Source organism: Cryptomeria japonica, chromosome 7 (genome assembly GCF_030272615.1).
Source record: "Cryptomeria japonica chromosome 7, Sugi_1.0, whole genome shotgun sequence".
NCBI classification, from domain to species: Eukaryota; Viridiplantae; Streptophyta; class Pinopsida; order Cupressales; family Cupressaceae; genus Cryptomeria; species Cryptomeria japonica.
This window is the reverse complement of record NC_081411.1, coordinates 492,924,359-492,996,447: the sequence shown is the minus strand read 5'-3', so window position 1 is coordinate 492,996,447 and position 72,089 is coordinate 492,924,359.

Sequence of the window (72,089 nt, the reverse complement as noted above, 5' to 3'; positions counted from 1 at the left end):
GTTATGACTAGAGGAAGACTGACAAATGAAGAAGTATGTCTAATTTCTCAAATTGAACTAGCAACTATTAATGAGGCATGTGAAGATAAACATTGGATTAAAGCTATGGAAGATGAATTAGAACAAATTGAAAAGAATAACACATGGACATTGGTTCCCCGGCCTAAAAACAAAAATGTAATTGGAACTAAATGGGTATTCAGAAATAAACTTAATGAAGATGGTAAGGTAATTAGAAAAAAAGCAAGATTAGTCTGTAAGGGATATTCACATAAAGAAGGAATTGATTACAATGAAACCTTTGCACTGGTAGCTAGAATTGAGGCAGTCAAATTATTCTTAGCTTTTGCAACACATAAAAACTATAAAGTATATCAAATCGATGTTAAATGTGCATTTCTGAATGGTGATCTTGAAGAGGAAGTTTACATTGAATAACTTGATGGATTTTCTTTGACAGATGACAAAGATATGGTTTACAGGTTAAGGAAAGCTTTATATGGATTAAAACAGGCTCCTAGAGCTTGGTATGCTAGATTGGATAAATATCTTTTGAAGCTTGGTTACACTAAAGGTAATGTTGATAGCAACTTATACTACAAAGTGACTAATGATGACATCTTGGTTATTGAAGTTTTTGTTGATGATATCATTTATGGAGGAGAAGAAGGATTATGTAAAGACTTTTCTAATGAGATGCACGAAGAATTTGAAATGTCTATGATTGGGGAGATAAAATTCTTTTAAGGATTGCAGATTTCATAGACTGATAAAGGTATATTCATAAATCAATCAAAGTACTTGAAGGAATTACTTAAGAAATTTAGCATGGAAAACTCTAAACCGGTAAGTACTCCTATGACTACAACTGATAAACTATCATTGAAGGATGAATCAACACCTGTTAATTCGACAAGATATAAATCTATGATTGGAGGTTTACTGTATTTGACACAAACAAGACCTGATATTATGAATGTAGTATGTATTGTTTCAAGATTTCAGAGTAATCCTAAGGAAAATCATGAATCAGCAGTGAAAAGGATTTTCCAGTATCTACAAGGCACAACAAATCTTGGTTTATGGTATCCTAAAGATGAAAATTTTGATTTATGTGCATACACAGATGCAAATTGGGCAAGAGATGTAGATTACAGAAAAAGCACCACCGGTGGAGCATTTTTTCTTGGTAGCAGACTAATTTCATGGTTGATCAAGAAACAAAGTTGTACATCACTATCAACAGCTGAATCAGAATATGTTGCAGTAGCAACTAATTGTATACATGTATTATGGATTAAGCAAATGTTGAAGGACATAAAAGTAAAATGCAAAGAACCCACAATCATTTACTGTGATAATATGGCAGCAATTGATATATCAAAGAATCCGGTATTTCACTCTAAAACTAAACATGTTTCTATCAAATTTAATTTTTTGAAAGAGAATGTTGAAGCAAAAGAAGTGAAATTGGTTTATGTGAATACTAAAGAGCAGATTGTAGATATCTTTATGAAGCCTTTGCCTAAGGAAACCTTTGAATATATGAGAGAGCAGCTTGGAGTTATACCCTCACCGGTAGAAACTTAGACAGTTGGAGCATGGCATCAGATGAGCATAAATAATAGAGAAATATTTTTTTGGCTTTGATGAAGGAGAGCTACTTCTCAGGGGGAGTAGATTTGGTTATAAAAATTGGTATTTGTAATAAGTTCTATGAACTGATTGTATTTGGTTTTGTATTGCTTTGGCATTTGATGTCAAAGGGGGAGAGATATCTATGGAAAAACACATTATCTTTTGGGGGAGATTATTCATTGGGGGAGAGATTGTTACTCTTTGTATCTATATTTTGATTTCTGGTTAATGTTCTCTTTGGGAGATTGTTGGTTCTTGGTTTTTGGCATTTTTGCTTTGGCAGTTAGATGGTTTTTCCATCTTTTGTTTCCATCAATGCCAAAGGGGGAGATTGTTGGTATTATGGATGTGTTGCATTGGTTTTTTCATTGATGTCAACACTTGTCAACACTTATCAGTACTGAAGATATTTGGTTATGTTCACTGGCATGTTCAATGACTTTTGCACAATCAGTGGTATCTGGTTCACCGGTAGGTTATATTGTTCACCAGCATTGAGGATGATCTGTTATCATCTAGAGATTACTTGGTTATGTCGAAGACATTGTTTGGACACTTGGTTTTGGTGATTTGGTTATTGGTCTAATTGAGTTTGCATATTTGTTGTTACCGGCAAATAGGTCTAGGTTATGGACCGACAAGCGTTATCTATTTCAGATCAGCACGACACATTATGGAGATATTTTATTGATTGGTTATTATTGTAAACGCATTGAGCCGACATGATACATCACATATTGATTCATTTGTAATTGATTTAATTGTAATATTCTTAGTGAGCCGACCTACACATTTGGTCTTAGGTTTTGGTATATATGTAAGATCTCATTTGTGAGATTATGTAAGAAGGTGTGTAATAATGTATATGTGAATATAAGTAGAGTTATACATGAAAACATCATTTGAAGATTCAAGGAAGGGATGAAGAAGACAATCAGAGCTTAATCAGTACTGAATCTAGCATATGAAGATGCTATTTTGAGCAGTACATTATCATTGGATTTAACCATCCAATTGTAGTCAGTGTGACTCCCATTTTGTGACCGAGTAGTGAGCTCTAGGCAGTTGGCCTTTCTGCATGTGCACACCCCATTTGTACACACATAATATCTACAGTAGTATCATCTGATTATGGGTAAGGTTTCCCACCGTGGTTTTTCCCCTTACAGGGTTTCCACATACAAATATCTGTGTTATGTGTTGTGGATGTTATTTGTCTTTCTATTTCATGCATTAAACTTTACCGGTACTGTTATTAACTATTAAACTATCTACCGGCATTAAGTTTGGTTTACTAGTATTATGCACTAAGTTTGGTTAAGTTATATTTGGGTTGAAATTAATAGACAAATGATTCATCCCCCCTTCTTAGTTGCCTCTAGGTCCTAACACTATAATTGTTAGAAAATAACAAGAGTTTGTTGATCTATTTGAATAGCACTACACTTTCTTGATCAAATCCTTTTCATGCTCCTATCTACCTTTACTCAAACTGCAGATATATCATTTGGTTCGGCAACTACACACTCAATTGATCTTTGCCAACTCTGAAACTAAACAACTTCTTTGACCTTATAACCAAATCAATTAGGTTGGTAACACAACAAAAACCTAATTCTCATAGAGATTACAAACAAGTCAGTTCAAGTATGATCATTGGATTACATAGCAATCTCTGCACATCAATCAAGAAAACCTTGATCACTCCTGGATCACTGCTTCATTCAACTTATTAACTCATCACGTGCTTTGCATTATATACAATATACTTGCTCATTCCCTAGACAAAAACTGTTACATCAACATGCCAAAATCACTTAAAATTGTCTTCATACAATAATCATACGTGTCATAATCATTACTCATGAATAATAAGAGGGGGGTGAATTAGTATACCAAAAAATACTATAAATAAACTTCTAAACAATTTAGCAGATAACTGGTATAGCAGGTTCACTAATAAACTGGTTAAGATAAATGCAAACCAAATAGCAAACAAAAAATTCACCCACAAGAGCACAATCACCATAACACAAGATATTTGATGTGGAAACCCAAATGGAAAAAATCAAGGTGAGCAAAAACTCACAAGTAACTATTTGCATAATAGAAACCAGACCGGTTAAGGTCATACAATGTTCTTCACCAGAATAGATCCTGTTAGGAATCTAGATCTTTGTTAGGAGATAAGTCTTGTTAAAGACTACCTTGTTAGAGGATTTCAGATCCATAGTTGTGAACCACCTTGTTAGAGGATTTACAAAGGCTTTGCTGGGCCTACGCGGTTAAGGGTTTTAGACTTGTCAAAGATGTGAGTAATCAACAAGTGAGTGATCTAGCTAATAGCACAGACTGCTTAATTAGATCCTTGATAGCTCATTGTTAATGCATTTAAGCATTACTTCAGTCTTCAATATCTCCACACTCTATCTCTTCATACAGACTTAATCTTTTCTGCAAATATCACACATAACCTTTTCTATTCTATCTCTCATACATCATTCATGCAAACCCTAGACATGATGTCCTTATAAAGGAATCTGATTTCATGTCGGTCCAATAGGATTAGACTACAAGTTCCTAGGTTCAGTGCATCTAGACACATTTGGTAACACAGCACAAAATCACCGCCAAAGTGTCAGTGGATGATAACTCATCACACATTATAGAAATACCGGTTGGTAACTCATCACAAAGTAATACCGCTTAACACAATATACCGATTATCGGTTTGTCAAAAATGAAGACTGGTAGATCATAGTGTTCCAATCAAAAGTTAACTACCACTTGGGTCCTTCGTATCGCTTGTCATCCTCAAACCGCTTGAGGTCTCCATACCGCTTGAGCTCTTTGAACCACTTGGGGTCTCCATACCGCTTGAGCTCTTTAGTCAATCTGTGACCGGTAAACATCTTCTACAAAATACCGATAGTCTAAAGACTATACATTAGACAATAAACAATACCGGTTGGAACAATTACCGGTTGAGTCATAACTCTTACATCAAGAAAGTGTGTGTTCATCATAAAGAAAGTGTGTGTCCATCAATGATGATCAAAGCATCATCAAAATGCCAACAATTACCGCTCATCATCAGACTGTAAATCAATATAACCAATTCACCAAAATTAATAGGTTAGGGTTTATCAAAAACAATAGGTAGGGTTTGCCGATTACCGGTTCAACTCTCCAAAATATAGAAATACCGGTTCACTCCACAAATTCTTCCTACTGGTTACTAAACATCCTTTCAACAATATCAACAATATCATTACCGGTTAATTGACATCAATGACAACATAACATATCATTAATGCAATCTTCATGCAAATGCCAACATTAATAAACTAAGATGCTCATTTAAATAAGTATTGTTGTCATAAAGAAAACATATTATTCCTAGGTTTACAACTATTGGAGTAGCAATGTATATGTATTCGAGTCTTACATATTAATAATTTGTTATATCACAATATAAAAGACGAGCACAATAAATACCTTATATTTTTTCATGAAATATGAAAGATTGTCAAATAGTTTTAATGTTCAACTATTGGTCCATTTGTGTTGGATATTGTTGGGAAAATGGTGTCTCAACCTTACATTTACATAAGGTTACTACTTATAGTAAGCTTCTTTTTAGCATAAATTGGTTTTAAAATTTTCCCAAAGCTTCAGATTAGCTAGAGAAGCATGCCAATAAATTTTTGTTACAAAATCATAACTAGATTTGAAGATATTAAAGATTTTATTTTCGGAAGTTGTAATAAATATTTCAAATTCAATTTTGAGGACTTTAGAGGCTTTGAAATGACATAAAACGTGGGTGTAACCAATGTAGCAGTTATGAGGTGACAGAGAACATCATGAGCTTTCTGGTACTTCAAATGGTTCGTCAATTAACACTGGTTCACAAGTTATGGTCTCTAGAAGTTTGGTCTCCTAAAATAGGAAATATAAAAAATGCATCGAACACATAAATGAGTTGTAAAAGGGAGGTACACATGTTGATGTGTGTTTTGACACATCATAGGGCATATAGATTGGAGATAAGATCAGTTCCACTTTATTGGGTGGTTTTAGCCCATGGTTTTGTAATATTGTTTGACGGTTTCATGTATTGTATCTCTTATATATGAGGTGCGTGAGATGGAGGTTGTGTGTAAGAGTTTTAAATAGCTATTGGGTTATCTTTGAATCTCTAGTTGGTGATACTCATGTGATAAGATTTCTCTACAAATATATTGTAATATGTTATTGAATCCTAAATAATATATTGGGTGACTTTTGGAGTGTGGGGTTTTTTTCCTGAAAGGGTTTCCCCATGTAAATCATTGTGGTGTGGTATGCATGCTATTTATGTTTATTTATTTAAAGTTTTTGTAATTGCTATAACAATCTATAAAAAAAATTGTATTACCCTCCTCTCAAGGTTAGTGTACGAAGTTTTTCAACTACTTAGCTTACAAGTTCTATCAAAACTTGATCACCTTTGGTTTCAATTGTGGGTTGTTGGGTTGTTTGAACTAATCTAGATTTGAGTGGGAGCTTCTGTATAATATACTATTGATCTTGTTGCAAGAATTATCAAATTGCAAGTTCATCGGGGAGAAAAGAGGTGGAGAAATTTTTTGGAAGTAATTTTAAGATGTGGAAGCAGAAGATGGAGGATTTTCTAATAGATCGAGATCTATGGGATGTTGTTGATGTTAATGTCTTAAGACCTTCAGATCCTATTGCGGTTGCTCAGTATGATGGTATGGACTATAAAGCCAAGGGTCTAATTATATTATGCTTGGTAGAATCTATTCTAATAAATGTTGACAAAGAGACCTTTGTAAAGAAGCTATGGACTAAGCTTGGTGAATTGTATCAAGCTAGATCCTTATTGAATCAAATTTTTTTGAGGAAGAAATTATATTCCTTGAGCATCAAAGAAGGTGTACAGATTACAGATGACCTGGAAGCATTTAATATGTTGGTGTCTCAATTGGTATTTGTTGGTGTTAAGATGGATGAGGAGGAGAAATGTCAGATCTTGCTTTGATCTTTACCTGATTCATGGGATTCTCTTTTTTATGGCTATTGGTAGTAATTATGTTGTTTAGAAGTCTGAAGATGTGGTGGGTATCTTTCTTAGTGAAAAGATGCAAAGGAAGGTATCCATGAGTTTGAAAGAAGCCCTAATTGTTCGTGGAATACTTAAGGAAAAAGGCAAGAAGAATGAGAATCATAACAAATCCAAGTCCAGAGGGAGATCAAAATCTTCTAGAAAGTCCAAAGTTATTTGTTGGAATTGTGGAAAATTAGGACACATTCGTAAGTACTGCAAACAAGAAAAGAAGAAGAAAAAGATGTTCAATTCTAATTCTCAGTTTGATAAGGAAGCTGGTGATGCATTCATTGCATCTTTGGCTACTCATGCAGGTAATGATGCATGGTTAATTAACTTAGGTGCATATTTTCATATGACTTCCAATAGAGATTGGTTTTCTGAATATGAATGATTGAATGGAGGTAAGGTGCACTTGAGTGATGATTCACATTTAGATATTGTTGGTCATAGTAAAGTTAGAACCAAGTTTCCTAATGGTAGAAAAAAAGGATTCGCAATGTGCTACATATCCCTCGACTAAAACTAAATTTATTATTTGTAAACAAACTGATAGATGCGGGTATGCAAGTAGTCCTTTTTGATGTAGGATGTAAAATGGTTAAGGGTGCTATGGTGATTACTAGATTCGACATATTTGGCACTTTGATTAAGCTAAAAGCATACACTATTAAATGTAATAGCACTTCTATAAAAAGTAAATTTGTGGATACTTCGTTGGAATATTTGAGGGTTTCACCTTCAACATATGAACATCAATTTTGGGTACCTAAGGGTGCTCTTTATTCTAAAGCAAAGTTACCTACATACAAGACTATGTTATGGCACAATAGGCTTGGCTACATTAGAGAAAAGGGTCTAAGGACCTTGAAAAATAAAAACCTTGTTGAAGGTTTGAATGATTGTAATCTTGACTTTGATTTCTATGAGAATTGCATTTATGAAAAACAAAACCGCATTCAATTTTACTCGAGTTGTCATAATCTTGTGGTGTTTTGGATCTTACTCATTCTGATGTGTTTGGTCATGTAGATGTTCCTTCCTTTGGAAATCCACATATCATGTTTCATTTATTGATGATTTTAGTAGAAAGACATGGGTATACTTTCTATAGAGTAAATCTAAATTTTTCAATCGATTTGAAGAATTTAAAGCAATGATTGAGTTGCAGATTGGAAAGAAAAATAAATGTTTGAGGATTGATAATGGCTGTGAATTTTGTTGTAATGATTTTGATAGATTTTCTAAAAGTTGTGGCATTAATAGACAAAAGAAAACTCTGTATTCTCCACAATAGAATGGAGTTGTAGAAATAATGAATAGGACACCGATGGAGAAGGTTAGGAGTATATTGAGTGGTATTGTTCTAGAAAAATAGTTTTGGGCTGAAGTTGTTGTCACCGCTTGCTACCTAATTAACAAGTGTCCTACATCAACCCTCATTGATAAAATGCCTATGGAAGCATGGTCGAGTCACAAGCCTTCATTGAGACATCTTAGAGTTTTTTGTTGCTAGGCATATGCAGATGTGCCAAAGGAGAAGCAAACTAAGTTGGAGAACAACGTTGTGAAATGTATCTTCGTTGGATATAGTTATGGTGTGAAAGGATACAAGATTTAGGACCCTGTTGCACAAAAGCTAATATATAGTAGAAGTTCTATTTATAGAGAAATTAAGTCTCCTTTTGTTACATTATAGCTATAATAGACTAAACATGAAGATCTGATTCAATTCCTTTCTAATCCTGAAAGAGTTAAATTGAGACCCCTAGATAGGCAAGAATATGAGGAGAGCTCATCTAGCTCTGAATCTTCAGAAAATGAGGAAGAACCCCCAACTCATCTTGTTCGAAGGTCTAGAAGACATAGACAACCACCTAAAAGCTATTCACCCAATGATTGGAGATGTTTTTTTTTTTTTAATATTAATATGGATGATCCTAGATCTGTAGAAGAGGCATTAGGTATGAATGATGCAAAATATAGGAAGATTTATATGAAAGAAGAAATTACAGCTTTGAAAAAGAATGATACATGGAATCGTGTACCATTACCTGAAGGACCAAAACTTGTTGGTTGTAAATGGGTGTTCAAGAAAAATACTGGTTTAGATAGAGGTATTAAGAAGTATAAAGAAAGGTTGGTTGCAAAAGGCTACTCTCAAGTTAAGGGTATTGATTATGGTGAGATATTTTCACCTGTTGTGAAAATGACATCCATTAGATTTTTTATTTCTATTGTTGTTGCTTATGATTTAGAGGTTGAGAAAATGGATGTGAAAATTGCTTTCCTTCATGGTGATTTAGAGGAGGATATTAATATGACACAACCAGAGAACTATGTGGTGAAAGGTAAAAGTAATTTGGTATTAGTAAATTAAAGAAATCTTTGTATGGCCTCAAACAGAGTCCTAGGATGTGGTACCATAAATTTGATACATATGTGTTGAGTTTGGGATTTAAACAATCTAAATCAGATCACTGTATTTATTATAAATCAAATTGTGATCATTTCCAGTACATTGCATTATATGTTGATGATATGTTATTTATTTGTAAAGGGCAAGGTATGATTTCATAACTAAAGTCTCAACTTGCTACTAAATTTGAAATGAAATATTTTATTGCAATGAAACACATTCTTGTGATAGAAATTAGAAGAGATAGAGTGAACAAAAAGATATGGCTAGGCCAAAGTAACTATGTGAATTTAGTTTTACGTAGGTTCAAAATGCAGGATTGTAGACTATTATGTGTTCATTTTATAGTTGGAACAAAATTATCTATTTCAGATTGTCCTACATCCCCATCAGAGATGGAAGACATGAGCAGAGTGCCTTACTAGAGTGTAGTTAGAAGTTTGATGTATGTTATGGTTTGTACTAGACTAGACATTGCCCAAACAATGGGAGTTATTTCCAGATATGTGTCTAATCCTAGTAGAGTTCATTGGGATGCAATTAAAAGAATCTTCATATATTTGAAGAGTACCTCATAGTATTCTTTGTGTTATCATGGTAATTTGGTAGGAGACATCATTTCCCTTGATATACATGGTTATCTGGATTTAGACCAGGGGTACATGATATTAATAGCAAAAGATCCACCAGTGCTTATATGTTTACTTTATTTGGTGGTGCAATTAGTTGGATGAATAAGCAACAAGTGGTGGTTGCTTTGTCTACTACAGAAGAAAAGTATATGGCAGCTACTCATGCTTGTAAAGAAGCCATTTGGCTTAAAAGACTATGTTTAGATATTGAAATAAAATAAGATACAGTGATAGTTTATTGTTATAGCTAAACTGTGATCTACCTAACTAAGAACCCAACATTTCACACCCGGACCAAACACATTGATATTTACTATCATTTTGTTAGAGATATTGTAACGCCCCACTAGGAAACTCCAAAAGGATTAAACTAAAACACTAGAAAAGTGTGCAAATAATTTATTTTTTTAAAACTTAAATAAGTTTAATGATACAATGAGTTAAAATTACATTAAGATTACACAAGGGAAGAAATAACTTAACACCAAAAGGGTTTCCCAACTTGGTTAACATAGTTTACAACTAACATTGCCTAACATTAATTAATCCAATGGTTAAATCATCCAATAGTAATAAAATATCAATAACATGTTTAAGTTTCATTCAATAGTATTCTATCCATTACATTACATTAAATTTCCAAATAAAACATATGCAATAACATTTAATTTCATTCATACATTGTTTGCATCATAAAATAGAATTACATTACATTTCACTAAATCACTAAGTCTCAAAAATCAGATAATGTTTACATTAAAATTACATCTTGCCATGAAGGCATACATACTAGATAATTACAACTGACCATATAAGGTCCATGATATACAACTAATGATCAAAATAACAAATAGGATCCAACCGAAAGACTAGTTGCTCGAATCCAAGCGCAACTGAAACACCTATGAAGCCAACTCCCGCAAGAAGGAACAAACACACCCAATGGAAAGTGGCACTACCACCCAACCATTTGGCTCAAAAAGAACCACCCCACCATGCTAGGAGATAGAAATAAGAGCCACCTGAAACCTATAAGTTATGCACACACATGGACAAAAACACAACATTGAAAAGACTCACATGAAGTATAAACTCGTAGAACATGACTCCACAACAAAACTTAGGTGAAACCAACAAGGCTACACACTAGTGACCATAAGGGAAGAGTGTCATTACATAGCTTGGTATGGTTACCCTGGCGAGCCTCCATAGGTCCCAGCCCCCATCCTAGGTTAGGTAACCTCTCCTGAACCCCCGGCCCCATCCAAGTCTCATGTGGACCCAAACAATGCTTTCATGAGGACAAGGTTGTTGGTTTTCCATTCTAGGCCTTCTCACTGCATCCTGAGTCTATAATAGCACTCAACCATGAGCGAGGTATAATTTTCTTTCTTAATCTACCAAACCCCCTAATATATTATTAAGTTATCACTTAAAAAAACTTTCAATGGGTTATCCTGCTAACCACTTTGTGTGCGAACCCCACTCGAAAGCCACTCTCCCTTATAACACTAAACCAAAAATGACCAAACGAACTCCCAAAACCAAGTTACCAAACTGAAATAACACACGGAGTTCAAAACAATAGAAAACCACTTGGCCAAACAAGCCCTTGTACAATGCTAACTAACTGACAAATCTCTTACTAGTGACATGAACAGCCACAAAAACAACCACATGAAAACAACTAATATATTTAACCAAGAACTTATGTAATGCCCCATAAGGAACCCTATAGGGAAACAACACATCTAGGCAACTAAAAGGTGAAATAAATAAAAATTTAAAGATTAAGTGCATTCATTATAACATTGCATGTTTAATTACACAAGCAGAAGTCTAACAATGACATCCTAAAGGGTTACCAATGAAGATTACTTTGAAACTAAACAACTACAAAAGGCTAATCCAATTATCCATCTAATTAGGAAATTCGATTGCAATTAATAAAACCATTCTTATAAAACTGAATTCCATATTGAAAGATTTAAAGTGTTACAATATATTTATTTCAATGATTCATTTACACATAAGAAGAAAGATAACTGAAATAACATACATTCCATTGAATTAAGATTACAATATTCAATAATTACATGGCTTCCAATAATACAAATGAATACATAGGTTACAATGCCAAGATTACATTGTTTACTAATACATGACCACATGGTCTCAAATATACAATAATCTCGAACATGAGATGATACAAGAGTCACGAACCAAGAAACGCCAGCGAAGCCGATCCTCGCATGAAGGTATGAACACGGATATCTGATGGGAAGTGGCACTACCACCCGACCATGTGATCCCAAAGTGGAACCACCCCACCATGTTGGGAGATAGCAGAAGACCCTCAAGCAAGCAAAACAGGACAAGTACCATAGTACAACATGACTCCACAAAACCCATGTGACTCAACTAACAAGCACTAGTTATCCTAAGGAGAGAGTGTCATCGCATGGCTTAAGGTGGTTACCCTAGGTAGGTCTCCATAGGTCTCGGCCCCCATCCTGGGTTATCCTGGTAACCCCTCCCGAACCCCCAGCTCCATCTAAGCATCATGCGGACCCTACCAATCCCTTCATGAAGACAAGGTGGTAGGTTTGTCATTCCAGGCCTTCTCACCACATCCTGAGCCTATACAAGCACTCAACCATGTGTGAGGCACATTATCTTAATTAAATATTTCAGCTACCCACCCCCTAATCAATTATTAGGTTATCACTTCTTAACTGACTTTCGAGGGGTTATCTTGCCATCCTCTTTGGGTGCGGCCCCCGCTCGAAAGTCACTCTCTCTCATAGGACACTAACAGGAATGGTCTCTCTACGAGAACTCTATGGTGAAAACTGACAGCCATATCTAATCCTGACAAACTATAGGTGAAGGATACACAAATCATAAACCTATGATTGACCATTTGGAATAAAACACACAATGGCTCACATCAATAGGTCTACACAACAACACCTGACCAAGGGGTATAACCATTATACGACATAATGACAACTCAACCAGAATTGCAAGGAAATTAAGCTTTGACTACAAATACCATTTACACTAAGATCCTAATACAGGCAAACTTTTCTATAAACTATCAAAAGCATAAAATACTTGCAATTAAAGATATTCGAGAGAAAAAGAAAATACAACTATATTAATAAAAGAAATTCAATGTTGTCATTTGTCCAGAAAGGCTATATTAAATAACATTAAAATTAACCCCCTAATCTTATGTTCAAGAATAATTTACAAATACCCCCAATTAAATGATTTTCATAACATAAATTAAATTCCAAATTAAAATTATATATAATAATATAATATAATATAATTACATGAATATATATTCTTCGAATATAAACCATATAATTGTATCACAATTAAAATATATATTATAAAATGAAGATTTAATTTTCCAATAAAATAAATATTAATCATATTAAGCTAAAGAGAAAAACTATATATATATATATATATATATATATATATATATATATATATATATATATATATATATTGTATGTATGTATGTATGTATGTATGTATATTTTTAACATATAAAAAAAATTAAAAACGAAATAAAAATTTGCAAGGAAGGCATTATTTTCTTTAAGTTTACGGTAGCCCCTGGCTAACCGCAAGGTAGTCTGCTACCATACGGTAGTAGGTGCTACCTTGGGGTAGCACTGCTACCTCACGGTAGAGAGTTCTACCTTACGGTAGCACTGCTGTCGTGGGGTAATAGCAGCCTGCTACCGTGGGGTAGTAGGCTGCCGCCTCCCCCATTAAAATTTTTTTTTAAAATTCATTTATATATATATATATATATATATATATATATATATATATATATATATATATATATTTAAATTCAATTTAAATTTTATACAAAAACAGAGATTAATAAAATCTCTCTCTCCACTATGAGAAAACAAAGTCTAATAAAACACAGTAAGAATATGATTTTATATTTTTTTTTCTAAAATTTGCTAAGATTTCTTCCATAACATTTACTGGCAAATAAATCTTGCCAAAAGATTTAAAACTCTAAGATGGAAATGAGATTGATAAAAAACCCAAATTTCTTTAACAGGGAAAAACTTCTTACACAAACCATAAGAAATAAATTTTAACCCAAATTTCTAAATCCCCTATTTTATTTTTCTTTTCACAAACAGGAAGAACACAATCACACACATAGGAAGAATTTATTTGAATCAAAGGAGGGTAAACCTGGCCAAATTTTGCCAGCATAACCCCCTGCAATTTCACAATATCAAGCTAGATAATATAGAAAGGAAATAATAAAACATTTAAACATAAACAAAAACAAGACTCGACCAAAAATATTTTTCTTTTACAATACACACCGGAAACTACAGAGAAAGGAGAAATACTTGAGCTAATATAAAAAAATAAATAACCAAGCAAAAGCTATCCAACCTTGGAAAGCTTTCCTAGAAGATCTTGAGGAAGAGCTCCTGAAATCAGATATCCACGCCAATCCTTTCTTCCAGATCCCTACTTCTCCAACTTGCATCCAAGAAAGTTTTGAAATTTCTTCCTACAAACTGTTGCCTCCTTCCCATGAACCCCCAAAAATAATTTTTTTAAATATATTTAACCTAAACCTTTTTAGGTTGAAATTATTTTCCTCTCCAAAATATAATATTCCATCTTTAAAACTAAAAGGATTTTATTTTATTTTCTAATTCCTACAAAAACAAATGAAAATGCAATTTCCCAAAAATCATTACTTTCCTTCCTTTTTTTTCTTTTCTCATGCCCATTTAGTTAACTTTCTAAAAAAAAAATTTAAGGAGAGTAAATTAACTTGATTTTATTTATTTCTAATTTATTTTTAAAATCTAGAGAACAATAAATGCATTTAATTTTATTTATTTTCCCATTAAATTTTCAATAAAATTATATTTCTAAAATAATGCAATTTGCAAACTAATTAAGGAAAGTAATTTTATTTTTAAAATATAGAGAATAATAAATGCAATTAATTTATTTTCTACTAAATTTAAGTAAAATTATATTTCTAATATAATGCAATTTGCAACTAAATTTAATCACTTCCCTTAATTAATTAAATTCATAATCACTAAAGCATTATAATTCATAAATTAAATATGCTAACTATAAAGTGATGCAATAAACTCACATAATTAATCTAATCTATTAGGGCACACAAATCGAGAAGACCCAAACAAAGACTCTGAAAAAGTCAACCAAACAAAACTCGAAGGCCGAACATACAGAAAAGACGACCAACTGACAACACTTATAACAATGTAACTGGGGTAAATTAGGGTCAACCACTATCTCCTCCACTCCCATCAGACAAATAAGACACGCTCAGACCTGTGAAGCCCGGTGGAGAAGATACCCCATACCTACCCGATACTTGTACCTGTAATGACCTGCATCATCAAATCACACACACACACACACACACACACACACACACACACACACACATATATATATATATATATACAAATATAGAATACATGGCATGCACATCGATGAAGGATAATCATGACGTTCCCTATCTCACCAGAGTGAGTGAAGGAAAATAATCCCCTCACATCCAATACACTCACAGACATGCAACATATAATTACACATTTCATAGATAAAGTAAAGTGTCAGTACATAACAATAATCCATAAAATACCACAATCACAAGTACTGAAATACTATAAATAAATTATGCATCTCATATCCAGATAAAGCATGAAATAGTGTCATATAAGTTTGAATAACACATAATGGTAATGTATCCACTAAAAGTAAACAATAGTAAAATATAAGTCTAATAAGTTCAATCGAGGAGGGGTACTACATTCTCCCCCCCAAAACTAGGCTTACTCCTGGAAGCCTAAAATGCATAAGAATAGAGCTCTCTCATCTTTGCTACATCCTCCCAAGTTGCTAAGGTCTGATCATTTGGGTCCCATAGGACCCTTACCTGGTTGATGGTATGACCCTTGACGGTCAAATCCCGATGCTGAAGAATGTGCACGGGCTCCATGGAAATTTGCCCGTCCTCGACCTGCAAAGAGTTCCAATCAACAACATGTGTCACATCAGGATGATAAGGTCAAAGAACTGAAACATGAAAGACATCGTGGATGCAGGATAGACTCGGTGGCAAGGCAAGACGGTAAGCAATAGGTCCTATCCTCTCAAGGATCTCAAAAGGGCCAACAAAATGAGGTGCCAACTTATAACCCCTTTCATAATGGATCAGACTCTTCTGTGGATGCACTCTCAAGAACACATGGTCACCAACAGAAAACTAACAATCTACCCTATGAGCATCTGCATACTTCTTCTGCCTATCTTGTGCAGCTACCAAATGCTCACGATTCTACTCGACCTGCTGCTTCATCACTTGAAGAATATCCAGTCCTATACACACCCTATCCTCTAGCCGATCCCAACTCAAAGGAGTGTGGCAAGGATGACCATACAATGCCTAAAAGGGGGACATAGCTATGGATCTATGATATCCATTGTTATAAGAAAACTCCACTAGATAAATATAATCCTCCTAGCGCGACTGCTAGTCCATAACATACATGCGAAGCATGTCCTCCAAAACCTGATTCACTCGCTTGGTCTGACCATCTATCTCTGGGTGATATGCTGAACTAAAGTTCAATTGAGTCCCCAAAACATGCTAAAGTGAGGTCCACAATGCTGAGGGAAAGACAGGATCTTTGTCAGAAATGATCCGCCTTGGAATCCCATGCAATCTCACCACATCTTCCAAGAAGACTCGTGCCACCACTACTGCCATATAGGAAGCTCGAATAGGAACAAAGTGAGAAACCTTTGTCAATCCATCAACAATGACCATGATAACATCATGACAATGTGAAGAGACAGGCAACCCAACAATGAAATCCATGGAAATGATATCCCATTTCCAATCCAGTACCAAATTAGGTTGTAAAATCCCTGTCGGGTGCTGATGCTCTGCCTTCACTTGCTGACACTCTAAACACTTCAACACAAAATCAGCAATGTCACATTTCATACCAGCCCAATGATAAATCTATCTAAGATCTGTGTGCATCTTCTTGACACCTGGATGTGCCGAATAAGGTGCATGATGGGCCTCAGTCATGATCAAAACATGAAGACCCTCCAAAGGAGGTACATAGATCCATCCAAGATGACAAAGAAGTCCATCTGCCTCAAGGTTATATCTAGAAAATCTACCCTCTAAAGGCCTTCCAGACTCTATCATGGCTCTAACATCCTGATACCAAGAATCCTAAGGAAGAACTCCAAGAGTTCTCCCTCTCAAGTCTACTCCAAGGGACAATGCTGAAACTTCATGTTTCCTACGACTCAAAGCATTTGCCACCATGTTCTCTTTCCCCTTAATATAATGAACCTCAAAATCATACTCGCAGAGGAATTCCATCCATCTTTGTTGTCGAGCATTCAAGTTCAGTTGCGTGAAGATATACTGCAAACTACGGTGATCACTATGAAGCTTAAACCGATACCCTAACAGAAAATGCCACCATCTAACCAAAGAATGCACTACAGCTGCCAACTCCAAATCATCAATTGGATAGTTCAACTCGTGGTTCTTTAGTTTGTGAGACTCATAGGCAACCACACGTCCATCTTGCATAAGCACTACACCCATACCTTCTAAAGAGGCATCGATGCATACCATAAAATCTCTAGATGGATCAGGAACTGCCAAAATCGGAGCACTGACAAGGATTTCCTTCAAGGTATGAAAAGTTGACTCACACTAGCTCTGACCAAACAAACTTCCTCCCTTTCCTCTAAAGAGAAGTGATCGGGTGCCCTATCTGGGAAAAGCCCTGAACAAAGTGACGGTAATATCCGGCCAAACCCATAAAACTCCAAACTTTTGAAACATTGGTTGGTATTGGCCAATCAATAATAGCTTGGATCTTTGAAGGATCCACGGATACACCTTCTCCTGAAACCACATGACCAAGATAGTTCACCTCTGACTAGAAAAAGTCACACTTTTCCAAATTGGCATAAAAATAATTCTCTCTCAAGCACTATAACACCTATCGTAAGTGACCCTCATGATCTTCCATAGATCTAGAATAAATTAGGATATCATCCAAGAACACAAGGACAAAATGATCAAGGTAGGTGCAAAAAACCCCATTCATGAGACTCATGAAAACTGAAGGCGTGTTCGTCAACCCAAATGGCACCATTATAAACTCATATTGACCATAACGAGTACAAAATGTCATCTTATGAATGTCTACATCCTGAATGTGCAACTGATGATACCCAGATTTCAGATCAATTTTAGAGAACACCTTGGCACCCTTTACCTAATTGAAAAGATCATCTATACGAGGAAATGGATATCAATTCTAGATAGTTACCTTATTTAGCTGTCGGTAATCAATGTATAACCGAAGAGAACCATCCTTCTTCTTAACTAAGATAATAGGCGCACCCCAAGGGGAAACACTAGGACGAATGAACCCCTTGGCCAACAATTCTTCTATCTGCAACTTCAACTCACTCAACTCCTAAGTAGTCATCTAAAATTGATCTCTTGAAATAGGTTCTGCACCAGGAACTAAGTCAATGTGAAAGTCTATGTCTTGCTTTGGAGGCATACCAGGAATATCCAACAGAAGCACATCAGCATACTCTCGAAGAATAGGGTGACCATCAAGAGTGATTTCTCGACTCTCTTTTTCATCCACATCCTCAAGAGTAACTACAAAAAGCTGACACCCTCTACGCATGCACCGCTTAAGTTGCATAGCGGAAATCATACGTAGGGATATCGGTCTCTGAACTCCAACAATCTCCACTTCTTTGCCAAGATCATCTAAACACTCCATTGTCTTCTTGTGGTAGTCTACACGAGCACTGTGAGATGAAAGCCAATCCATCCCCAACACAACTCCATAAGAACCCAAAGGAATGACCCGAAGGTCAACTGAGGTAACTACGGTTCCTAGGTTCAACTCACAACTGGGAATAAAGGCATCTACAGAAACATGCACACCTGTAGCCAACTCTACTTGCCACCTATTTTCCTGCTTAGCAGACGTGAGTCTGCACCGCTCCACAATGGACGAAGAAATGAAAGAATCCAAAGCGCCAGAATCAAAGAGTATAGAGATAGGAATTCCACACAACACACCTGCTGCCTCAATAACTGTACCCTGATGATCATCCTGGCAAACCACTACAAACACTCTATGGGATCTACCTGCATCCCCTACTGTAGGCTCTGATACTGCTAGCCTCTGACTACCTATCTGGTGAGAACACTGAGGGAACTGAGCGGCTATGTGACCAAACTGCCCACAAGAGAAGCAAGCTCCCCTACCTGGTCCTCTACTTCCCATCGGTCCACTGGACTACTGGAAGCTTCCCTTGCTAGGGGCATGAGATGCACCCTATGAGGACTGCTCTGAAGGACCTTGTCTACTCCTCTGCCAGTTCTTGTTCTTCGTATATTGAGAATTGCCACCCTGCTGGCCCTGGAACTATTTCGGTCTCAATGGCTAATGTTGTTGTTGTTGTCCACCCTTAGCAAGTGCCTGAGGACTCCTAAATGGTGCAGCTGGCTGGGACTAGTTCCCACAAACTCTGGGCCCACTGAAAGGTACACTACCAATCTGCACTCTTAACTAACCACCATGTGCATAGCTAAGGTTCTACTCTACCAACCTGGCTTTCACCACAGCTACCTCAATTAAAGTTGGCTCAAACACTCTCACTCCTCCACTAATGCAGTCATTTAGACCCCTCAAGAAGTGTTGAACAAGAATTGCCTCATCATTACCAATCTCAGCATACTGTTTAAGCTCATAGAACTTGTGCTCAAACTGGTCTACTGACATACCATACTGACATAGAGCATAGAACTCATCTGCCTGAATCTGCCTCCACTGGGGTATGAGAAATCATGCCCTGAATCTCTCCAGAAATATCTCCCATGATATGGTGTTAATGCACACACCGATCTTCTCCTCCTCTAATCTCCACCAAATCGAAGCAAAACTATCGAGATGCATGATAGCACATCTCACCTTGGTGTTTCTACTATATGGGAACATAGAAAAACACTGATCCAAACTGATAAGCCAGGTCTCTACCTCGAGACCAATACCTTTACCATCAAAGAAGGGAGGGTTGGACCTCATCAAGTCTTTTATGTGACCCACGGGAGCTGGATCTCGGTTAGCTGGGATCTCCCTCCTCCTAGGTAATCTCTCTCTCTCTCTCCTCTAGAACTTGCTGATGCGACTCCTCAACCTAAGCATGAATAGGATGATCAACCTCAAGCCTGGGGCCTAGCCAGAACCTCCTGAAACATCTGTCTTAGCTCTTCCCTTCCAGGAACCTGCTCTCCTGCATGTTGTGAATCCTGATGAACAGATTGTTCCGGCTTGACACTCACATGCATGGATGGTGGTGAAGGACTATGATGGTTAGAACCTTGGCCACGTCCTCCACCTTTAACTCTATTATGACCACCCGTACGGCCACCTCCCCTGGCTTTCCTAGCCATGACTTAACACTACAAAAGAGAAAACGGTTCAGATCTACGGCAACGATAAAACAAGGGAAACACAAACATTAAGACCTAAGCAAAAAGGTCAAGCTGAATGGGCTCACTACAAACCCAGTGTTGAAACTTGGGATCTAATACCAAATGTAATACCCCACCAAGAACCCTATAGGGAAACAACACATCTAGGCAACTAAAAGGTGAAAAAAAAAAATTTAAAGATAAAGTGCATTAATTATAACATTGCATGTTTAATTACACAAGCGGAAGTCTAACAATGACATCCTAAAGGGTTACCAACGATGATTACTTTGAAAGATTTAAAGTGTTACAATATATTTATTTCAATGATTCATTTACACATAAGAAGAAAGATAACTGAAATAACATATATTCCATTTAATTAAGATTACAATATTCAATAATTACATGGCTTCCAATAATACAAATGAATACATAGGTTACAATGCCAAGGATTACATAGTTTACTGATACAATGACCACATGGTCTCAAATATACAATAATCTTGAACATGAGCTGATACAAGAGTCACGAACTAAGAAACACCAGTGAAGTCGATCCTCGCATGAAGGTATGAACACAGATATCTGATGGGAAGTGACACTACCACCTGACCATGTGATCCCAAAGTGGAACCACCCCACCATGTTGGGAGATAGCGGAAGACCCTCAAGCAAGCAAAACAAGACAAGTACAATAGTACAACATGACTCCACAAAACCCATGTGACTCAACTCACAAGCACTAGTGATCCTAAGGAGAGAGTGTCATCTCATGGCTTAAGGTGGTTACCCTAGGTAGGTCTCCATAGGTCCCGGCCCACATCCTGGGTTATCTTGGTAACCTCTCCTGAACCCCCAGCTCCATCTAAGCATCATGCAGACCCTACCAATCCCTTCATGAAGATAAGGTGGTAGGTTTTCCATTCCAGGCCTTCTCCCCACATCCTGAGCCTATACAAGCAATCAACCATGTGTGAGGCACATTATCTTAATTAAATATTTTAACTACCCACCCCCTAATCAATTATTAGGTTATCACTTCTTAACTAACTTTCGAGGGGTTATCCTGCCATCCTCTTTGGGTGCGGCCCCCGCTCAAAAGCCACTCTCTCTCATAGGACACTAACAGGAATCGTCTCTCTATGAGAACTCTATGGCAAAAACTGACAGCCATATCTAATCCTAAAAAACTACAGGTGAAGGATACACAAATCATAAACTTAGGATTTACCATTTGGAATAAAACACACAATGGCTCACATCAACAGGTCTACACAACAACACCTGACCAAGGGGTATAACCATTATACGACATAACGACAACTCAACCAGAATTGCAATGAAATTAAGATTTGACTACAAATACCATTTACACTAAGATCCTAATACAGGCAATCTTTTCTTTTAACAGTCAAAAGCATAAAATACTTGCAATTAAAGATATTCCAGAGAAAAAGAAAATACAACTATATTAATAAAAGAAATTCAATGTTGTCATTTGTCCAAAAAGGCTATATTAAATCACATTAAAATTAACCCCCTAATCTTATGTTCAAGAATAATTTACAAATACATAAATTAAATTCCAAATTAAAATTATAAATAATAATATAATATAATTACATGAGTATATATTCTTCGAATATAAACCATATAATTATATCATAATTAAAATATATATTATAAAATGAAGATTTAATTTTCCAATAAAATAAATATTAATACTCCAAAATAACATATTAAGCTAAAGAGAAAAACTATATATATATTGTTAACATATAAAAAAAATTAAAAATGAAATAACAATTTGCAAGGAAGGCATTTTTTTCTTTGAGTTTACAGTAGCCCCTGGCTAACCGCAGGGTAGTCTGCTACCATATGGTAGCAGGTGCTACCTTATGGTAGCACTGCTATTGTGGGGTAGCAGCTGCTACCTTACAGTAGCACTGCTACCATGGGGTAGTAGGCTACTGCCTCCCCCATTAAATTTTTTTTTTTAAATTCAATTTTATATATATATATATATATATATCTTTTTTTAAATTCAATTTAAATTTTTATACAAAAACAAAGATCAATAAAATCTCTCTCTCCACTCTGAGACAACATAGTCTAATAAAACACAGCAAGAATATAATTTTATATTTATTTTTTCTAAAATTTGCTAAGATTTCTTCCATAACATTTACTGGCAAATAAATCTTGCCAAAAGATTTAAAACTCTAAGACGGAAATGAGATTGATAAAAAACCCAAATTTCTTTAACAAGGAAAAACTTCTTACACAAACCATAAGAAATAAATTTTAACCTAGATTTCTAAATCCCCTATTTTATTTTCTTTTCACAAATAGGAAGAACACAATCACACACATAGGAAGAATTTATTTGAATCAAAGGAGGGTAAACCTGGCAAAATTTTGCTAGCATAACCCCCTGCAATTTCATAAAATCAAGCTAGGTAATACAGAAAGGAAATAATAAACATTTAAACATAAACAAAAGCAAGACTCGATCAGAAATATTTTTCTTTTACAATACAGACCAGAAACTACAGAGAAAGGAGAAATACTTGAGCTAATATAAAAAATAAATAACCAAGCAGAAGCTATCCAACCTTGGAAAGCTTTCTTGGAAGATCTTGAGGAAGAGCTCCTAAAATCAGATATCCACGCCAATCCTTCCTTCCAAATCCTTACTTCTCCAACATGCATCGAGGAAATTTTTGAAATTTCATCCTACAGACAGCTGCCTCCTTCTCGTGAACCCCCAAAAATATTTTTTTTAAATATATAACCTAAACCATTTTAGGTTGAAATTATTTTCCTCTCTAAAATATAATATTCCATCTTTAAAACTAAAAGGATTTTATTTTATTTTCTAATTCCTACAAAAACAAATGAAAATGCAATTTCCCAAAAATCATTACTTTCCTTCCTTTTTTTTCTTTTCTCATGCCCATTTAGTTAACTTTCTAAAAAAAATATTTAAGGAAAGTAAATTAACTTGATTTTATTTATTTCTAATTTATTTTTAAAATCTAGAGAACAATAAATGCATTTAATTTTATTTATTTTCCCATTAAATTTTAAATAAAATTATATTTCTAAAATAATGCAATTTGCAAACTAATTAAGGAAAGTAATTTTATTTTTAAAATCTAGAGAACAATAAATGCAATTAATTTATTTTCTACTAAATTTAAGTAAAATTATATTTCTAATATAATGCAATTTGCAACTAAATTTAATCACTTCCCTTAATTAATTAAATTCATAATCACTAAAACATTATAATTCATAAATTAAATATGCTAACTATAAAGTCACACAATAAACTCACATAATTAATCTAATCTACTAGGGCACACAAACCAAGAAGACCCAAACAAAGACTCTGAAAAAGTCAACCAAACAAAACTCGAAGGCCGAACATACAGAAAAGACGACCAACTGACAACACTTATAAAAGTGTAACTGGGGTAAAATTAGGGTCAACCACTATCTCCTCCACTCCCATCGGACAAATAAGGCATGCTCAGACCTGTCAAGCCAAGTGGAGACGATACCCCATACCTACCTGGTACTTGTACCTACAATGACCTGCATCATCGAATCACATATACATATATACAAATATAGAATGCATGGCACGCACACCAATGAAAGAGAATCGTGACATTCCTTGTCTCACCGGAGTGAGTGAAGGAAAATCATCCCCTCGCATCCAATACACTCATAGACACGCAACATATAATTACACATTGCATAGATAAAGTAAAGTGTCAGTACATAACAATAATCCATAAAATACCACAATCACAAGTACTAAAATACTGTAAATAAATTATGCATCTCATATCTAGATAAAGCATGAAATAGTGTCATATAAGTTTGAATAACACATAATGGTAATGTATCCACTGAAAGTAAACAATAGTAAAATATGAGTCTAATAAGTTCAATCCAGGAGGGGTACTACAACTTGTAGTTTCAAAATTAAATGCTAATACAATAAATTAAATCAAGCATCTTCGCTAATCTAAAATGACATTATTTTTCCATTTCGTTTAAAACTCAAATTGACCAAGGTTTTCTAATTCTTCTAAGATTCGAAATGGAGCATTTAAAAATCACCATTTCACTATAAATTAAAAACCACACATACATACATACATATATATATATATATATATATATATATATATATATATATATATATATATATATATATATATATATATATATATATATATATATATATATATATATACTAAATTCTAATGTATATTTCCCCAAAATATATTTTTCCACATAAACAAATATATATATATATAAATTAAATATTAAATAAAAAACTATTTTTTTATTTTTTTAAAACAAAACACTTTTTAACCCACAATTATGTGGGTGTTGCAGCCCCACACTGTGGGTTGCAGCCTCCACATGGTGGCTCTGCACCCCCACGTAGTGGGTTGCAGCTCCCACTCAATGGCCCTACAGCTCCACTTTGTGGTGTTGCAGCTCATGGTAGGGAAGGGGGCATCTATGGGGTTGATCCACGGCTCCCCATCCGCTCCCCAATTACGATATTTTTTTTTTTAATATTTTTCCAATCAAATTTTTTTTTAATAACATTTTTCTTAAAAACACAAAAATTCCAGTTCATTCCAGAAACACAGAACTAGAAAAAAATATTTTATTTTTTTTAACAAGTTTAAAATATTCATAAAATTAATTTTTCCAGCCACAAATAAAATCCCTAGCATATTTCTTTTTAACCAGTAATATTAAAATAAACCCTAGCAAATTTCAAATCCTTTTTAAAAAAAAAACAACAGGGGTTTTGGAAACACAAAACAATAGGGTATGAGATGTTGTTTCCAATTTAATTTAACAACCAATAATTTTCCATTTTCCCAATCTTCCCAGGTTTGCCCCAAATTTGAAAATTTTGGTAGCATAACCCCTTAAAATTCAACAATGAAAAGATTTTCAAAATGAACTACAAGGAAATAACCATAAACTAATTTAACTACTTGCTAATTTCATTCAACAAAAAGAAACCACAGAGATTTAACAACCAATTTTCACCAACCTGTTTAGCTATCCAGGGAGACAGGGTTGAAGAAGAGCAAGCCAAAAATCACCAAACAAGTTCTTTCTCCAACAATCTCCAGCTCAAAACACAGAGGTTTTTTCTCTAGAAAATATTTTCCAAAATGCAAAATGAATGTTTTTGGGGAAAATTTTACATTATATAAAAAATTTCCACCCAAAATATCTTTTAGGTCACAAATAAACTTTTAAAATGAAAATTAGAAAATTTTAATTTCTTTTCCAAAATAATACACTTTTCATTAAATTTCTAATTTGAAATCATTTCCCCCTTTTTAAAAAAAAAACATGAAAATCAATTACCCAATAAATATACATAAAGGTAAAATAACTTTATTTCTTTTTAATAATTGAAAACATATGATATAACATTTTACTAATTAACTCAACAATTTGATTTTAACTATTCAAATAAAATAATCAATAAATCTATTAAAACATAAAAAACACACTTAATCATTTATTTCAAGAAAAAAATTTAAAATGAATAACACACAATTAACAAGTCAAAACAGAAACATGACCCGCATACCAACAAAGAGGGACGGTTGACCGATGACTGACACTGCTTAGTGACGAGCAAGGCTAAGGGTAAACTCAAGGCCTTAAGAATATCTCCTTCACTTCCATCAATTTATTTAGGTACACTCAGAACTGTGGGACCAAGTGAAGTTAGTACCTTGTACTTGCAAATCCTGCATCACCAATTCACACATACATATATATGTTCAAACACAGTAGACACATTGGTGAAGGAGAATCATAGTGTTCCCTGTCTCACCAAAGTGAGTGAAGGAAAATCATCTCCTCGTACCCCATACATTTACAAACATGATAACATGTACATAACGCATCTCACGCATAAAATAAATGTGTTGGTCCATGTCAGTAATCCAATAAAATAACATTTAACTATCAATAAGGAAATACTGCATGAACAACATACACTGAAACTCAAATTAAAGTATAACACATCATAGTATAATGTTTGAGTAAAATATCACAATATAAAGTATCCACTAATATCCACTAAAAAAGGCAACTGTAGTCACAACATGTATCTAAAAAGTTTGATCGAGGCAGGGGTACTACATCCTCCCCCCAAAACTAGGCTTACTCCTGGAAGCCTAAAAAAGATAAGAGTATAGCTCTCTCATCTTTGTTGCATCCTCTCATGTAGTCAAGGTCTCATCATTTGGGTCCCATAGGACCCTTACCTAATCGATGGTACAACCCCTGAGGGTCAAACCCCGATGTTGTAGAATGTGCACGGGCTCCATAGAAAGTTGCCCGTCCTCGACCTACAATGTGTTCCAATCAAGAAAAAGGGTCACAACAGGATAATAAGGTCTAAAAACATAAACATGAAAAACATTGTGGATGAGGGATAGACTCGGTAGCAAAGCAAGACGGTAGGCAACAGGTCCTATCCTCTCAAGGATCTCAAAAGGGCCAACAAAATGAGGCACCAACTTAGAACCCTTTCCATAATGGATCGGACTCTTTCGCAGACACACTCTTAAGAATATGCGGTCGCCAACAAAAAATGGATGATCCACTCTGTGAGCATCGACATACTTCTTCTACCTATCCTATGCTGCCACCAAATTCCCATGATTCTACTCAACCTACTACTCCATCTCTTGAAACATATCCAGTACTATATGCACCCTATCCTCTAACCAATAACTCAAAGGAGTACGGAAAGGATGACCATACAATGCCTAGAAGGAAGACATACCTATGGAGCTATAATATCTATTGTTATAATAAAACTCCACAAGATATAGATATTCCTCCCAATGCGACTACTGGTCCATAGCATACATGCGAAGCATGTCCTCCAAAATCTGATTCACACACTCGGTCTGACCATTGGTCTCTAGGTGATAAGTTGAACTAAAGTTCAACTGGATCCCTAAAGCATGCTGAAGTGAGGTCCACAATGATGAAGTAAAGATAGGATCTCTATTTGAAATGATCCACCTAGGAATCCCATGAAACCTCACCACATCTTCCATGAAAACTCATGCCACCACTGTTGTTGTATAGGAAGATCGAATAGGAACAAAATGATCAACTTTCATTAATCAGTCAACAATGACCATGATGACATCATAACAACGTGAAGAAACAAGCAACCCAAATATGAAATCCATGGAAATTATGTCCCATTTCCAATCCGGTACCAAATTAGGCTAAAAAATCCCTGTAGGGTGTTGATGCTCTACCTTTACCCGCTGACATTCTAAACACTTCAACATAAAATAAGCTATGTCACATTTCATTCCAGCCCAATGATATATTTGTGTAACATCTGCATGCATCTTCTTGACACCAGGATGTGCCAAATAAGGTGTTGTTAGGCCCAATATAGAAAGCTAATGTACTGAGAGGGGAGGGGTGAATCAATAATTCAAAACCTTTCCCTAATAATAACCTTACTGTTATTCATAGACTTAATAGTGTAGTAACATAAAATAAAACTAAAATCAACAGATAACAATCATACATGATTCACTCCATAACACATATATTTTGGTCACGCAGAAACTCTTGGTTAGAGAGAAAAACTGTGGTGGGGATGGCACCCACAACTTCACTACTACGATAATAAAGAATGCTCGGTTAGAGCTACATTTAGCTATTTCTGATAGCTTACCCTGTTAGGAGTATCAAGATCAGTTAGATCTACCTTACTAAAGGATTTTTACAACACTATATAAGTGTAGCACCTAGTTAAAGGATTTACAATTTATAGACCTAGTTAGAGTCTTTTACCTTGTTAAAGGTTTTTCTTACAACTTCAAAATATTACAATAAAATCATTACAAATATCTGCAACTTTACATCTAAAATGCTAAAGCAGATTCTATGTGCTCTGAATAAGATTACCTAGCTTGTAGCATACCTCGGTAACCCATAATGAAACTTGGTAAACCCTTTTGTTTACTCTGTTCTTCGACTGTTCACTGATAACCTTCTCGGTGACCTCTCTGTGTCTCTGTAATAGTCTTCCTTCATGCATACACACTATTATCTCACATCTCTTGTTGTATATGTTATGTCTAACCCTAGAATCATGCTATATAAATAAATCTCTTACAGTGGTGATCTAATTCATTGCTTCGATCTTACAAAAAGATTCTTCGAATGAATGACTAAACAAAATATCTCATTGGTTAGATTGACCTTGTAATCATACACAATCTCCTAGTGCAATTCCCAATGCAAAAACGGTTAGATGTGCCTCATCTTGTAACACGTTTTCATGTGCATGTCCAGGTTCAATGTATCTGGTAAAACATTTCACTCGGTGAATATCAACTCGGTGAGTTAACTTTACCACTTGGTAGCCATGAAACTTTACTCGATAATCAGCTCGGTGAATACTGTGTTCTGTGACTGCTTTCTTCTGTAACCGACTAGACTGTTCATACCGACTTCTTTGTGTGTACCGACTGCATGATTCGGTAATACTAACCGACTAGAATATATAGTATGACTTTGAATAAGAAACTAATGGCAATTTGATAAGTAGTAACAATCTCCCCTTTTGACATTAGTTGAGATGTTTGACAAAAACTACTTACAAAGTCATAACTCAAAAACTATATACTTGCAAAATGACTATACTTGACAATATGTACAATAGTCAATAAAATAGTATATGCAGATATACTCCCCTTATCATTATTCTGTACATAACTCTGAATTTTGCATGTTTGGTTCTGTTCTGTAGTTGTGTGTTCTGAGTGCTCTTTATATTCTACTCGGTATACTCTACTCGGTATACTCCCCTTGTATACAATACTCAAAATTGTGTTATCAAAATTGTATTACTCTCCAAGTGTAGAATTACTCCCCCTTTGCTGGGCTTTCCTCTTTGTAGTATCATAATATTACTCCCCCTTTTTAACAAACATTAAAAACTTAATTTCCATCCGGAGGTGGTAACTGATCAAAAATAGTCTTATACTTGGTTCGGGCATCGGTGAGGGTGACTAAGAGTGAGTCCTTGAGACTTTACATTAAGGAGTTTTGTGCTTGAATATCATATAAGAGTGATATCAAGCCATCAAGAGTGCTTCCCTCTTGTGTAGTTGACAAGCTTGTAGCTCGGTTGAGCTATTCCTGTACTGATGAGAGATGAGGAAGGAATAATGTTTGAAGGGTCATTATATCCATCCTAATTTTATGCTCTTCATTCCTCAGTTCTAACTGTTGAGCCATGAGCTGTTGTAGCTTCTTGTAAAAATTCTGAACTAAATTAGGTTCAATGGTCAACTTAGATGAGAGATCGGTGATCTCTTTCTCAATGGCATTAGTTTTATTTTTATATCTTTAATAAATAAAGAGAATGTACACAATTTCTGGAATAAATATAGAATGTGCTTGAGTTGAGGGGACAACTCAGCAATGAATTTGACAAGTTTTACCTTGCCAACTGTAGCGTCGTAAATTGTACGCACTTGCTAGAGTGGTACAATTTCACACCTAGTTTAGCACCCCCCTTGGTGCATTTTGTATTTTGCATTGCATTTCCCCTTTAGCACCTAATTAATTAAAATTAATTAGGTCTAAGGTCCTATTTTATCATCTCCTACATCATAAAGTTGGCCCCTTTCATTAAAGTGTGCCCCTTTCATTTTATTCTTCCAATACATCATTTAATCAAAAACCCTAATTAGGTCCTATTTCGAACTTGGGGGCTTGATTTCGGGGGTCAAAACATCTCGAAATCACCTGTAACTTCGGGATTCTCTCTAAAATCATCATATCCGGCGGCCCTGAAAATTTGGTGAAAAGTTGTCGGGACTATGGCGCTCGGAGTGCAACATGGTCCCGGACATTTTTCCCGAAATTTTAGGAGCGCGATCCAATCATAAAATAAAGCTTAACCCCAAGAAATTGGCGGGATATTCAATCTCTAGGTCGGCTAAAAATCGAAATTACGACCTAGGGTTTCATATATAAGAGCTCTCTTTCTTCATTTGAAAGGATCCAGATTTTGGGCTTTGAAGGAACCTCATATGCAGTGAAAGAGCAGATCTTGAAGACTTCAACAACATTCAACATCCTTCTATCAAGCATTCATCAATTTCATTCATTTAGGGCTTGGAAGACATTGAAGAACAATAGGAGATTACCGACTGAAGATTGGCGTGTACTCCTCCCTTGAGGGTTGGGTATGATTTCATGTTGTTTTCATGTCTTTGCATAAGCTTCAATATATCCTTTATTCATGCTTTAGATCACTTTGCATCTTGATTTAGAGCATTTACATTATCATTTACAAGCAATTAGGGTTTACTTTCTAGGTTGCTCTAGTTTGCTTACTTGCATTTAAGGACCTTGCACACACACTAGGTCTGCACACACAATACATTTTACAATACAACTTGGCTATTCGTGGAGGTGGAAATCACCGAAGCGGGGGTTTGACTAAGGCAAAACCCTATATAGCTGCCCAAACACCTTTTCAGATATAAGTGTAGGTTTCGGGACTCGGACGACGCCGCAGGTTGCAGATCCGGGAGAAGCAGACTGAGACCGACCTTCCCACCAAATTTCAGAGCAAAAGACCAGGACAGGGGTGTGGGGCGCCCTGGTCCCTGGGACAGGGGCGCTGGGCGCCCTGGTCCTCCTGACAGACAGCATTTTCAGCATTTTTTGACAGCTTTTCCAAAGTGCAAAAACAGCAGTTTCAGGTGCAGAATCAGGACAGTGGCGCCTGCATCCCCGTCCCGAACATTTTTAGTCAGATTTTAACTCCGGGTACGCATTTGCATTCTTGTCTTGTCCTTGTGTTTACATCTTTCCATTGTTTAAGTTCAATTCTGCAATCTTGTTATTAGTTCATACTTGCTCTTTGGGGTTAGGGATTGAACTTGCATTATTTTATCTTTCAATTACAACAAAGGAATAGAAATCCTAATAGGTAGCCCGTGGCTCTCTCTTCCACAAAAAGAAGTAGCCAATTGTGTGATACCTCTAGGCTCTTTCGTATTCCACAAATGTGTGATTGAAGGTGAGATTAGGGCATGTTTGCTTAGTGTCACTTTTTCCCCCACACACCAACAGCAATTGATTTTTGAACTTCCTCTATCATTTTTGCTATAAGCTCTTTATCCTTGAGCTTGCTTAAGTACTCAAATGCATCAACTCCAGATGTTTCAATCTGATTTAGGAGTTCATCCAACTGAATATGGATGGCTGCATCAGTTGACATTGTTGCTGATGGTAGCATTTTTGTGAGTAGTGTCCTAACCTTCTGAAGTACTTTATTCTTTTTTTGTATGGCCAGTTGCTTCTCCTATTCAGCCTTTACTTTGCATAGTTCACCAAATTTAGTGAGTGCTTGCCCTTTCAATTTGGAAATGTCTACATGGGGCAACACGATCAGTTTAGATAAGTTAAATTTAAAACCATGCTTTCTCACCTTCTTCTCTTTGCCTTTGGTCTGTGGCACTAAGACAAGTGCTTGTGAGGATTTATGACCCTTGGTAGGTTGCTCAGTAGATGCAACACTTTGGTCTGTTCTTGTAGCAGTTGCAGTGTCTTTGGGTGGCTCGGTTCTAGGGGTCTCAGTTGTAATAGTTGTAGGGCTTGTCTATGCTTGAGACTTCTAATCTTTGGTTGTGTCTATTGTAGCTTCAGATTTATTACTTGTATCTTATGCAGCTTCAGATTTGTTACCTTCGGTAACTTGCTCGGTATCCTTGGGAGCTTCGGTTGAGATTGGTGGCTTCACTGGTGGATAAGGCTGAACTTGTTCTAAGACAGATTCACTAGAGACAAGTTTTGCATAAGTGGTGCCTTCAATCATTTCCGGCTCCAATGTTGCTTCATCCATTACATCTTCAGCAATTTGTATAGTGTCAACAGGGTCTAGACCTTGCTCGGTGACATCTGGATCTTGCTCGGTGACATCAACAATTTCAATTTGAGATTGTTCACCAACATCCTTTTGTTTGAAGATCTCCTGCCACTTGGCTTTAGTCTCATTTTCCACATCAATGTATAGCCCATTCATCAATTTTAAGGCTCTCTATTTCACAAGAAATTTTGAATTGTATGTGGACAAATGCTCCTTGATTTCAGCTATGGACATGTCAAGAAATAGATGGACTAAACTTCTTTCTCTTATTTGTCTCTCTGAATCCACTGCATATTTCCATCTGTTATCAATATGTGAGTAGAGTTCACTCGGAAGTGACTTTGCTAGTTCTAATGGTGCTAACCGAAACTTCAGAAGTGTACATATGACAGCTTCTTCAATCTGTCATTTCTCATCATTATTCCTAGTCTCATACTTAACATATCCAAATCCTGCAAATCCACCATATTCTTTGAGATTGGCACAAAAGTTTTCAACACTGTGAATGTTTACCTTTTTACTTTTCACAATCTGGAATTTGTTTGCATCATCAGACTCTATATCACTCAACTCTTTTGCCAAAATGAATCTCTGAGTTGATTTCTTGTAAGTCTTAGTTACCTTGGGAATGGCAACAGTCTTTTGTTTCTTGCTTGGTGATGCAGTTGATGCTCTAGTGTTGGGTTTCTTTGTTGGTGGAGTCGGTAGGGCCTTTGTGATGTCCTGTTTCTTTCTTTTCAGAACTTTTCCCTTTGGCAACTCTGTGCTCAATGTTATTGCAGCCTCTTGAGCTTTTGTCTCCTCTTCGGTAATGGCAAGATTGCCTTTGATAGGTGTAGAGGAGGATCCTTCTCCGAATTTCTCAGATAAAGCCTTTATCATCTTTGTAGCTTTTCTTGTAGCCTTAGGTACTACAATGATCATTTTTACTTTCTCCTTCACCTCTTCATAGGTTCCATACCTTAGTTCAGTTGCATGCCTTGGCAATGATAGATAGGCATTAATTTGTTGTTGTGTGATATCATAATCAATCTCATAACCCATTGGTTGCAATGATTGAGTCCTTGGTTCAATAGCATTTACCTAGCAATAATCAATGTCGACTTCAAAACATATATTGTCTTTGTATTTTTCGACTAGCTGTGGTGGGATCCTATACCTGTTGTGCATTTTTTCTTGGAATTTGCTGAAGTAATCATCCATGATATCATTAAAGTTATCTCCTAACTTCTTGATGTATTCATTGATCTGATGGGTGATAGGTCGGTGTAGCTCCTATACTACTTTATCGACTGAGGGAAAGAACTTCTCAAAATAGAAAAACATACATACAAGTAATGAACTGAACTTGAGTGTGTTTGCCGAGTTGTTCTTCTTCAACTTCCTTATTGTGTTCAAGTTCTCAAACAAGTTCTTTAGTAGCACTTCACATAAGTCTACTTTCATTCCCTTCTTCACTATTTTGTAGGCCAGGTCCACTGCAACACATGGTACACTATTTTCCCTTGCAGATTGGAAGAAACGGTAACCAATAACTCTGATTGCAAATTTTAGTTCAGCATCAGTGACATTATTCAATTTCAGTCCTCGGTAATCGGATTCTACTCCAGTTAGACTGATTAGCTCCTTTTGTGATATCATTTTCTGTGCACAAGCATGATCGTAGATGGGATATCCAGTGATCAGGTGAATGACTTCCTTCGTGATCTTGAACGGTTGCTCTTGTAGCCACATGAAATCATCATGTACTCTACTCAATACAAACTTAACCCACTGGGGTTTGAATACACGAGGATAGACTAGGGCTTCAGTTAATCCCTTGATTTTGATGTGCTCAAACTTACTATCCAGTTTGCCATTAGTGCACAGTTCATCATATGTGTCACTAATCTCTACATGACCAAGTTCCTCAACATGGCATTTGGTAAAGAATCTAACATCTTCTACTAACAAGACTCGATCTGGGATGAGTGAAAATGCAGTTTTATCATCCAGTTCTGAGGCAACTTTAGGAGTTAGGGAATATTTCAGTGAGGGCTTCTCCACATTTTGGACAACTACAGGGTCTTGGATCTTGGGCGCCATGGTAGATTTCAGGTAAAATTTGACAAGTTATCCTTAGGTTTTACAAGTGACTGACTCTTCACACTCGGTAGACAATAGCAATTTGACCAGATCGAAAACCAGCTAAACAGTGTGCATAGATTGATGTAAATACCTTGAAATTCGCTTTGAATGAAGTTTGATCACTTTGATTCACTCTGTTCTTCTTCTCAAAAACTTGGGTGAATAAAAATGACCACGAAAACACTTTTAAGTACTTAAAAATACCTCATCGGGCTCCGTGCAAGTTAGGTCAAGATATTAAATGCACTCGGTTCACCTTTTACCGATTTACTCCATTTTCTGTTTTCACCAAGTACCCAACTTAGCTTTATTAACCGACTTGACAGGTTTCCTGTATACACCAACTTGACAGATTTCCTGTATAGTATATAAACTGACTAATTGCATCTTAACTATGAAGATTTTGAATTTTGTACATAATAAAATAGGAATTGTTATGATTTAACTTTTAAAGAATGCAGTCCCTTCATACCTTTCATTGACTAATTTGAAATAGGTGCACCCAACTCAGTAGGTAAGGTGTTTTCTTCATCAAACATAAATTCTTTCTTTTTCCAAATCATCTTGAATTTTTCTTTTATCTCATCAGTGTCTTTTCTCGGTTGATCTCTGCAATCTCCAACTAAATGTCCAGCTTTGTGACAATGAAAACATGCCATACAGGGATTTCTCCATGATCTTCGGTTGTTCATTCCAAACCTTATAAAATAATTGGCACTTATATGTCTATATCTTCCACAACATTCGCACCATATCCTTGTATTGTAATCCCATGGTACTACTGCATATTATCGGTAAGGATCTGTGTGAGTTCGGTAACCTCCAATGTTTGCTCGATGTGGATACTTCATGTAGTTCTTTTTCTTAAACCAGCACTTCTTGGTACTATGTCCATATCTATTGCAGTTTTTACAAAACCCTTTGAATTTTTCCTTCTGATAGTTGTTAACAGACTTTGTCCTACATTGATTAGGTGTGTGACCATATTTATTGCAATTGTAACAATATCCATTGGACTTAGAGATATTCGATTGCTTACCTTTTCTGATCTGGCATATGTTGGTAGTATGACCTTGATTTCCACAGTAGTAGCAATTAGGCTTCTTCCTTTTGATGTTATTCCTTTTTCCAGCTTGTTTTGATGATTCTCCTCTCTCAGTAGTATGAATTCCTTTCTCAGTTGATTCTTTTCCTTTGTAACCGAGTCCTCCATCTTTGTAGAGTCTTCTTGTATTCAATTGCTCATCCAACATCTTTGATGCTTCATAACTTTTCTCCAATGATTCTTTGGATTTCTTCTCTGTTTCAAGTTCACCAGTCAACCTTGATACTTCAAGTTTCAATGATTGATTTTCATCATTCTTCATAATTGCTTCATGATGTGCATAACCTAGTTGATCTGTCATATTTTGTTGAATACCAGTTAACCTTATAATTTCATCATCCTTATCAGATACTAGAGCTTCAAGTTGTTGTTTCTCTCTTTGTAGATCTCTTGCTTTATCCTCAGCTATCCTTAATGCATCTAGATTTTCAATCATTTGTGTACTAAAATGTTCATGTTCTCTTTTCATTACTTTTAGTTGATCAGCTAATGCTTTGTTCTTTTCTTTCAACCTTCCAATCATTTCTTCAGTCTCTTCAGATATACTATTCTCAGATGATGTCTCGATTTGTTCCACTAGCTCTTGGGAATCCTGCAAGTCATCAGATAATCTTCTCCTTACTTTCAGAGATTTTTGCATTTGCCTCTACATGTCTGCAATCACTTGATTTGCATTATCCAGCTCTTCTTGAAGATGCACAATCCTCCAAGATTATTTGTAGCCTTCCATTGCTAAGATCTTTCTCTTTAGGTAGTTAAACCCTTTTCCAAGATTGAAGCTCTGATACCAATTTTTAGGCCCAATATAGAAAGCTAATGTACTGAGAGGGGAGGGGTGAATCAGTACTTCAAAACTTTTCCCTGATAATAACCTTACTGTTATGCATAGACTTAATAGTGCAGTAACATAAAATAAAACTAAAATCAACAGATAACAATCATACATGATTCACTCCATAACACATATATTTTGGTCACGCAGAAACTCTTGGTTAGAGAGAAAAAAATACGGTGGGGATGGCACCCACAACTTCACTACTGCAATAATAAAGAATGCTCGGTTAGAGCTACATTTAGCTATTTCTGATAGCTTACCCTGTTAGGAGTATCAAGATCAGTTAGATCTACCTTACTAAAGGATTTTTACAACACTATATAAGTGTAGCACCTGGTTAAAGGATTTACAATTTATAGACTTGGTTAGATTCTTTTACCCTGTTAAAGGTTTTTCTTACAACTTCAAAATATTACAATAAAATCATTACAAATATTTGCAGCTTTACATCTGAAATGCTAAAGCAGATTCTATGTGCTCTAAATAAGATTACCTAGCTTGTAGCATACCTCGATAACCCATAATGAAACTTGGTAAACCCTTTTGTTTACTTTGTTCTTTGACTGTTCACTGATAACCTTCTCGGTGACCTCTCTGTGTCTCTGTAATAGTCTTCCTTCATGCATACATATTGTTATCTCACATCTCTTGTTGCATATGTTATGTCTAACCCTAGAATCATGTTGTATAAATAAATCTCTTACAACGGTGATCTAATTCATTGCTTCAATCTTACAAAAAGATTCTTCGAATGAATGACTAAACAAAATATCTCATTGGTTAGATTGACCTTGTAATCATACACAATCTCCTAGTGCAATTCCTAATGCAAAAATGGTTAGATGTGCCTCAATCTTGTAACACATTTTCATGTGCATGTCCAGGTTCAATGTATCTAGTAAAACATTTCACTCGGTAAATATCAACTCGGTGAGTTAACTTTACCACTCGGTAGCCATGAAACTTTCCTCGGTAATCAGCTCGGTGAATAATGTGTTATGTGACTACTTTCTTCTGTAACCGACTAGACTGTTCATACTGACTTCTCTGTGTGTACCGACTGCATGATTCGGTAATACTAACCGACTAGAATATATAGTATGACTTTGGATAAGAAACTAATGGCAATTTGATAAGTAGTAACAGGTGTATGGTGGGCCTTAGTCATGATCAAAGTACGAAGTCCATCCAATGGAGGTACATAGATCCTCCCAAGATGTCGAAGAAGACATCTGTCTCAAGGTTATATCCAGAATATCTACCCTTTAATGGCCTTCTAGTCTCAATCATGACTCTAACCTCCTAATACCATGTGTCCCGAGGAAGGATCCCAAGGATTATATCTCTCAAATCCACCCCAAGGGACAATGCTACAACCTCATGTCGCCTACAACTCAAAGCATCTACCACTACATTCTATTTCCCCTGAATATAACAAACCTCAAAATCATACTCGCAGACGAATTCCATCCATCTTCGTTGTCGAGCATTCAAGTTTGGCTGCATGAAAATGTACTGCAAACTACAATGATCATTGTGCAACTCAAACTGATACCCTAACAGAAAATGTCACCACCTAACTAAAGCATGATCTACACTTGCCAACTCTGAATCATGAACTGGATAGTTTATCTTGTGTTCCTTGAGTTTGTGATACTCATAGGCTACCACACAACCATCCTGCATAATCACTGCTCATATACCTTCTAAAGAGGCATCTATGCAAACCATAAAATCTCTGGATGGATCAGGAACCGCCAAAATTGGTGCACTAACAAGGAGTTCCTTCAAAGTACAAAAATTTGCCTCACACTATTCTGACCAAACAAACTTCTTCCGTTTCCTCTAAAGAGAAGTGATAAGGTGACCTATTCAGAAAAAACTCTAAACAAAGTGACAGTAATATCTGGCCAAACCCATAAAACTTTGAAACCTCAAAAACATTAGTCGGTGCTAGCCAATCTACAATGGCTTGGATCTTAGAAGGATCCATGGATACACCTTCTCTTGAAACCACATGACCAAGATAGTTCACCTTTGATTGGAAGAAAGCACACTTCACCAAGTTGGCATAAAGTTGATTTTCCCTCAAGCATTGCAATACCTCTCATAAGTGGCCCTCATGCTCTTCCATAGTTCTAGAATAAATCAAAATATCATCCAAGAACACTAGGACAAAATGATCAAGGTAGGTGTGGAAAATCCCATTCATGAGGCTCATGAAAACTGAAGGCACGTTCGTCAACCCAAATGGCACCACTGTGAACTCATAGTGACCATAACAAGTAGGAAAAGTCATCCTATGAATATTTGTATCATGAATATGAAACTGATGATAACCAGATTTCAAATCAATCTTAGAGAACACCTAGGCTCCCTTTACCTGATCAAAGAGGTCATCAATATGAGGCAATGGATATTGATTCCTGATGGTTACCTTATCAACAGCAGAATCAGAATATGTTGCAGCAACAACTAACTGTACACAGGTATTATGGCTTAAGAAAATGTTGAAGGACATAAAGATCAAATGCAAGGAACCTATAACTATCTATTGTGATAACACTGCAGCAATTGATATATCTAAGAATCCAGTACTACATTCCAAAACTAAACATGTTTCTATCAAATTGAATTTTCTAAAAGAGAATGTTGAAGCAAAAGAAGTAAAACTGGTTTATGTGAATACTAAAGAGCAGATTGCAAATATTTTCACCAAGCCTTTGCCTAAGGAGACTTTTGAATATCTCAGAGAACAGCTTGGGGTCATACCCCCACTGGTAGAGACTTAGATAGTTGATATTTGTCATCAACCGATAGAATTAACAGAGAAATCTTTTATTTCAGCTTTGATGATGAGAGCTACTTCTCAGGGGGAGTAGTTGGTATACTGAATTGGTTGGTATTTTGTATTTGAACCTAGCTTTTGTATTGGCTTTGGCATTTGATATCAAAGGGGGAGAGATTGATATGGAAAAACACAAGGAAAACACATGCTACTCTCAGGGGGAGAGATTGTTACTTTGGGAGAGACTGATTACTCTTTGTATCTAAATTTTGATTTCTGGTTATAATCTCTTTTGGGAGATTGTTGGTTTTTGGTATTTGGCATTTCTGTTTTGGCACTTTGATGGTTTTTCCATCTTGTGTTTCCATCAATGCCAAAGGGGGAGATTGTTGGTATTTTGGATATGTTGATATGGTTTTGTCATTGATGTCAACACCTATTAACACTTATCAACTCTAGCACTTTGGAGGATTGGCAATGTTCACCAGCAAGCAAGTGACTTTATGCACAATCACTGGTATCTAGTACACCGGCAGGATATATTCTTCACCGGCACTTGGAATGACATGGAAAACACTTGGTTAAGTCGAAGACATCATTTGGACACTTTCTCTTGGAGATTTGTTCATTGGTATATTTGTGTTTGCATATTTGTTGTTACCAGCAAATAGGTCCAGAATAAGCACTGGCAGGCTTATCTATTCCAGATTAGCACTGCATGCTTTGGGAATGATTTTGTTGTTATTGTAAATGCATTAAGCCAACATGTTGAGTTAGATATTGCATCAGTTATTGATTTTATTGTAATATCTTTTAGAGCCAACCTACTAAAATTGGTCTTAGGTTATGGTATATATGTAAGATCTTATTTGTAAGATTGGTATGCGATTGGAAAAAGGAATTGTAAGAAGGTATATGCAAGAATAAGTAGAGCTATACACATAGACATCATTTGAAGGTGAAGCAAGGTTTTTGTGAAGACATATCAAAACTACACCGGTACTGAATCCAGCATATGAAGATGCTATTTTGAGCAGTACATCATTATTGGATTTAACCATCCAATTGTAGTCAGTGTGACTCCTATTTGTGATTGAGCAGTGATCTCTAGGTGCTTGGCCTTTCTGCATGTGCAAACCCCATTTGTATACACATACTATCTACAGTAGTATCATTTGATTGTGGGTAAGGTTTCCCACCGTGGTTTTTCCCCTTATAGGGTTTCCACATACAAACATTGGTGTTATGTGTTGTGGATGTTGTTGTCTTTCTGTTTTCATGCATTAATCTTTACCGATACTGCAATTAACTGATAAACTATCCACGGGCATAGATTTTGGTTTACCGGTATTAAGCATTAAGTTTAGTTAAGTTGTTTTTGGTTTGAATTTATTTGACAACTGATTCACCCCCCCTCACAGTTGTCTCTGGGACCTAACAATTCAACTGTTGGTAATCAATGTATAACTAAAGAGAACCATCATTCTTCTTCACAAAATAACTAGTGCACCCCAAGGAGAAACACTAGGATGAATGAACCCCTTGACCAATAATTCCTCCATCTACAACTTCAACTCACTCAACTCCTGAGTGGTCATCTGATATGGTGCCCTTGAAATATATTCTAATCCAGGAACTAAATCAATGCAAAAGTCTATATCTTGATTTGGAGGCATACCAGGAATTTCAATAGGGAACACATCAATATACTCCCAAAGAAGAGGGTGACTATCAAGAGCAACTTCCCTACTTCTCTCCTCATCCATGTCCTTGAGAGAAACTGCAAAAAGATGGAACCCCTGACGCATACACCACTTAAGCTGCATAGTGGAGATCATACAAAGTGATATAGGTCTAGGAATACCAACTATCTCAACCTTCCTGCAATGCTCATCAAAACACTCCATTGTCTTCTGATGATAGTCTACACTAGCATTGTGTTATGCTAACCAATCCATCCCCAACACAACTCCATAAGACCCCAAAGGAATGACTCAAAGATCAACTATGATAGCAAAGGGTCCTAGGTCCAACTCAAATTTGGGATTGAAGGAATATTAGGCCACACAAAAACTAGTAGCCAGCTCTACTTGCCACCTATCCGCCTGTCTAGCAGACGCGAGCCCACACCACTCCATAATGGAGGAAGATATAAAGGAATCAAAAGCACCTGAATAAAATAATACTGAGATAGATATACCACCCAACACACTTGTAGTCTCGATCATGGTGCCCTGGTGCTCAACTTGGTGGTCATCAACCACCATGAAAACTCTATGGGATCGACCTGCATCCCCAACTATAGGCTCTGATGTTGTCGGTCTCTAACTACCAATCTATTGTGAACATTGTGGACAATGTGTAGTTGTATGACCATACTGACCATAGGAGAAACAAGCTACCCTGTCAGGTCCTCTACCTCCAGTCGGCCCACTGGACTACTGGAAACTTCCCCTATTAGGGGCTTGAGAAGCACTCTGAGAGGATTGTCCCACAAAACTTTGTATAACCCTCTGCTAGTTCTTGTCCTTCCTAAACTAAGGATTTCCCCCATGCTGACCCTTAAACTCTTTTGGCCTAGACTGAAATTTTTGTTGCTGGTGTTGTTTCCCACCCTTAGTGGGTGTCTGAAAACTCCTGTAAGGCATAGTAGCCTAGGACTAACTCTCTCTAGATCCAGATCCACTGAAAGGCACACTACCAATCTGAACTCCTGACTGATGGGAAGGGTTCTACTCCACTAACCTGGCTTTCACCATGGCTAACTCAATTGATGTAGGCTCAAAAATTTGCATGCCCCCACTAATGCGGTCATTAAGACCTCTCAAGAAGTGTTGGACCAACATTGCCTCATTGTTCCCAATGTCTACATACTATTTGAGCTCATAGAATCTATGCTCATATTGATCAACAGACATGCCCAACTGACGTAGCTCATGAAACTCATCGACCCAACACTGACTCCACTATACTAAGAGAAAACAAGCTTTGAACCTCTCTAGGAACATCTCCCAAGACACTGTACTAATATCCACGTTGATCCTCTACTCCTCCAGCCTCCACCAAGTAGAAGAAAATTTCCTGAGATGAATAATAGCACACCTTGCCTTGGTGTTATTACCATACAGATGCATGGTGAAACACCTATCCAATTTAATCAGCCAAGTCTTAGCCTCGAGTCTAATACCCAAACCATCAAAAGTGGGAGGACGGAATCTCAGCAAATCCCTCATATGACCCAAGGCAACTATCTCCTAGTCCACTGGAACCTCTCTCCTCCTAGGAGACCTCTCTCTCTCTCTCCTCAAGATCCTGAAGATGAGACTCTCCAAACTAAACATTACCTTGTTGCTTGGCCTCTAGTCTAGGACCAAGTTGAGCTAATACCTCTTGAAACATCTGTTGCAACTCCTCCCTTTCGGGAACTTGTTGTATAGTATGTTGCTCACTATGTTGGCTAACCTCTCTAGGCTCACTAGGATGAACTAACTGAACCTTCTCAACACTCTCATGAGTGGGGTGTAGTGATGGACTATGATGGCCTACACTATGGCCATGTCCCCTACCTCTACTACGATCACAGCCAACACCATGACCTCTACCTTTCCCTTTCCCAGCCATATTCCTAACAACAACACAAAAGAAAAAGTTTAGATCTACAAAAAGGATACTAACAAGGCAAACACAAACACTAAGACTTATCAATAGGTCTAGTTGAATGGGCTCAATTTAAAACTAGAGTACCCAGTGTTGAAACTTGGCTCTGATACCAATTGTAACGCCCCGACAAGAAACCCTGAAGGGATTAAACTAAAACACTAGAAAAGTGTGCAAATAATTTTTTTTTTTTAAACTTAAATAATTTTAATGACACGATGAGTTAACATTACGTTAAGATTACATAACAGAAGACTTAACTTAATGCCTAAAGGGTTTCCCAACTTGGTTAACATGGTTTACAACTAACATTGCCTATCATTAATTAATCCAATGGTTAAATCATCCAATAGTAATAAAATATCAATAACATGTTTAAGTTTTATTCAATAGTATTATATCCATTACATTACATTTAATTTCCAAATAAAACATATGCAATAACATTTAATTTTATTCATACAATTTTTTGCATCATAAGATAGAATTACACTACATTTCACTAAACCACTAAGTCTCAAAAATCAGATAATGTTTACATTACAATTATATCTTGCCATGAAGACATACATATCAAATAATTACAACTGACCATATAAGGTCCATGGTATACAATTAATTATCCAAATAACAAATAGGACCCAACTAAAAGACTAGTCACTCAAATCCAATCACAATTGAAACACCTGTGAAGCCAACTCCTACAAGAAGGAACAAACACACCCGATGGAAAGTGGTACTACCACCCAATCATGTGGCTCAAAAAGAACCACCCCACCATGCTAGGAGATAGAAATAAAACCTACTAGCAACCTATAAGGTATGCACACACATGGTCGAAAACACAACATCGAAAAGACTCACATGAAGTATAAACTCGCAGAACATGACTCCACAAAAAAACTCAGGTGAAACAAACAAGGCTACACACTAGTGACCATAAGGGAAGAGTTTCATCACATAGCTTGGTATGGTTACCCTGGCAAGCCTCCATAGGTCCTGACCCCCATCCTGAGTTATCCTGGTAACCTATCCTGAACCCCCGGCCCCATCCAAGTCTCATGTGAACCCAAATAATCCTTTCGTGAGGACAAGGTTGTTGGTTTTTCATTCCAAACCTTCTCACTGCATCCGGCATCTGTAATAGCACTAAACCATGAGCGAGGTATAATTATCTTACTTAATGTTTCATCTACCAAACCCCCTAATATATTATTAAGTTATCACTTAAAAAAACTTTCAATGGCTTATCCTGCTAACCACTTTGAGTGCGGCTCCCACTCGAAAGCCACTCTCCCTTGTGACACTAAACCAAAAATAACCAAACAAACTCCCAAAACCAAGGTACCAAACTGGAATAACACACATAGTTCAAAACAATAGTAAACCACTTGGTCAAACAATCCCTTGTACAATGTTAACTAACTGACAAATCTCTAACTAGTGACATGAACAACCACAAAAACAACCACATGAAAACAGCTAATACATTTAACCAAGAACTTGCAGTTTCAAAATTAAACATGAATACAGTTAATTAAATCAAGCATCTCCGCTAATCTAGAATGACATTATTTTTCCATTTCGTTTAAAAGGCAAATTGACCAAGTTTTTCTAATTCTTCTAAGATTTGAAATACACCATTTAAAAATCACCATTTCACTATAAATTAAAAACCACACATACATATATATATATATATATATATATATATATATATATATATTATATAATTAATTAATTTACTAATTCTAATATGTATATTTTTCCAGAATAAAAATACTCAATTTCCAAAAACAATAACTCTTTTTCTTTTTACTTTTCTTATTTCCCCAAAATATATTTTTTCACATAAACAAAAATAAATAAATATATATATATATATATAAAATAAATAAATAATTGTTTTTTTAAAACAAAACACTTTTTAACCCATGATTACATGGGTGTTGCAGCCCACGTGGTGGGACCACAGACCCCATGTGGTGGGTCTGCAACCCCACACTGTGGGTTGCAACCTCCACATGGTGGGTCTGCACCCCCACGTAGTGGGTTACAGCCCCCACTACGTGGCCCTGCATCCCCACTACATGGGCTTGCAGCCCCACATCGTGGTGCTGCAGCTCACAGCAAGGAAGGGGGCGTCTATGGGGTTGAGCCACAGCTCCCCCTCCGCTCCCCAATTACAATTTATTTTTCTTTAAATATTTTTCCAATCAATTTTTTTTTTAATAACACTTTTTTTAAAAACACAAAAAGACCTAGTTCATTCCAGAAACACAGAACTGGAAAAAAAAAAAAAAATATATATATATATATATATATATATATATATATATATATATATATATATATATATATATATATATATATATATATATATATATATATATATATAATACTCAGAAAATCAATTTTTCCAGCAACAAATAAAAAAGTCTGCATATTTCTTTTTAACCAGTAATTTTAAAATAAACCCCAGCACATTTCAAATCTATATTTTTTTTAAAACAACAGGGGTTTTGGAAACACAAAACAACATGGTATGAGATTTAGTTTCCAATTTATTTTAACAACCAGTAATTTTCCATTGTCCCAATCTTCCCAAGTTTTAGCATAACCCCTTAAAATTCAACAATGGGAAGATTTTCAAAATAAACTACAGGGAAATAACCATGAACTAATGTAACTACTTGCCAATCCATTCAACAAAAAGAAACCACGGAGATTTAACAACCAATTTTCACCAACCTGTTTAGCTATCCAGGAAGACAAGGTTGAAGAAGAGAAAGCCAAAAATCACCAAACAAGTTCTTTCCCCAACAATCTCGAGCTCAAAACACAGAGATTTTTTCTCCATAAAATATTTTTCAAAATGCAGAATGAATGTTTTTGGGGAAAGTTTTACATTATATAAAAAATTGCCACCCAAAATATCTTTTAGGTCACAAATAAACTTTTAAAATAAAAATTAGAAAAATTTTATTTCTTTTCCAAAATAATACACTTTTCATTAAATTTCTAATTTGAAATCATTTCCCCCCCTTTTTTTTTAAACATGAAAACCAATTACCCAATAAATATACATAAAGGTAAAATAACTTTATTTATTTTTAACAATTGAAAACACATGATATAACATTTTACTAATTAACTCAACAATTTGATTTTAACTATTCAAATAAAATAAACAATAAATCTATTAAAACATAAAAATACACTTAATCATTTATTTCAAGATAAAATTTAAAAATGCATAACACATAATTAACAAGTCAAAACAGAAACAGGACCCGCATACCAACACAGAGGGACAGTTGACCGACGACTGACACTACTCAGTGACGAGCAAGACTAAGGGTAAACTCAGGGCCTTAAGGGTAATTTATTTTCCAAAATAATACACTTTTTATTAAATGACCTACAAAGTTGGCATATCCAATGTATCGGGTTACGAGGTGATAGAGCGCATCACGATCTTTCTGACGCTTCAAATGGTTCGTCAATCGAACACTGAGTTCACAAGTTATGGCCTCCAGAAGTTTGGTCTGATGAAATAGGAAATATAAAAATGCAACAGACATATAATCAGCTGTAAAAGGGAGGTACATGTGTTGATGTGTGTTTTGACACATCATAGGGCATCTAGATTAGAGATAAGGTCAGTTCCACTTTATTGGGTGGTTTTAGCCCATGGTATTGTAATATTGTTTGATAGTTTCATGTATTGTATCTCTTATATATGAGGTGTGTGAGATGAATGTTGTGTGTAAGATTCTTATAGCTATTGAGTTATCTTTGAATCTGTGGTTGGTGATACTCCTTTGATAAGCTTGCTCTGCAAGTATATTATAATTTGTAATTGATTCTTAAATAATATATTGGGTGTCTTTTGGAGTGTGAGGTTTTTCTCTTGAAAGGGTTTTCCCTACGTAAATCATTGTATTGTGGTATGCATGTTATTTATGTTTATTTTTGTAAAGTTTCTATAGTTTCTATTATAGACACCTAAAATTGTCCTAGCTTAATTAATCCTCTTCTAGCCTTTTCTTTTTTTCTTTTTTCTTTTTTTTGATCGGTAATTGGCCGAAGCTTGAATAGATTTTGACTGGAGCTATGAACCAGTGGGGACATAGTAGGGGGCACCATCCCCATTATATATCTTTGAATTATTATTATTATGTTTGATTAGATTGACCCCAAGACCTTTCCCATCCTATGGAAGGCCAAGAGTCACATCTTAGAATTCCACTTCAGATGTCCCTATTGGGAATTGAACTTGGGTCTCCACAGTGAGAACCCAGTGTTAAGCTCAACCCCTTGGACCTCTTCTAGCATTTTCTTATTTAAATAAATATTTTTATTTATTTAAATTATCTTTTTATTTATTTAAATTATCTTTTCCCTAAATTAAATAAATATTCTATTTATTTAATTGTTCCCACTTCCTCTATTAATTAAATGATTTTTTATTTATTTAATTAATTCATTAGATTTTTCTCTTCATAACACATGTCATTTATCTCTTAGTTATCCTCTACCTACCCCCTTCATCATTTTATTATTTCTTTTACCTACCCTTTAATCCTAGCTAACCATTTTTTTTTCACCTCTCAATCTTATCCCTTCATCTTATAAAGTGCCTTCTATATAAGAGGATACTCTCATTATTTCACAACCCTAGCTAACTAATGAGTCTATCGAGCCTTCTTGCGATCAAGTAAGTTTACAACCACAATTCATTCTTTATTGAGTTCTTGTACACATACAAAATCTGAGAGCAAATATATCAAACAAGATCAATGGAGATAGGAGACAATGGAGATCAAACCCTACTTGGCATTTGAATGGTATTATTGTTTCAATTTTTTTTAATTTGAATATTCTTAGGTTTCTTCATTGGTGTATGGTGAATGTTTTATTGTAGGACTAGGGATTGTGTGTGGTTAGATCTTTATTGTTTTGCAATAGTTTATCATCATAATTTTTCACCTCACAAATTTTGGTACGTCTGGTGGGAAATGGATTTCTATTATATCTATGTTTTTTATTTTTGTGCATGGTTTTTCTAACCTTATATTGGTGTTTTGAAAAATAATTGGGAGAATAACCTTGTGTAGATAGGGTTTTGGACACAAGATTAGGATTTTGGAAATATTTGATCAGATCTCACAAACAGTTGAGAATTTTTGCACCAATATTTTTTTGAAAGTTGGTAATGGTATCAGGAGTGTACAATCCGAAATTCATATTTTTTTGGATCAAATTTGAATTATTTATTAAAAAAATTATGATTTTACATAAAAAAATAATATTGGAAGAAAATTAACAAATTTTTCAGGTTTTATTACATTTTTGGAAATATCTCATAATTATACATGGGATTTGTTTTTATGATTTTAATTTTGGATGCAAAATAATTCACAAAAAATCAGATCTTTGAAAATTATGGTTTTGCAATGATTTGATCAGATCTCATAAACAAATATGAATTTTTACATAAAAAAAAAAATTGTAGGTTGGGAATGGTATTGGGAGTGTTCAACCAAAATTCATATTTTTTGGATCAAATTTGAATTATTTATGAATTTTTTATGATTTTTCATAAAACATTAATTTTGGGAGAAAATTAGCAAACTTTTTAGATTTTCTTACATTTTTGGAAAGGAATTAGAATTATACAGAGGTTATTTTTTTAATTATTTTAATTTGGATGCAAAATAATTCGCAAAAAATTAGATCTTTGGAAATTAAGGTTTTTCAATAAATTTGCTTTTTAGGGCTCAAAGCAAGGTATTTTCTTACAAAAATTACATTTTCAGAAAGCTCTCAAAGTTTTTGTAGGGGTTTTATATTTGCATTTTAATTTTGAGGTAAAAATCATTGCAAAAATAAATCAATATCTTGTTGACTAGAAAAAAAAGTATTGTTGAAGGCCCCCTTTTTCACATCTAGATTTGGATTTTCTGAAATTAACCTAACAAGTGTGCTTGTAGGTGGGAGTAATTTATCACAAACTACTAATCATTTTTTTTGCAGGGGTAATCTAGGTGGGTGTCTTTGCATTTAATTTCTAATCTAATTAGGGTTCACATCTTTTTCATTTGGGGTTAAAGAAATTGTTTGAAGTGTTTGGTGCGCTTTGCATGCTTTATGTTTATAACACTAAAGGTGATAACAAAAGTATCATCTCCCCTCGCCTTTCATTGGACCTTGGGTGTAAGATAATTTGTTATCATCTTCTTTTAGGTAAGAGTACCTATCTCCTGAGTAGCCCATAAGGCCAAGTGAGAGAGTATGACCCAAGCGGTACTTTATTTTGTCCGCTATATAAATTAATACGTTAGGCGAAAGCCGCGATGACTTGGTGACGTGTATCTACACCAACAATTCTCCCTAGTATCCACACTTGTGTTGGATGCATTAAAAATCCTCTTTGAGGATTAGGATTGGGTTCTTAAATGAATCGTCGCCGCATGGGTAGACACCAAGATCCGCAAAAGTTCTCCCACTAGACACATTTTGTTTTAGACACCAAAAATCCCTACATTTGATGGTTCAAGGTGTGTGGATAGTACCCCGTAGATACCCCTCACGTACCCTTTCATGTTGAGACAGTAATCCCTCATTTGATCTTTGGTCTTTTGAGGTAAGGGAATCTGGTATGCCTAAGAAGTGAGTGTCATGGTGGGGGAGCTAGTGATATCATAATTTCTAGTTGTCCGCTTGTTTGAGGTATTTCTATGCCATAGGGGCCCCATTGAATGGTTTCTCTTTCCAACCTAGGTTGTGCATGTTTTGAAGTTTATTCAATTTTGGTTATACCAATGGAAATATTTTGAACATACACATAACATTTTGGACAAAACACCTTTAGACATTGTGTCTTCATTATTTGTTGTGTTTTCTTGCCACAATGCATTCAACAATAAGATCTAGTCACAATCAACAATTGAAAAATTTAGACGAATTAGAAAACTTTGCCAAAAACACATCTATTACAAATGAAATTATGTATATGTTTCTAAAAAGTGTCACTATCAGCAAGAAAAATGCACTTGTGATTTGAGATCAAAAGAGCTTCTAAGGCATTTTCCTATACGGCTTCATTTTTAGTCAACCAGTGTTTATCACAACTTTGTCAATCATTTTCACTCATTTGAAAAACTTCTTCATTAACACCTTCTAAGATAAAGTCAAAAGGTTGCTTTATGGTCTTAATCATATCTTGCAAACATACTACAACATATCACTAGGTGGTTCCCACATCAGATCTATCATCTTAGGGTCACACTTGATCCTCTTTAGTCAAGGTCAACTTACCTCACCAAGAGATCTATCATCTCTTTGGAAGCCACACCGTACTTTAGATCACACATATCTTAGACTTACATTTTTGGACATTTCAAGACAACCCTAGATTCATTCCATCTTATATTCCTTCTTGTTCTTTCAAAGTCTTCACATTTTCTTCCATCTCTCATTTTAGCCAAGGTTTAGTTAATGGTTGAAACCCATTCACAAAGGTTTAGAAGAGAAGCTAAGGAAGCTCTAAGATCTCTCGACATGAGTACCTATGAGTTTGATGGAGATGAATTTTACAATCCATTTGAGAATCGCGGTAATTAACCAGACAATGACAATGAGCACAACAATGAAAATAATAATGAGCACAACAATGAAAATGGCAATCACAATGACAATGAATCCATTACCTCTGCGGACATTGAAGAGACTATCATAGATCCAAGGTTCAATAGATTGGTTGAAGAAATCATGAGAAGAGATAGACAATACTTCTTTCAAGTCATGGCACAAAGTGGAACAAGGATACCTCATGATTTTGATGTGACAAATTCTAGAGGAGGGTCCTAATCAAATGAATCAAATAAATGCAAATCCTATAGGACATAATGGTGGTAATAGAAGAGAACATTTCATGCCTGAGTCAACCTCGTCCTTATGTCAACAACCAAAAGTTATCAACACTCATACTCACACCAATTTTGTTAGAAACTCTCATGAACATCTCCACGGTCATCCTTTTCCATGGAGAAATGCTAATACACATATGCATACCCATGATAATTCCCATGATCATACCAATGCATACAACTACATTCAAGGGAACATTCAAAATAATGACACAAGGAGACCCCATGTCAGATTTGGGGGCAATATCCAAGATCATTCTTATGATACCTCATATCCTCATAGTAATGAAATATATAATCGACCTCGACCTAGTGCTCTGTATTATACTACCATACCAAGTGGTCCATATGCTAGCTACAACTACGTTCCTCTTCCATATGAACACATATATGAACAATATCATCCATACATGCATTATATCCCTCCTCCTCTGTCGGGTGGCTCGGGAATGGGACTAACTCAAAGAGATAAGGCACCACCTAAGAATGACTTTCAACAACAAATCAAGGATTTACAAAAACAAATGGCAGACATGAATGCACCAAAGCAAGAGTATACAATGAAAGATATATGTCCTTATCCATTTGACAAAATTATTCCAATGCCTCCATTTCCTCTACATTTTGTGACACCAAAATTTGATAAGTATAGAGGCAAGGGAGATCCTAAGGCACACATAAGAAAAATTTTCACAGCTTGCATTGAGGTAGCAAGAGAAGAAACATACTTTATGAGGTTGTTCCCACAAAGTTTAGGTGGACAAGCTATGGAATGGTTCTCCCAACTTCCACCTAGAATTAAGTAATGGGGTGATCTAGAAAAAGCTTTCATACAACGCTTCTCATACAATATTAAAATAGATGTGTCAGTGACTACTTTGTGCAATACCAAATAGAGAAATGGAGTCTTTTGCTCCATTCTTACAGCAATGGAGAGGTTTTTCTAGTCAATGTTTTTGTGATATCCCACAAAAATAAATGGTGGAAATGTTTACTCAAAATGTTAGCAAGGATATTGGCAATGAACTAAGAAAAGCTTGTTTGTCCACTTTTAAGGAAGTCATTGAAAAGGGATTGGTAATTGAGAAAGTCCTTATTGAACAAGGCATCATTAAGCTATTCAAGGATAACAAAGAGGAATCAAATGGGAAAGATAAACCTCACTTCTGGAACAAGAACAAGAACACAGTCAATGATGGGGTAATAGATGCAAATATGGTGAAACCAAAGATGAATTTACCAGGTACAAGCTCATCTAATTTGAATAATCAAGTGAATACTCAAAGGCCATAAAAGCCTCCAAGAAAATACACTCCAATGGGAGATCCAATTGAGACAGCATTTAAGAAATTGGTTGCAAATAAGCTTATAACAATACCAGATAGTCCACCTTATGAACCCAATTTGCAACCTACATGGTAGAATGATGATGAGTATTGTGAGTATCACAAGAGAAAAGGGCATACAACTATAAATTGTTACATATTGAAGAACATTATACAAGACCTTATTGACAAAGGTGATATAGAAGTTGATGGTCATGCCTCCAATGAGGAACATGCGATGTTTAATGAACTGTAATGCCCCACCAAGAAAGCCCGAAGGGATAAAGCTAAAACACAAGAATAGAGTGCAAATATTTATTTTTTTTAAAGTTAAAATAGAATAATAATACATTGAATTATCATTAAGTTCAGATTACACAACGGAAGACTTAACTAACACCTAAAGAGTTTCCCAACTTGATTACTTGATCCAACACTTAACTCAACTCACACTAATAAATCCAATTAAGTTGATTAACTTAATGACATGATAATACTTTAAACAAGGATAAATTCATTCGGTAAGATAAAGGTATAGATACATGATTAAGTTCATCCATTACAATTTAACCATACATTTCGTTCAAACTTATAATAAAACATAAGTCATGCATCTAATTTCCTTACATATTTTGATTGCATTAAAAACTAATGAATACTTTCCATTATACTAACCTACATTCTTCATGATCCATAATACTGCATTTAATAAGATAACTACATAAATGCATTTAATATCAACATTATCTAATCCACATTATACATTTAAACCATAAAGCCATCCATACACGCTAAATAAAAAGGAACAGAAGAGCACAAACACCACATAACACTGAAATGATATCGGAGTTCACCCCTAGTAGGCTACATCTCCGAGTTTGCTTAACTGTAAGACCCCTCTAATAAATAATAGGGTGAAGAATACATAAGGTTCACATCATTTACATCATGCCATCAAGGTGCACATAAACCAAGAATACATATGACCACATCAGTCCAATAGATACATGAATGATCCCAGAATAGGAAAAGGATCCATCTGAAACATGATAAGAAGAAATAATAAAAGAATAATTGGAGCACCTGTGAAACTAAGTCTTTGCAACCCATCATAAGCAACCCATGGTCTAACATGAATATCGGGTTCTCACAAGGGTATAAACAACCAAATATGACTCCACAACAGTTCTTCTAGTAAAGACAACACAAACTGCACACTATCGAACATAAGGGACAAGTATCATCACATAACTTGGTATGGCTACCCTGGAAGGCCTCCATAGGTTCCAGCCCCATCTAGTAGGTTACCCTGGCAACCTTTCCTGAACCTCTGGCCCATCCAAGTCTCATGTGGACCCAACACATCCTTTCATGAAGACAAGCTTGTTGGTTTGCCATTTCAGGCCTTCTCACTGCATGTCAAGTCTGTACTAGCCCTCATCCCATGCATGAGGCACAATTATCTTACTTAGTATTTTTATTAACTAAACTCTCTAATATGCTATTAGGTTATCACTTATTTAGATACACTTTCGATGTGTTACCCTGCAACCACTTTGGGTGCAACCCCCACTCAAAAGCTACTTTCCCAAATGACACTAGACCATAATCCAACAAACTCCTAAACCAAGGAATACATCAGGTCAAGCATACGGAGTTCAATACGATAGGAATACCCACTTGGCCAAACAAGTCTTCATACAAGGTGCACTGACTAGAGACATGACCAGCTACACTCAACCACAAAACAACACCCAACACTCGCATAAAGGACATGACCAGATACAAACAATCACAAGAAAACAGTCAATACTTGAGATCAAGGACATAAGAAGATTCCAAACTAAACATTCAACAATATCCAACAATCACAATCCAGGACTTGCCATTTCTTAATCAAATGCGAATACAAAAAATTAAACATGCATAAGCATAAATCTAAAAATGACAATCTTTTTCCATATTGTTTAAACATTACAATCGATCCAGTTTTCTAATATATCTAATTGATTACAAATTTTCTACCTTGTCTAGGTACATGTCGCTCATGGTTTACTAACTCACTATAATTCATTTTGCATCATAAAATAATATACATACTTTATCATGAGTTTTCAAACCAAAATGTAAAGATGTAAATCGTGCTCAATTCAAAAATAGTTGAAATACTCTTTATTCTTAAATAAACTCATAAATCAGTTAATAAGTCTATTACATTCCACTTTTCTATTAATAGCTTCAATTAATCATTCCATTCAGATCATAGTAAACACGAAATCTTTATAAAAGATAAAGATTCTTCATTCAATAAATCAATAAAAGTAGTATCTCATTCATACAATACTTAAGCTTTTCAAGTTGCCATAAGTTCAATAATAAATAATACAAAGTAAAGGGTGAGATGCGTCTGTTGACCTGCAACCCAAGCTATCACCGATGCAATCTTTAGCATGAAGACAAGAAAAAGATTCAGGCGCTTTTTTCGCCCAACCTTGAAGCTTACGCTTTCCCGGAATTCTTGGTCAATCAAGAATACCTGACCCTGCACGATTTGCTTAGCAAAAGAATTCGAAAGGCAAGATGGAATCTAGTGCGTTCCTAGATGATACAAGCATTTTCATTTTTCTAATTTTTTTAAGAAACAAGCATTCATTATCAATCTAGGATATGGTAGAGAGCATAAAATAAAAGAATTCCATCTATTTCAATGGTTAGTTCAATTTGATTACTCGGCCGAGTATAATGCCATGCACAACAAAAATAGATAGTTGGAAAAGCAACTATTCTCTCTATAATCCACATTCGACACCCATCCTGGAAGGTAACTTTCCACAAACACAAGCCTATCTAGCTTTGTTCACATAAATCTTGAATAAATTTATACAGAAGACAATCTTTCGCCTTTCAATTCTAGCTTCCTATTTCTTGCAAGATAAAATTACAATGCTAAGAAGACAATATTTTGTTTGAATAGAAATTGATAGAATAAATCTTTATTACAACCAATCCTATCTGACAGGAAACAATCTTTTATGGATAATCAAATATCTGAAAGAAAACAATCTTTCCCTTCTATCTTTCAAGCAATTTAAAGACAAGAATTAAATATTAAGAGTTTCACTAAGTTTTATCAACAAACTTTCATAAATATATCATTATTGTATCTATATTTTCATGATCGTAATTTAAACAATTAAAAATGATTCATTTTGTGACTCTAAATCTTCCATTAGAATATTTCATAATTCTAAAACTAGATCAATCTTTATCTCTTTATCTCTTCAACAAAACATACTAGATTTGAGCCTACCTCAAGAAACGCAATCCAGGTCTATTATGATCCTTGATAACTTCAAATTGTTGGCAATACATCTGGATTCCAATGCTTTCCTTCTCGGTTCTCTTCTATCTCCCAAGCTCTCTATTCCTAGTCCTTATCCTTTCTATATTCTGAGAATTCCTCTAATAATAAAGTAATTAACACTCATTCACGAGCATAACCTCTAAATTCGACACTATACTGGAGATGAACATCATTGATCTTTTACGACTCGGTCATAAGCACATCAAAATCTCCATTATTCTATTCTCTCTTATCTCTTTGTCGCTCTTCTACATTCTTTCTCTCCTCTATCTTGCTTAACTTCCCATCTTCTTGTGTGTGCTTATCTTTCTATCCTTCGTCTCTATTTATCCTAAATTCTCATATGATCTCTCCCAAGTTAGAGGCTTGGTTATGGTTGTTGATTTGAATTCTTCTTTTTCATACGTTGAGTCTTCCATTTAACTCTCTCTCAAGTCTACGCGTCTAACAGAGATGGCAATTCTAGTTATATTTTCTGCAGTTTAAGTGCATGAGTCAACTACGCAACATCTTCTTATCATGGGTATTCCTAATACCATGGAACCACGTGCCTGTTAATGCATTTCTCTCTGTGGTTATATGCCTAAGATTGAGGTCTTCTTCTATGTTATCACCGTGGAAATTATCAGCAAATTACTCGCTTAGTGGAGGGGTCAGCAAGTTAAACATGATTACAAACACTTAAGTGTTTGTCATGAGCATGAGTATCGCTCAAGCTGCCAAGTCTATGCCATGATCTCCATGTTGCTGCAACTCAAGTCTATGTTTAACGTTGGTTCTTTGCCTAGTTGACCACCCTAACTATCATGCGATATAGTTTCTATCCTTTGGTTCACTAAAACCCGCCACCTTGCTTAATGTATATAAATATATAATAAGCGACTACATAATAAGTTTGCAAGGTAAGTTTGAAAATAAATATATAATAAGCGATTACACAATAAGTTTGAAAATAAATTAAATGATGGTTGTGCAAGTAGACGGCAAAAGGTGACTCGACGCTTGGGAAAATGTTGCGTGGGATGATCCGCCACATGTATCGTAGTGGGTGTTCTCCAAGGGTCGATGAGAAGACAGGGCTTCATTTTTGAGAAGGCAACGTAGAGATTTTCGTCTGGTATCCAAATTTTTTCAGGGTTTTTTCAAGGGGTCCCCACGGCATCGTATGGGGAGATCCAACTGGCAAGGCCCGAATAATAATGGAAGAAACAATAACAGGGGTAAGTAGTTGGCCAATAAATTTCTTCAAACCGATCTTTTGCTGAAGTGGTAGTCGAAGGAATCCAAGTTGCTCCTAGGGCATCTGGGTCTATAAAACAAATGGTTGTTACTGGTTTGGCTGGTCTTAGGGCATCTGGGTCTGTTAAACAGGTGGATGTCACTGATATTGCTAGTAAAGACGCGGGAAGCTCGAGTAGTAAAGCCCATTTGGAAAATGGTAACATGGTTCATACTATTGCATCGAAAGAGGTTTGGTTTCCGTGACCCTTTTTTGATTTATCAGGTTCTATTGTGGCTGATAGGGCCTCCAAGTTACATTATGTGGCTATTTTAGGGGAACTCTGGGGCCCTCCGACCAACTTATCTAAATTGCACTCAAAATTACACAAACGTTGGCCTGCATTGATTTGTTTTCAGCTGTTATCTTCTAATTCTTATGTTTTGGTTTTCGAATCCCCCCGTTCCAAGGATGATGTTCTTGCAAATTCATTTCATTGGTTTGGTAATGTTTTAGTCAGGGTTTCGGCTTGGAAACCTTTTTTTTTGTTTCGGAATGGGTTAAACCTAAACCTCTTCCGGTTTGGCTTGGCTTGCCACAGCTTCCCTTTGAATTCATGGATCCAGAGGTGCTGAAATCCATAGGGGGTAATTTTGGGAATTTTTTGACATCTAAATCTGTCTTTAAGGAAGGGAAGGTTATGGTAAAAATATGTGTTCTGGTTTCCCCTTCATCAGTATGCCCAATTTCTTGTAATCTTAAATCAAATGATGGCATTTGGAAACAACCTATTGTGAAGATGAATGATGATCTGTGTCAAAATCTGATTATTGTGGATGCTCCCCTGTTTTTTGATTTTCATAATGTAAAAGCTGGTATAAACAGTAAGGAAGATCGAAATGTTCCTTTCAATCCTGCCACTGCTAAAGACTCCACTCAGGTCTTGGTGGGGTCTGTTCGTCAATTCAAGGAGGACCTTAACAATGCCACCCATCTTAATCATAATACTACTGCTAAAGAATCTACTCAGGTCTTGGTTGGGTCTGTTTGTCAATTCAAGGAGGATCTTAACAATATCGCTCATCTTAATCATAATTCTGCCACTATTGTACTAGAAAGTGAGGCAAACGCTTTATCTCAGGTTGTGTTGGAAGTTCCTAAGTCTATCGGTCATGTTAAAGATGGCATTCCTAATCTAGGTAGCTAGTCATGTCTTCCTCCATTACAAGTTTCCAATGTTTGCCCTATTCAGAAGGAGGGGCTTGGGGTTAACTTAGGGGATGAGGTCCCTAAATCTTTAGAATGATTGTTTGGTCCTATTGCAGATACTGGGGTGATCGCTCTAGTTGTGTCCACCACCTTTAGTCATGATGAGGATGCTTTAATTCAACAGGTGAAAGAGTTACTGCATAATGAGCCTATTAGGGAGGGTGATATGCCTCAGTCTCTGCATATTTCTCTAGATGAACATACGGCTCAGCAAGTTGAGCAGTTGCTTAAATCTAATAAGGATTTTGTGGAAGAAAAGGTCTCGAAAAAGGTTATGTGCTCTATTGGAAATGACCTGGATTTAATCCATAAGAGTTTGTCAGTTTCTTCTTCCTTAAATCCCTCTGAGGTCCCTATCAATGCCTCCTAGGATGTTCCAAAATGAGTAGTTCTTCAGGAAGTGGCCCTGTCTCATCGGTCAACTCTGGTTAAAATGCCCATTAGATCCTCTATTGCTCAGGTTCAGCTAAATTTCCCTAATTCTATAGTGTCCCCGGGCAGGGGTAGACCTCCAAAGAATCGTAAAACTTAGTTGGAAATTGATGCGGGTATTCAACAAGTTTTGTCATCTTCCCTTGGTTTCAAGAAGGCTGCCATATTGTCCTTAGAGAATGGAAAAAGTACTGGATCCTTTAAAAACAAAAAAAAGTGTGTTATCAGTCCTCCAGTAACTAGATCTATGGTGGTCAAGAGAAGCTTACATAAAAGCTTTAGGGAGAACTATTCTTCTCCCATTAGTGAAAAGAGGGGAGTGTCGACCTCCCCTTGAGATCAATGAAGATTATCTCATGGAATGTTAGGGGCTTAAATGCCCCTAACAAGAGATGCTTGATCAAGTCTTAGTTAGACTTGGTTAAGTGGGATCTAGGTTTGCTTCAGGAGACTAAACTTTCGTTGGAGAACTCAGAATTCATATTTTCTTCTTGGAAAAAGTGGAAGTTTTTATCTTGTCCAGCTGCTAGGGCATTGAGAGGCCTGGCTTTGTTATGGAATGATTCTGTAGTTGATGTGAAATTGGTTGCGTCTGAGCCAAGTTGGATGTTGTCATTAGTTTCATACAAAGTTTCTAGTTTTAAGGTATGGGTGTTTAACATTTATGCCCCCTCAGGTGTCTTGGCTAAATACAATCTTTGGCAAGAACTCATTAGGGTGTCATCCCTCCTTAGGAATCATTCTTTTGTCATTTTTGGGGGAGATTTTAATGCTATTTTGGATTTTAGTGAAAATTCTGGGGGGATTTGTCCAAATAAGAAGTCTATGGATGATTTTAATGCATTCACTTCTAACATGTCTCTTTTTGATTGCAAGCCTAATAATGGTCTATTCACATGGACAAACATGAGGAAAAATTTCTCTCAAATTGCGGAAAGATTGGACAGATTTTTACTCTCATCTAATTGGTTCGATTCAGACATTGAGTTTTTCTCTTCCATCCTTCCCCTGTCTGGGTCGGATCATTTCTCGGTCTCTATGAATGTTGTAAGGGATAGACCTTCCCACAAACTTCCTTTTAAGTTTGAACCAATGTGGTTTAGGGATCCCTCTTTTCTTCCCCTCTTGCGACAATGGTGGGGAGAGGCTCATTCTTTAGAGGTTCTAGAATGTTCTAGTTGGTCAAGAAGATTAGTTTAAAAAAAAAAAAAATTAGTGGATGGAACTCCCTTCACTTGAAGAATATTTTTGAAGAAAAACAAAGGATTTTAGATATGTTAGAGGTCCTGAATAGGCATGTTTTGCGGCATGGTTTGGGATCTAAGGTATTGAATAAAATCAGGTCTCTTAGGAGTGAATTAGAAGAAATCTTGGCTAGAGAGGAGGTTTATTGGAGACAAAAATCTCAGGAGTTATGGCTAGCTGATGGTGATAAGAATACAAAATTTTTCCATGCTAGTACTAAAATGAAAAGGGTCAGGAGTATGATTTCTTGTATTTAGGATTGTCAGGGGAATATTCTCTCTAAGGATGGGGATATCTCTAAGGAAGCGGTTAAGTTTTTTAAGAATCTTCTTTCATCTGAGAATATTGATGATTCTAACAATATCTTGTCTTTCATTCCCTCTCTTGTCTCTCCCAAGGACAATAGAATGTTAATGTCTCCTTTCTCAATAGAAGAGGTTAAGGGGGCTATTTTTTCTATGAATCTAGATAAGGCTCTTGGGCTTGATGGTTTTACTTCTTTGTTTTTCAAGAAATGTTGGGATTTTGTGGCTCACCTGGATGTCCTTTTGGCTTTAGAGGAAGCTAGGAGAAATAGGTCTATCCTTAAAGAAATGAACACTACCTTAATTGTCATTTTACCTAAGAAGGAGGACCCTAAAACATTCATAGATTTTCATCCTATAGCTTAATGTAACACCATTTATAAGATATTTTCCAAAGTAATTGCTTTGAGGTTGGCCAATATTTTACCAAGAATAATCTCCCTTGAGCAAGGAGGATTTGTTCCACAAAGGGAAACTCTTGAAGGGGCTATAGTTGCTCATGAGGTCTTACATTCGATCTCTACCCAGAAATACCCTACCATGATCCTTAAGTTAGACATGATGAAATCCTATGATAGGGTTGAATGGAATGCATTAAAAATTGTCTTGTTAAGGTTGGGTTTCTCCCTGGCTTGGATAAAATGGATTATGGCTTGTATTTCCTCGGCAAGATTCTCGGTTCTTATTAATGGGTCCTCTTGTGGTTTCTTTCACTCTTCTAGGGGATTAAGGCAAGGAGACCCTCTTTCACCTTTTTTATTTATCTTATTAGTTGAAACTCTGAGTCGGGCAATCTGCTCAGCTTGTGAGAACGATTTATGGAAGGGTATCAAAATTTTGATCAGAGGATTTCCCATTGCCTTTTTGCTGATGAAACCCTCTTATTTGGTTGTGCAACCTTGAAGGAGGCTCAATTTATAGATCAAGTGATCAGGAATTATGTAGCTTTTTCGGGTCAAAAGGTCAACAAGGAAAAATCTAGGATCTTTTTCTTAAACACTCACTCCCTGCTCCAAGATAAGCTTCAAAAGTTTTGGGATTTCCAACTTGGGGATCTCCCTTGCACCTACCTAGGAGTTCCCTTTTTTGCTAATAAGGTTAAGGTAAGTTTTTGGGATAAAGTAGTTTTAGGGGTGTCTAAGAAACTCTTGGCATGGAACCATAAATGTCTCACAATGGCAAGGAAAATTGTGTTGATTAAGTCTGTATTGAATGCGGTGCTAATTTACTTAATGTCAATTCTAAAAGCTCCAAAGGTTGTTATTGTCAGTTTAAAGGATACTCTTAGGTCTTTTCTTTGGAATAATAATAGGGATGGGAAATCTAGGATCCCCTTGTTAGCTTGGGATAATGTTTTTCTTCCTAAAGAACTTGGAGGGGTTGGAATTCGTAGTTTGGAAAATCAAAATTTGGCCCTGGGGGACAAGTTAGTGTGGAAATTGTATGATAATCCAGCTTCCCTTTGGGATAGAATCATGTTCACCAAGTATCTTTCTAATGGAACCAGGGAGTCTATTTTTTGGGCCTTGACTCTGCCTCAAGGGTCGGCTATTTGGAATTTCATGGGAAATGTAGAAGTGTCTTGTTGTCGTATCTTTCTTGGGTTGTGCATAATGGTACGAAAAATAGATTTTGGGATGATGCTTGGAATGGTTACTGTCCTATGGATTCTATTAGGGATTGGTCTCCATTGAAATCAATACTTATGGATAAATGGGGGGTCTATTTATCAGACTATTTTAATGTAGTTCATAATGGACATATGGTGATGGCTAAATGGAAACCAATTGAGTTTCTTCCTGTTAGTCCTAGCCTAAAAGCATATTTTTGTTCTATTCTTAAAGATAGAATTATCATCTTGTCTAGGAAGGAAGATGAGCTGATTTGGACTAAGAATTCATTTGGAAAATACTCAGTGAAAGATGGGTACAATTCTCTTATGTCGGCTAAGGATCTCTCTTCTTGGCCATACAAATTATTTTGGCATCCAGCATGTCTCCCGAAGGCTGGAACATTTGCTTGGCTTGTTGTTCAAGACAAGGTTCTTACTAGGATGAGACTGGATAGGATGGGTTTATCTATTGTTTTCCCTTGTGTTTTGTGTAATCAGAAATTGGAATCGTCCTCTCATCTTTTCCTTCATTGTGATTTTGCTCTAGGATGTTGGAATTGGCTTTTCGAGAAGCTAGGTCTATCTTTTGTTATTAGCGGGGACCTTCTCTCTCACTTCAGAGCTTGGCCTTTTCTATTTTCCTCTTCCTTTTATGCTTGCCTTTGGTCCTAGCTCCATCGATTATTGTTTGGAACATATGGTTGGAGAGAAATAATAGGATCTTTAAAAAGTCATCAGCTTCACTCTCTGATATCTTAGTCAAGATAGAGGCTTCTATCTCAGAGGTGGCCTTATCATTTATTCATAAGAATTTAGAAAATCTAACATCCTTTTCCCATTGGGATGGCATGATCACAAGGACATGAAAATCTCTGTCTAGCATCCCTTCTCATGGGTCAGTTGCAAAGGGTCTGGCTAATAAAAATAAGAGAATTGTGGCCAGCTGGGTTCCTCCTCCTCTGGGTCATTTCAAACTCCATTTTGATGGTGCTTCTAGGGGGAATCTAGGTCTGGTTGGGGCTAGTATGGCCATTTTTTATCATAATGCAGTCCTAATAGTTGCTCAATGTCATGCCCTTGGGTCTCAATCAAACAATTTTGCTGAATGTCAAGCTTTGTCACTTGGGATTGATTTGGCTATTTCCCTTGGGATCAAACACCTTTCCATCCAGGGGGATTCAATGGTAGTTATTCAAAGTGTGCTAAACTACAAAAGTAATTGTTGGCATTTGAAGTACTTAATTGATCATATTTTGGAGAAATTATCCTTCTTTGATACTTATGTGTTATCTCATTGTTTTCGAGAGTTAAATAAACTGGCAGATTTCCTGGCTAATTTGTCTATTGACTCGGCTACTATTTATATGAATGTAGCAGTACATGACATTCCTAAAGACGTCCTCCTCGGGTATATGCCTCATCCCAAAGATTAAGCTATTTATCTTGAGTTATTATCTTCATTTCTTATTTGAAGTATACATATTATCCTCTCCTCAGTTTAGTTTGTATCTGTTCTTCATGTGTTGATAGGAGGATTTTATTTCTATCTGCATATGGAGTATTTTTACACTTCTGCATTTGGGTTAGATGTTAATGTGTGTATTTCTTGAGGATTGGAGAGGCAATTTTTAGGTTTTAAATCTTGAGTTATTATCTTCATTTCTTATTTGGAGTATACATATTATCCTCTCCTTAGTTCAGTTTGTATCTGTTCTTCATGTGTTGATAGGAGGCTTGTATTTCTATCTGCATTTGGTTTAGATGTTAATGTGTGTATTTTCTTGAGGTTTGGGAGGTAATTTGCAAGTGGCAGTACATTTTAACCGCATTTTCTTGATATAGTTACACACTTTCTGAACGGCTTAATTATATGTGCAGGAAATTAAAATACATCATTTGTTTTCCTTTATTGCTTGAGATATACATGTCATCCTCCTCTTGGTTTAGATGTTATTTACATCACATGTGTAAATTAGCTAGCTTATGTCGTTTGCTTACATATGGTGTGTTGGTAAAATTGATTCAAGCAGAAGGATGGGGTGTATATCCCGGGTACTACAGGTTAAATGGTTTTATTTTGTAGATTATGGAAGCTTGCTCTAATGTTTCAAATGCTTCTCTATCTTAGGTCTGGGAGAGATTTCCTTAAGATTTGTTTTCCGTTGTTGACTTGACATTGTGTCTTGTCAGTATTATCGTCATTTATAACAAGTTTAGGTTGTGGCATGTGTGTTCTATGCAGTCCTTATCTCTAGTCCTTCATTATTTTTCCACATGATTTCATCTCCTTAAGCCATCGGTACGTTCCTAAGGTTTTATTCTTCGATGTAAATATCATTATGTTGGTCACCTTGTGCTTGTCCGGGTCTGACAGATTTGGCCTACGAATTATTTATTTTTGGTTGTTGGTATCCTTATTTGCGAGAGAGTCACTTATGGGTTTTAGTGGAAGGTTTTTAAATTCGTGCGAATTGATTCAAGCATGTTTGAAATGTATTTTTTTAGTATCTTTATGGGAAATTTAGGATAGTTTTCTCTTTCAAATACATTTCTTTTCTGTCATTTTCAAAATCAGTTTTTGTTTCTTTCTGGTTTTCGGTGCCCTTCATACTGCAAATGCCTTCCTCTCTATCATTTGGATTTTAGAGTGGTTTTAGAAACTCGATCATTGGGGAAAGAAAATGCAATTGAGGACAATTTTGTTAAACTTGGCAAGGTTTTCAGTCTGTTTACTCCCGCAGTGGATTTTGAGTTTCGCAGGCTTTTGGGAAGTCGGTGGTTATAGGTTGGTCAGCAAGTTTCTTATGATGAGCTTCTCTCTTGTTTTCTTACTATTTGTTTTGATGTTCTGCTTGATATGGATTTGGTTCGCCTCTTGGCATCCATGTTTGTCTTTCTGATAGTGTGCAATTGGGAGATGGTCTCTCCTACATTGGCTAGTTATCGGTTTGATATGGGCTCTTTTTATTACAGGGGTTTTCTTCCTCACCATGAGCTTTTGGCTAATGGCTGGTCTGGTCATTTGCTTCATCAGTTACGTATGGGATTGATATGTGATTCCTTGGATAACACTAGAGCCTCTATGGATTTTTTGTTATATTTGGCTCCTGATCAATATGGATAAAGCATGGGTTGTTTTTCAGGCTTTACATTCATTAATCTCTTTGGGCCTTCTATGCTCTGCTCCTGCTTGTGTGGCATTCCCTCTAAGGGTGATTCCACCTCTGTTCTCATCTCACAAGCCATCAGAAGAGAGTTCTAGTTCCTGGTTCTTGGATAACTAACATATTTTCTCTTTTGTAGCTGGTGGTATGGTTTTGCAGGTATGAAGGATACATGGCTTCTTTTTTGCTCAAAATGGTTAGCTATGGTTCTGAAAGAGAATTTTCTCTCATTTATCTGCCTTGTGGTTCTTCATGTCCATCTCTTCTTCGGCTAGATTATTCTGGTTTTAAGTTGTCCTATGAGACTTTTGTAAAAATAGTAGAAATAGGAGGGTGGGGGGTTCACCAGTATATATGTTGTAAGGGTACTATATATTTCTGTTAAGTTTTAAAATGGCTACAATCGGAGGTTTTCTTGCGGGTTCTTTCCTGCCAGTATGCCATGTCTAAACCCGATGTAAACTCTCATTAATATATAAGTTCAGTGGATATTTCACTTTTATTTAAAAAAAAAAGTTTGCAAGGTAAGTCTAACTTTAAAAATTTTAGATACAATATATAATCATAGTTTTATAAATGTATATTCATCAATACATTATTGTAAATAATCATGTTTGTATAAAATAAAAATCACATAAGCATAATTCCAATATTCACCTCTAAATATATATAGATATTTACGTATGACCGATGGAATCGTAGTTATCTAACTACAATGTGTATAAAACTTGTATCAATATAAACAAAATGATCATTAATAAAGATGCATTTTCTTATTCAAAAGACAAATAATCTTTCTATATAAGGTATGTTAAGTCGTTAAATCCAAATTATTCAACTTATAAATAATCATATTAAGAGTAATAAATATAATTACACATGAACCATAATTACCTACGTATATATATGTATATGATCGAGACCTATTTATTGGAACTAATATACATATAAAATACGTATAATTATAGTATAATTTTGAAAACCAAACATTAAATATAGTTTCAATAATTTACATACTTCTACACAAAGGACGTTAAATCATAGAGTCGCTATTTATGTTCAAATTATTAACAAATTTTCACTCTTCATAGACAAATAAAACATAATATTTGCCTTTACTCACAAAATTTCATTCATGACTCAAAATCATTCATCAATGCAGACATAAATGTATATGCATAACTTCACTGTGTGGTGTGTGAGATTGCATCTATTTTAACGAAATACAAGAGCTAAGACAACTCTACCTGAACCATGTTCTCTCCTTCATCATTGTTCACCTGTTCCTGCATTCACTTGCACTCAATCGCTCATTAGCAATGATGATCCCAATTTACAATAAAATTATTACTAATCATTCAATTTTATATAAATCATTTCAATGCATTCGACCTCCTATCTTATTTCATTGATAATTCCAATTTCATTTCATTTCCAATTCATTTGTGAAAAATAAACATTATTTTCCTAATTAAATAATTATGGAAAAATAGGGTTCGTGACACAAAAACACATTAGTATAATTATAGTTATATGCAGAACATACAAGGATAAAATCAAATATACATTAATCAACTAAAATACGATATTTATTTTTCATAATAAAACATCATTCCATACTTGTTCGAAACAATTGAACTAAACTTATCTTTCCCAAAACCAAGATACACTTTCCAGAAAATGGAAATATACATTTAAAGAGACTAAACTAGATAATCATTTCCCAATGAAATAAAATTTCCTTGCATATATTTAAACAAATATACAAACTAAAGATATTAATTAATATATATGTCTCTATATATATACCTTAATTAATAAACTAATAACTGATCATTATCAATAGAATTGGTTTGGATCATTATCCCATTGCCTTTGTTGCTGAGTCCATTAAGAGTAAACAGAGTTTCCCTTTTCAGTTTAAGAAAATGTGGATTTCTCACCCCTCTCTTGAAAAATCCATTGCCAACTTGTGGAATATTGATGTGAATGGAACAGCCATGTATAAAGTTGCTAAAAAAATTAGAAACATCAAAGATAACATTAAGATATGGAACAAGAAGATCTTTGGTGATATTTTTAAATCAAAGAAAAGGTTGAAGGAGGAATTAGAACAGATCCAAAACTCTATACAGAAAGATGGCTATAAAAAGTATCCCAAAGCTAAGGAAGATGATGTATTAGTCAAACTTCACAACATCATCTCTAGGGAGGAAATCTATTGGAGGCAGAGATCTAGGGCTATTTGGCTAGAGGCTGGGGACAGAAACACTAAATTTTTTCACATGACCTCTTTGAAACATAAAGCTGCGAACAGAATTTCCAGATTAATTGTTGAGGACAAAATTCTTCTTAATGAGGATGATATTAGGGATGAAGTTGTTGGTTTCTTATCTCAACTCCTCACTGGTAGCAAGGATATTGATTATACCCAACAACAAGATCTAGTTGACATCATCCCCAAGATTATTAATCCTAATCAGAATAAGGCCCTTTCTGCTATCCCCTCTGCTGGGGAAATTAAAAAAGTTGTCTTGTCCTTTCAAGGGGATAAGGCTCTGGGACCTGATGGCTTCCCTATGTTTTTCTTCCAGGAATTTTGGCATATTGTGGGAAAAGACACGGTCAATGCGGTAAAAGAATTTTTTGGTTCAAAAAGAACCCTTAAGTAAATCAACTCCACTTTTATTGCCTTAATTCCTAAGTTGGTTGGGGCGGATTCAATGGGAAAATTTAGGCCAATAAGTCTATGTAACTCCTTCTATAAGATCATATCTAAAGTTTTGACTTCTAGACTTTTGGCTGTCCTCCCCTTCATCATCTCCAAGGAGCAAAAAGGTTTTGTTCCTAGCAGGCAAATTTTGGACTCTATCATTCTGGTGCCAATAAAGAAGGATTTATGATAAAGTTAGATCTAGCGAAAGCTTATGATAGAGTGGATTGGCAAGTTCTTTTCAGAATCATGGAGGCTTTTGGATTTGATGAGAAGATAATCAAAATTATCAGAGAGTTGATCTCCACTTCTATGTTTTCAATTCTCATTAATGGATCTCCTACTAAATTCTTTAAATCATCGAGGGGGCTCAAACAAGGAGATCCCATATCTCCTATTCTTTTCACCATCTTGGCAGAGAGTATGAGCAGACTGATCCAAAAAATGAAAGTGAATAAAATTTTCAAAGGTCTTCAACCTTCTTCTGCTAATGTTTTTTGTTCTCACCAACAGTTTGTTGATGATACTATCTTAATGGGATATTCTTCTATTGGGGAGGTTGTTGCCTTTAAAGGTGCTCTTAATTCCTATTCTTTGGCTACTGGCCAGCAAGTCAATTGGGACAAATTGGCTATATACTTCATGAACACTCCTATCATAAGACAATAGAGAATTGCTAAAATTATTGGTTGCAAGGTGGAAATGCTCCCCGCCACTTATCTAGGCCTCCCCTTGGGATTAGCTCCCCCAAACTCCTTCTGGAATATGTTAATTGAAAAACTCAACAAAAAACTTGTTGGCTAGAAAGGATCCATTTTATCTCAGGCTGGAAAGTTGCAGCTTCTTCAAGCTACTCTCCAGAATCTCCCTATATATGCTCTCAGTCTATTTGGTATCCCAGCTAAATTTGCTAAAGAATTAGAAAGAATCCAGAAGAGATTTCTCTAGTCAGGGGTTGAAGAAAAAAAGAGACTATCCTTGGTTGCTTGGGACAAAGTGTGTAAAACAAAGAGCAAAGGAGGGCTTGGTATAAAAGCTCTAAAAACTTTTAATAAAGCTCTCCTTTCTAAACAAATATGGAGAGCTTATGACATTAAGAAAGATTGGAACCGTATCTAGTTTGACAAATATATTCAGAATCAACCTCTCCAGGATCTCCTCAACTCTGAAGACATCCTTGTTGGGTCCTTCATTTGGAATAGTATTATCAAATCCATAAAAGTGGCCAAAGCTAGAGCTGGATGGGTCCTTGGAAAAGGTGACAAAATAAGGTTCTGGGAGGATCCTTGGATGAACAATGAACCTCTCTTTGATCAAGGTAGCAGTCAATTTATTGAGGAATGTAAAAGGAGGTTTGGGTCTATGGTGTGTGACTACTGGAAGGAGAACAAATGGGTTAGGCTCGATGTTATATATGCTGGATTTTCCCAACTCCAGTAGGAGTTGCTGTCATTTTCTATTAACAAAGATTATGATGATGTTTTCCTCTGGAAGAGTAATCCAAGAGGTGACTTTACATTTGCTTCTGCCTACAAAAACACTTTCACTCAGATTAGTAACCCTATATGGGGCAAAGTTTGGAACATAATTCTTATCCCTAAAGTCAATATGTTCCTTTGGCTTGCTACTCACAATAGGATCCTTACTATTGACAACTTGGTCCGAAGAGGTTTTATGTTCCCTAACAGGTGTGAGCTATGCCAGAAAGAGGAAGAATCGGTTGATCATTTGTTCTTCCATTATTCCTTCACTTGGAAAATCTAGAGTAATTTTTGGGTGAATTGGAAAGTTGATTAGGTCATGCACAAGAGTCTCAAGGAAATTATTTGGCAATGGACCTTCCCCACCAAATTTCCTCTTATCAAGAACCTTTGGTCCCAGATCCTCCCCATGAATTGCTGGGGAATCTGGAAAGAGAGGAATAACAAAATATTTAGGGAAGCTAAGTGCACCTCTCAGGTGGTCTTTGAAAAAGTTTGCAGGGCTATAAAAGAAAACATAAATATTCCTCACAGGAACAATAAATAATGGTTTTTAACTGATATGAATGAAATTGAAAAAGGAATCCTTACTGAATGGAACTTAATCCACAAAGTTTGTAGATTTGACAATAAGACTAGGAGAGATAATATTGTTTGGCGATTTCCTGATCATGAATGGATAAAGGTGAATTTTCATGGGGCTGCTAAAGGCAACCCTGGGAAGTCCGGTGGTGGAGGAGTCATCATAAATGTTCAAGGTGTCTGTATTGCTGCTATTGGTTCTCCTTTTGGGGTCCAAAATAATCATGTGGCTAAAGCTCAAGCTATGCTAAAAAGCCTCTAGCTTGCTCAGGGATTCAAATTTTAAAAAAATTGGCTGGAAGGGGACTCCCTCAACATCATCCAGGCTCTTAAAGGTACTAGTTTTGTATCTTGGAATATTACTAATTTAGTTGAAAGTGCTAAAAAGTTATTAAATGACTATGTTAGTATTCTCATAGCTCACACTCTAAGGGAAGGCAATAAGGTTACGGACCTCTTAGATAATGAAGGGGTCAATTTAGAGGTGGAGGTTAAATATATCAAAGAGACCCATTGTAAAAGGGATGTTAGAGAGCAATTATTACTTGATCGCATCAATGGGTCAATTTAAAATCATGATTATCTTTTGGGGTCCGAAAATCAAAGACAGAGTTTGGGGGCAAATGAACTATCAGTTAATGATTGCTTTTAGGCATCATTTTTATGATCATATGTGTGATGGCGATTATAATAATAAGTGTCGGTTTTGTGAGGCCATTATTATTATCTTTAAAACCACGGATGGGACTTTGTTCTATTATTCCAGAATTTTGCTCAAGAACTTGTGGTTAAATCTGTAGATTGTGAGATACACCTTTGGGTACTTCGACGTGTTGTTCAATATGGGAGGTAACTTAGATAGGAATGAGCCCTCTGGCTGCAAAAAATGGAAGAGTGAGCGGAAAGTGTGGAGGAGGCTTCATAGATATGGATTCACCGACTATATGGAAAAGTTGCATGGAAGTAGAAATTCGGTGTCTCGTGGCTTTGCTAGGGGCTGGAATAGCAATAGAGTCACCTTATTTGGGGAGACCTGGAATATTGATGAAGATCTGGTTACGGAGGTCACAGGTCTTCAGAAGGAGGGCACTAAATTCTATAGAGACAGGAAGTATGCTGCTGAAGTGATTAAAAACTTCTCAAAATCTGAGGATGAGAAGGTTCGGCTTGCCAAGAAAGACAACATCTCCTACTACCTCCCCCAGCAGGTAAAGTCTTTTTGGCAGAAAGTGTTAAGGGTTTTGATGGAATTCCTTACTGTTGATGGTAGATTTACTAAAATCTACAACTATCATTTTGCAATTTTTAATTATTTCCACCATGGGGTTAAGATTTCCCTGCCCTTTTACTTAGCTTCTTCTCTGAATGAGAGTTTGGCTGACCACACCAAAAAGCCCAATTCTTACCCCATAGCCCATCAGGGGCTTATTTTGCTCATTTATGAATATCTGAAGGAAAAAGCTAGGGCTAGCAAGGATGATTACCTGGTAACTAATGCACATGTTTCTGAGAGCTATAATGATTCTGAGTCTAATAATGACCAGTCTAATTCCCCTACCCATAAAAAATGGAGAGCTGATATTGATAATGTGGAAATGGAGGTGCATTATGATTTGGAGGAGGAAAAGGGGAAGGATATTGAGACAAAAATGGAGAGTGAGAAGGAAGAGAACGTTGGAGAAGAGGAGGAAGGGAAAAAAGATGTTAATTCTGAAAAACCCTTATTCTAACCCTATGGGTTTGAATAGCAGGAATGTCACCCCAAACTCTATGGAGGAAGACAACCCTAATTCTGTGAGCATTGAGCAAGGTAGGGATTCGGCAAATACTATTTTGAATACTGCCCAAAATTGCACACTGGAGTCTTTCAATCTCCAGAAGTGGGTTATTGACAACATAACAAGCATTCAGAGCAAACAGAGGGACCTGGAAAATAAGATACACAATTTGATTAAGGAAAAAAATTTGGGGAAAAAGAGTGAGGAGATGGAAACTAGTGAAGATGAGGAGGAAATTGAGATGCAGGACTGGTCAGAAAAAGACCTGATAAAAGGGGATTTGAAACATCTGGAGGATGTTATCAGAATTGTAAAAGAAAAGGCTAAGGCAGATAAAGATAACATCATCACTTGGGTTGCTCAAACTAAGAAGGCTTTGAAAAGCTTCATGAACCACAGTCTTGAGGTCTTAATAGTTTCATCACATAATATGAATGCCTTGGTGGATCACTTAGAGAGGAAAAATTAGGATAAGAACTTGGTAATCATTGAAGATATACCGACCTCCAGCTCCACCCATCAAATCTCCAGGCGAAGGACCAGGAAGACCACCACTGATATGGAGACCAAAATGAAAGACATCCAACTAAAACAAGAGAGCAATGATCTGAGAGAAGCCACTAAGGCCATGATGCTTTTGGTTCAAAATGTTGAGGAGTCTATAAAAGTTTTCATTTGAAATGTAATGCTGGGTTTTGGATGCCAATTTCTTGTTGGCTCCTTGTTGTCCTTTTGTCCTAGCTGCTGGTTTTTATGCTGG